The sequence below is a fragment of the Haplochromis burtoni genome, unplaced genomic scaffold, assembly GCF_018398535.1.
Source record: "Haplochromis burtoni strain Fernald_Lab_line unplaced genomic scaffold, NCSU_Asbu1 Contig_7, whole genome shotgun sequence".
Lineage (NCBI taxonomy): Eukaryota > Metazoa > Chordata > Actinopteri > Cichliformes > Cichlidae > Haplochromis > Haplochromis burtoni.
Genome location: NW_024582368.1, coordinates 1,553,857 through 1,625,945, shown reverse-complemented (window position 1 = coordinate 1,625,945; position 72,089 = coordinate 1,553,857). Strand labels below are relative to the sequence as shown.

The window sequence follows — 72,089 nt, the reverse complement described above, 5'->3', positions numbered from 1 at the left end:
AGGTGGGAAATTGAGTTACAAAGCACAGTGTGAGAGAGATAGATGACCTCTGTGACAGTTATACAGTGTGTGTCTGCCTTTCATAACTCCAGCCGACGAAAGTCAGTTGATTGACCTGAAAAGGAGACTGAGCTAAAAATCCATATTACCTTTTTTCATACTCTTGTAATCTTGAAGCAGGTTAACTCCTCTTGAGAGTAAGAGTATCGGAGGAATCAGGGAAAGCCCTGCTTGGGAAATCACAAAATGATGGGACAATAAGAGATATGTAAAACACTTTCCCTCCTTCAAATTCAGCTGGCAAGATGTTGGTGGAGATATGTGACCAGCTCAGAGGCAATTCCCTGCCCTGTTTTCCAGGGAGTATGTTAAGGTAAATCCAAATTGCCACACTATGATTTCATCACTGGACTCTGATGGAGAAGCCATGTTGGTAAAGAAGCGAATGGGGAAAAAACGCCTTCGCCCAGGGCTTGCATCTCTTCTTGACTCCAGCTTTTATCATGTAAATAAGGGGAATGGGACTGGGTGAGCGGGACAATTCCCCAGCCGCCACTTGGGCCAAATACAACTTTCCTGCATTTTAGGCCCACAATGAGGAATGTATTTGGTGGCCTCAGTTTTAATTTAACTAGAGTGGCAGCTGAGGGGGCACCAGGGACCTCATCTCATGACTGTTACAATCACTCGGGTGCAAAGAGGGGAAACCTCAACCTGGTGCCTTACATTTCAATGTGCAAAATCTCTTCCTCAGTTCCATCCCAAGTTGTGTGTGTGTGTGCGTTTATATGTAGTGTTTGGTGTGCTGCAGCTGGCTGTCGCACTCACTTGGTAACACCTCTTTGGTTTCCCAGGGAGGCAACACGCTTCTTGCTCCTCTCTAACATTTGATTCATTACGATCTGAAACAGCACATCAGTTCGCTTATTATGTCTTAAAAAATTCTCCCAGAATCCCAAAGAGCAAGGGGGGGGGAAAAATCCACCAAAGAGGCACTGCCTTGAAATTGACAGCTGTTATTGTGGTGTGCCATCTGGTGCATTTGCCATGGAACAGAAAAGGGTTAATATTCTATGATGTGTGGTAGCAGTGGCACAGCCTCTTTTGCACAGCCAGTGTGAAATACCGGGTGCCAGGAGTCTGTGCACCCGATGGAGAGAAAACCTCAACATTAGCATGGCACCATATCAACCAATGTGGCTAATTTAATGGGTCAAATACGGTTGGGAGGCTGCCAAAATAACAGCCGTACCAGCAGCATTTCTAACAGGGCGGAGAATCACAAAGGAAAGTTACAGCGCCGCTTGGCATTCTGCAGCCTTAATCATAATTTTCTGCAGATAAAGCACAGAAATCCCATAAATTCCATTTTCCCTTTTTATTAACCCTACATTTGGGAACTCTGTGTTCAGCTTGTGTGTCTACTTGCGTCCCTGCACATTGTGTGCAAGTATGTGTTTTGTTGTGTTGGAGCTGTCATTATTCATTGACCACAGATGTAAATGGAACTAAACAATGGGATGTGCGTGCTGCGGGTAGCGATCGCCCCTGGAGAGGACAGGGCCTGCTGAAATTAATAGGCCTCCCGTGGCTAAATAAGCAATGGCAAAATAAGCCTAAATGTCCCCCAATCGCATGACAGACAGGGCCCAAGAATCCGAACAGCAGGTAGTTATTATATGAATTGCTGGAGAGGGACATATTGCAGACCTAACATGCCACATCAAAACCATCACACTGCACTGGCTTTGAATCATTATGTGTGCGTGCTAATTTGCTGCACAATGCTTCCTGCTAAATCAGCTTTTCATATACCATTGTTTACAAATGCCACAACTTATGCCCACGCTTGCTAGCCTTACTCTGAAAAGTCACAAGATTGTGTCTGCGTTTTTACAAAAGTGGTTAACATGAAACTTTTCAGAAAAGTGTGAGAGAGGCAAATAATGAAACATCAAACATTAAAACAATGTCTCTAAATCAGAAATGCCACATATGGCCACGAATCTGCCCAAAGCTCTAAGGTTGAAAAAACTCTGAAAAATATGGGATGAAATATGCTCCTTAGCTGGAAGACACACTTCTTTGAGCCATGGGCTCATTTCTAATTCTGAGTGCTGGTTCACAAAATGGTCCAACATTTAAAACGACTGGCAGGGGGTAAATTAGTGCTCCGAGATGAATTATCATACAATTAAGGACTGCAGAATGTGCCAAAAACACAAAACACACAATATGGAGGAAAGACCTACTTTTACCCTCATTCATCAGAGCCAGGCCAATGTCGCATCCTCTTTTAAAGGAGCAAGTTTCGACTTTCTAGACCATTTAGACTCGTGCACATGACACTCATGCATCTGTTAATGCACTTCTGCACAAAAAGTGTTGCCATTCACTTTTAAATATCTCACCGGCTTCGTTGCTTGTGTCCAAAGAATGATATCTGTGTACTTACCGTGCAAATTTCAAACAAACTATTTAATATGACCAAGCATTTCATTTGTGGTTACACGTGCTCCTCATGCTGTTGCTTTGTGTCTTCACTTCTGACTTCTGCTTGGCAAAATCGGTGGCTGTATTAAGGATCTGAGAGTGATGGGACCGCTGAGGTGGTCAATAATCTATTACCACACACAGCTCTCTGCAGAGTGACAAATGTCTGTCAGAGAAATGGGCCCAGAGAGGTCAGAGCTGGGCTACTGACCTCAACTCCCCCTCAGCCACTACACCCTGATGCAGGCTGACTACAGCGTAATGCTCAGCTCGATCATTGGCGTCTGCTGACTTTTATCAATACCAGCGTGAAGGCTTTCATGTCATCTTCCTCCTTGACACTTATACTTTCATTGCTCCATGATGCAACTTGGCCAAGAACCTTTGTTGTTTTGTCAATCAGTTAAAATCAAGTGAAATTTTTCCACTTTTATGATAGTATAGATTTTGCTTTTAGTTCACTGTGAGCTTATATTTGAGATGACAGACATCGAGTGTCTTTGCACTCCATGGTTAATTAATCAGTTACACTGGAATCTGCATTGCAGTCCAGGTATATATGGTGGGCTTGCATTTCACACATGTAGTTCTACTCTTTCTACATATTTCAATAATTCCTATGTTGTGTGTTTGTTTTGCCGAAAAATAAGGTCAGTTTCCATAATGTGGAGAATAAATTTCAAACTGTACCGTCAGTTCACACAGGTTCAGCATGTGTGACTTGGTAAACTGAGATGCTACAAATTAATTTGGTGCTGAGTGCACAAAAACTTACTCGCAGCCATTTGGAGTCACCCTGAGAAGAGTCAGTGGTCTTTTCTTTTTGTATTGGCAGTGCTGCTTCTATGTTATAATGATAGGAATGGACGTAGACCATTTAAGTATCAAATCAATAGCAAATTAAATTTTTTAGCAGTGCAAGCTACACTCAGAATCACCTGTAATTAGCCCTGACAGATTCTAGTTGCACTGCTCGTGTCACTCTGCTCCCAGTGCACACACTGTTTAGACCTCACAGCAGTTCCTGATTATAATTCATACTTATTGAAAAACTGTATTTGCTATTGCTGTTTTCCAGAAAATTCACTGGCTGTCGGCGCTCCCTATATGTTACTGTTACATGCAAACAGATTTAAAACAACATCTAAATGCTTGAAATGGGTTAAGTGGACCTTCATGAAACTGGCCTGGTGGTGTGAGTTGGAATACGGGCTGGGACCTGATTCAGATAAAAACTCAATGACCCACAGGCGCTCCTATAATGAATAGTGTGTCCTCCAAGCATTTTGTTTTCCTCCGCCTTGGTACATTTGTCATCTTCATATGAATAAATAGGCCTATTTAATCTCTCTGGCATTATATACATATAAATATATATATATATGTACACACATAGGCATGCTTGCTAACAACACAGTCTGTGATGCCTATAAACATGCTTGTTTTGTCCTGTTTCTTTTGAATAGTTATCAACAGAATCTCCATTGCAAATGAACTGCAGTGGGACGCGGTACCAATCTGTCATCCTCTGAATTTATGTGGAAACTTTGACAGAGTTTGGAATGAGCTCAGATCTCGCTACATGACCAGGATGTTTTTGGAACATAAAACTCAGCAACAGCTGTAAGCCTAAAGGGTCACCCGAGGATACGCCGAGAAACAGGGAAATCGCAGACGCACTGATGCTGACCTGTCAGTCCTTGTGGACTCACCTCAGCAAGACATCTACTGTTGATCAAGTGGAAATTAACTGCACTCCAGTGACGTGCCGTGCTGGGTATCTTCACATCGGCTCTGCCTTTTTAATAGACTTACACCTCATTTGGCCTCTAAAGCCTGTGAAACCTCCCATGGGAAGGCCAGAGGCAAAGACGCACACATACACAAATGCATGCACATACAGAAAGCCAAAGTAAGTGATGCCTGTGCCAGAGGGATAGGCTTAGAAGGGTGCGGAGGGAGGAAAATGCATAAAGGAGAAAGAGAAAGAAGAGGAAGAAAGAATTTCTGCAGGAATAGGACGAGAAAGAAGACAGGTATTAATCAAAGAGACAAAGAACAGACAAAGAGACAATGGTAGATAAAGGGGAAAAGCTTGTGTTGTTTATGTCAGACAGCAGAGCCTGATTAGGGCATCGCTGCTCAGTCAGGGAGGGAACGAAGGCTGAACAATGTACCCCGCTTCCCCTTCATAACAACAGACCTTCCTGTCTGACTCCTCACCTCTGTCACTGGCAATACGTGTCACAGCCGCGTCGACACCCTGTCAAACTCACCCTTCCCTGCCACCTCCCTCCCTCCAACCTCAGCTCAGTCACTCCAACGTTGTCAGCTGATGACCCTGAAATCATTTGCTTTTTCACCAGCAGGTATCACAAAGGGAGTCTGAGATAATTTATGCAACAGCTTCCTCCTGTTTACTGAGTTTTTATAAATTTACCTGAAGTATAATTCAGTGTTTGTAAAACAGCCCTTAAAACAGCCTTTAAAGTTTCATGCCTTAATTACTGTCATGATTAATACTGCTGTTTTTGGTAAGAGTATCAAATTACAGGAAATGAGTTGATCCATTACTGATTAAGGGTAAAACATGAGCAAATATCTTATTGTTGGTAAATGCTTTTATCTGAGTAAAATCCCAGTAAATTTAATATTTCTCACTTATGAAGTGTTGTTTATAGAGCACAAAAAATATGGGTCACTAATTTATGTTATGTTACTGGCTGAAAAATAATTAAAAAAAAAAAAACACTATTCAGGGAAAAAAACAACAAAAAAAACCCCTGTTAATAATAATTGTTAAGAACATCATCAGCATATTTGCTATATTGTACATTTCCCCTTCTTTTTGATAAAGTGATTTATAAGCCAGACTGAAATGGTTGTATTTGCATTGGTATTATATCCAAACCAAGCCAATGCTGTGACTGTGTGTATTGTTATAGTGTCTTGTTTTTTTTTAACAATGCATGACTTTTAGCGTGTATGTCCTTAGTGATACTGCAGTGTGGAAATCAATACAGAGGTAAACTGTTTATGGGAATGTGGAGAGGAACTTACTTGCCATCTAGAAATCTCCTGCCACCTAACTCATGTGCACTTTTTTGAGTGAATGAAGCACTTTTGTTTTGCACTGCAAATAATTCGCAGCAGTTTGAGGTGGATGCTAGAAAAGGCTCGGCTTCCTAAATCATCTGCGCATTCAGTGATGTCAGCGAACACTTCTCAGATGTTTTCTGTGTGAACGTTTTGTGGTTCGTTTATGTTCATTTCAAATTCGTTTCTCGTTATCTTGACCAAGAATCCAGTTTGGACTCAATTATGTATCAATCATAATATATTTGCTGTAATAATTTAGCAACATGTAAACACAATTTCTGGGGTGCAACCTGATAAAGTGTTTCCCATTATTAAAGGACCCCCCTCAGCGGTGCACATTACACTGCTTGCTTATTTCCTCATTTAGTTTTGTATTCAGTCTGCGTAGTTTGATGTAACTCTGGCAGATGGTTACAGCAGAGTTAAAAATCTGCTGCAAATTGGCACCCCTCTATCAGAAGTTAGCAGTTAACAATTAAAGCACTTCTCCAGTTAAACCAGATCGAATTAGCTTTTGCCAATTGCCCCCCTTCTCTCGTACCCCTAAACATTCCATCTGCTGTATATGAGCTTGTGTTAGTGAACTCCACTATGAAAAAGAGCTTCTTTTTTGTTTCCGCTAGCTGGTTTGAAGTCATCCTTTGTCTGCTGCCAATGGTGGTGGGGTTATTGTCTACATATTAAGTGAGGTTCTGTAAGGGTTTCAGCAGCATCTTGACTCCCCTAAGCTGAGGAGCAGCTGAGGTTAAGTGGTCTCCTCGTTCATGGCACCCATCTTCTTCTTCGCCGTGACAGCTGGGGACCAGACTGTTGCCATAGATACACTCTCTACCCCCAGTCAACTGCTCATTTGAAGTAAACGCGCACTCACACGCACACATTGTATATGTACTATGTATCAGCTAAAAACGATTGATCTGCTTGGCCCTTTGAGTATTTTTATGTGCTCTTGTCATTTTATTCTTCACCCAAAGCAACAGAAAGTGAACACTGAACAATGTGAACACTGAGAGAAAAGAAAATACTATTTTCTTTCATGCACTCTAAGGTTTAATTGCTATCTATTAGAGCTGATTACAAAAAAATGGAAAGTCATTTTTTGGAACAGTAAAAATAAATTTCAGTCACTGAAGATGAGTGCATTTCTGTTTGTTTTGCTCAAATTGCAGAACTTTTGACTGGAGGTGGAAAAATTCCAAGAGATAAGCCAGTGATCAGGAAAAATAATTTCAAATATTATTTTCCAATAACACACTCCACAGGGCAACTTCTCGTGTGCCAGGCTAAAGAAGATACAGGTCTTGTTCCCCGATTGGATGAGCTGGAATTTGCTTTGTGCGCACAAGCTTTGACTGACAAAATCTAAGTTTGAAAATGTACAAATACGACGGGATAATTTATTTCCAAAGCCAGCATAATCAAATAGCTTTTTTTCTTGCTTTAATACAAAATAAATAGTAAAGAGAGAAATGATCCTGTAGGGTCTGCAATCTTAGTTTTGGTCTTTTTGTTAGCATTTTAAAGCATGCAATATGTTTATTAATGTTTTTAATGTAGCAGTCTGCAGCCATGGAGACACTCCAAGCATTGTTTAATATATTGTAGCAAATAGTGTCGTTTTTCTTTTAGAACGTTACTTTATTGTTTTGCCTTGCCTTACATTTTCATTCACCAGCCTGAATTTGTGGGTGTGGAGAGAAGGTGTTATCAGTGTTGATAGTACATTAACACGGACAAATACCTTGCATTGTACTCATTTAGTAAATGCCTACATGCCTCTTGTAGATGCACTTTCACCTTCATTCCATTTGCTCTTAAAAAACAACAAATGGCTCAATAAGTTATTTGCCAGAAACAATGCTGATAAAGTAATTAACATTGCTCACTGTGGCTTATTTCAGCTGAAGTTACATATAAAAGCTTTTTGACTGAACACATGCACACTGTTACAACCCTCTGCTTTTAGAGTGGGCATCACTGCCATAAATGACCACTTCTCATAAACAGGCATGCACTGAATATCTGTTAAATTTATTGAGAAATCCAACTTCATTTTGATGTGATCACACAATATCTTCTTTAAAAAAAGTTGCTTTTATGTGATAAAAACTGACCATGTGTTATAAACAGAGTAATAACAACATTTGCCAAGGTATTAATAAATAGATGTAGCCCAGTAGACCTCTGTATATATTAGCCTTTGTACTGATGAGTGGCAGGGTTTTGGATGTGCAAACTATGGGTTATTATTGCATCATATGTCAGGCTGCACTACCCCACCAGACCCAGAGGCTTAATAAGAAAGACTTACTGAGAATTTGCTGCAGAGCTTAGGCAGAATTTTCATTTTCTAATTTACAAAAACAGCTTAAAGTGATCACATAGCCTATTCAATAGAAGAGAATGAACTCAGCATGTTAAAGATATCAATAATTAGCAGAACATCAATCTCCAGAGATGTCATTATAACACGTCGCCAGGCTGCTTCTCCGTTCAAAACCCACTGGAAGACTGTATGTCTGTTTTTATGAATGTATTAAATGTACAGTAACTAACTCTGGAGAACAGAAATTGTTGTGTATGGTTTGACCTGTTTTTTTTTTTGCTTTACATTAGCAAGAACAGTGAGCATACCGTAAGCAGAGGAAAACGGAATGGAAATCAAGCTCACAGTTTGTGACTTTCCTGAACTATTGTGATAATCGGAAAATACATAAACTCCAGATTCACACAAAGAATTATTTACATAAAATAAAATAAATATCCTGCATGGATACAATTTTATCTACATGCCTTATAGGGTATTAAGAGTCCTGGTTTGCTGGATCACTGGCACACCCTTACTGCTTGATCAGTTGTAGCCGCTGGACTAGATAGTGTTGTCACACTCGTGTAGGTGTGCCCTGTTTTACACTGTAATTTACTGTATAACCACCATCCAATATAAGCTTTTAAAGTAAAAAAGTCAAATGATGGGACAACAAGAAGGCCCCACTGAGGATCCCAGACCAGCAGGCTGAGATTAGAGGACATTTGTTCCACAATATTGCTGCCTCCTGGTTTCCTAAGGCTGGTGCGTTTGCACAGAAGGTGTAGGCAGATATTTGGGTTGCGGCCAAAGCCTTTCCTTGCTAGCGGGCCACCTCGCTAGAGCTGCAGGTGCTGAGAAAGACTCCCCACTGATTCCTGGTGTGGTGTCCGACCCTACAGGCTGATGGAACAAATGCTGGTCTAGGGAAAATAAACTTATCTCATTTGGATGACAACACATAGCCTCAGGTTACTGTGTTGTGTTGCACCAGTTTTGAGAAACAAGTCGGAAGGGGTCAATGACTCCTCGGTTGCTCTCCTCCTTTGAGAGTGTCCTCTCTCTGCCTGTCACTCTCTCTCTCTCTCTCTCTCTCTCTCTCTCTCTCTCTCTGTGTGTGTGTTAATGATTCCTAAATCAACAGCATTAATTAATCAGATTGGAAATTCTAATGATTTTTTCCTTGGACTCTGGCCGTCTTTGTGAGATAACTGAGAGCGTTATCTGAATGGCTCTCTGTGGATGGGCTCTCTTCTGACTGACCTGGCCGTGACCCCTGAGGTGAACCCCATCACACAGAGGTGTTAGTGTGCCACCAGGCATGATGGATCACCCCTTAGATCCCTGTGATCTTATAATCACGGCCAATCATCAGGACTATCTCTGTTACTATAATGATCGGCAATGATTCGGCCCTGGAGTATTCAGATGATGGATGGAGGCTCATGCCGGGTCCTGGGAGAGGATGAGTCAGGCTTTCAACGTCTATTGAAAGCATTGGCAGGTTGGCTAGTTGTTCACATCTTTATCATAATGAAGTGGAGACACTTAACCCTGGAGTACGCTGGGGTCTCTTGGTGCCTTAACACTGATGTTTAAGGTGACCCCCCTCAGGGAGACGCCCACATATTGGCTAACCATTTTGCCAGATGATATGCTAATTTTTGTGACCTTAGACTGAGCTGGGTTACTCCCACACCGACTGAAAAAGGATAATGAACTCAGCGCCACATAAAAACGCATTTGCACACTTGGAATTTCATGTTTATGTTGACACTCAGTTATTTACAGCTATTGTGGTTGTCTCATATTTCCAAATGCTCCACTACGACTAAATGCATGCAATAATTTTGCCACGATGTCATTTATATGTAGAGACTATAAATATAATAAAAACTGTGATGTTTTCTCGCACAGCATGACCTCTGTTTGTATGGAACGAGAGCATGTCTGCAGCAGTAAAATCTTTGAAACTGGGTTCTCTACTGTATCTCTATATAATACATGCAGCGCCTACGTCTGGCCTTGGATTTGGGTAAAGGCTGTCACAAGCTCACATGAGTGCATGCATCACAGAGCAGGGGTACTCATCCAAACCCCACCCAAAAACCCAGTCCCCTGGTGCAGGGAATTACTGGGCCTCTCCCAGCTCCTGGTAACCCCTTCATTATCCACACACCAATGGGTCCAGATCAGATTCAGCCTTTCTACAGGGGGGAAAGAAATGGAAATTCAGAGGCAGGAGCTGCAGTTCATGCATCTGAACAATGCCTCAATGTTTAAGAAGTGGCCTCACGGATGGGAAGTGATAGGGTTCACTTGTGGTTGGTCTGGAGCAGGCTTCCTTGTTTTCATTTGTGAGAATGTGGCTAAATGGTTCCTCTGGCTCTGTGACTACCTAACAATCACATGTTTAATTAAACACATAGCAAATAGATGACTTGGTGCTATGTTTCGCTGTTTTAAAGAACTGCCTGCTCTATTTTTTCCCATCACTTTTTCTCTGTATATCTTCTACTCATTTTTAAATTAACCTCTAAATGGACCTCATCTGTCCAGAGAGAGCCTATTAACTAACACCCTGCTCGCATCCAAGGTCCTTGCCACAGAGGTTTGCAAACCCCACCCACGCGGACCTGTCTGTCACTGCCCATCAAACCTCCTCACACATCACAAGAGAAAAAAAAAAATCAAACGCGGAGAAAACAAAGAGGTAACTGAAGGATTACATTATATAGTTAATTACCTACTGGCCTCTTTGGAACTGCAGAATTAGAGAGTTTTAATTGCTTTATCACCTGGGCTTGTGAGTGCTGCAATCAACCTGATTTGTTTTAAATGAGCTGCCGCGGGATGGGGTAGAGGCTCGGTGCTCTCTTTCTCTCTGCCCTCCGGTGACTACAGGTGAAACAGTGGGCTAGAAAGGTGAAGAGTGACGGTGGAAGCCTTACAAATGATAAACTGAATATGTGTAAATGAATACACCCTCTGAAGCTATCTAATATTTTTACTCTGGCCAAAATGGTCATATTGAAGGGCCTCTTTTGTGAACAGAGGTTCCAAAAACCCCAGCACATGAACTCCCTCAGGATGGCTGCAGTAGCCTTGGGATTTGAACACCAGTGTTACTGAACCAATTAGCATATTCCTGTATTAAAGGAGGGAAGCGTGACAGTGTTTTCTAGGATGTCAGTATGTATCATTAAAAGGCATATTTTAATTAGGGACATGTTAGTTCGTTACACTAAATGGATTAACATTGCTTGTCAAGGGTAGAGATATGTTTTACATTTAAGTCCACTGGGGAACGAGGTCTCAATTTAACAAGACATCTTAAGTTGAGATGGGTCTTGTTAGTGTGTATTCAGAAATGGCACTTAGACAGTTTAATATTTTGAAAATGTGTGAAGATGCCGTATCGCCGGGCTGCTGTTTGTGTGTAACTGAGTGTAAGAAGTCAATTACTATATTGCAATAGTCTGCAGGCTGTGATCTGGAAACAATGCGATCAAAGGCCAGACAGTTTGCTATCACTTTGCAAGCTGTATCAGCGACAACAGACAAATGCAAATTGGTCTAGATTTACATGATTATTTTTAACAGAAACAAATCTAACTGCAATCAGTTTCTTCACTTACAAAGTTTTTGAGGAGGGATTTAAAGGCGAGAAGCCTGACAGCACACTTTCTGACGATGCAGCGAGTATAGGTTCTGCATGACCGTTTGGATCAAAGAGTGGTTATCTCTCCTATTGAGCTGTTCTCACCTCTGTCTTCTCTCATTATGGGATGGACAACAAGAATTTCCCTCCATTAATCAGAACCCAATCCATGGGTCAGCCATCACAGAACCCCTAACAAGCCAAAATGCATAAAGAAGTGTGGGGGGGGGGGAAAGCACAAAAACAAAACAAGCATCTCCTGAATGTCATAGATGCCAGAGAATTGATTTCTTCCCTGTTAGTGGGAGAAAATGGGTGAGAAACTACTGCTTAGCCAGAGGTTCTAGTAAATTAGATTCACTTTGTGTGTTCAGTCAGCAATCAGTCAGCAAAGTCAACTTGAAACTGGTTGTGAACTAAGCACATATTCATAATAATTGTTTTTTTTCCCCTCTGCTATGAATGAAATAACACTTTTACTGACCTTGGTATTCTACATACATTAGACAACATGCTTGCAACCACACAGTGTGTTACAGTATGTTTTTCTAGCGCTTCCATAAAAAGGATAAAAGGAATTTGGGATTATCAGGATATTTATTGGCCTGTGAAGCCAGCACCTGTATTTCACACCCCATCAGGGGGCTATTTCCAAGGGTATTTTCTGCCCAGAGGAGTAGAAAAACAAGCATCTTAATTGTTGCTAACATTCCCACCTAAAGATGAGGTTCATTCAGTCTAATGTTTTAACTGCAACAGAATTTGAGCCTTTTTGAAATCCGAATAGCAAAAACATGCACCCAGTGCTTAAAAAGCTTTCTATGTTTTGCCACTTTCCTGTTTAGGAATAATGCCCTGCCCTACTTTGCCAGATCTTGATTAAAATGTTGACTTTTTGCTGGGTAATAACCTGATTAATGTAATTGAATGTAAAAGGGCGTAGCTCAGCAGCACTGCTGATCACTGGAGATGGATTAGGAGAGAAGGCTTTCAAATTGAATACAGTTCTCCCTCCTCAGCTTGTTAATTGTGCCGTTTACCACTACCTGAGTCAGTGACCACTGCTATTTAGTTTCTCTAATGATGATGCACAGTCGGACCCAACCACAGATAATTAAAAAAGCCTTCCCTGCACCCACCCCCATCTCTCTCTGTCTTGAGTTTGGTGTTGCATTGACAAGCTGCACTAAGGCCAGATATTGAGCTGTCTGCTCCGCAGAGTCTTTGCTGCAGGACCACGTAGCCCTCTAAATGCTGTTATATTGTGTGTTTTCTAGAAAGAAAGCTAGGTATAGATCTTTGGTATCTGACTGTGATTGACAGCAGAGTGGTTTCATCAAGTTCTTTGCCTTAAAATGGTTGCCCACTTTGTCTCACTCAAGCAAAAGCAACTGACTTTGTGCTATTATTAACACTAACGTCAAAAGGAAAAGAAAACAACCGTATCCTTGTTAACTTTCAGGACTCACTCTTTATGTTTCTTATGAAATCTTCTTAATGTAGTGAGAATGTTCTGTACAGCCAGTGCATCTCAGACAGGCTGTACCCGAGTACAATTTGAAGAAATCAGATATGCCTGCATTACAGGGTCAAATATGTAACTGTGGAGTGTTTTGCAGCGTACATAAAGGGCACCAATGCCGTTGATGTTTATTTAACATGTTTTTATTGAGCCTGTTTTGTCCTGGTTTAGATATTTATGTGCAAAGAAGAAAAATTCGCTCAATCAAATCATTAAGTGCTCTAAGAGGCTGATTGGTGAGCCACAGCTGAACCCAGCCACCTTGTATTCCAGACAGTTACAGTGGTTGGCTGATTCATTTTTACTCGATGACTCACACCCTTTGGAACCGTTTCATTTTCTTCCTTCTAGCCCCAAAGCACAGAGCGACAAGGTATAAATACCCAGCTTTGTTCTAATAGCTGTCACTCATACAAAAATATAATATTAGTATAAATAATGATGATGATTATTTTATTTATTTCTTTATTATCCACCTACTGCAGACCAAGTCCCCCTAGAGGAACAAATAAAGAAACCTAAACCTGAATCTGACATTAGAAAGACACTGAGGTGGATTTTGGCAGTGTGAAGAAGTAACAGTTACATTTGTGGTGCTTGTTGATATCCTTTAAAAAATAATGCCATTAGTACTATTTTGTTTGTACTAATGTGAGGGTCTTTAATCCTACAAATACTATTTCTTTTGTGATGTTACAATATATTGGAGATATTTTGTTTTATATTTCACTGTTTAGTCTTTGAAATCTCAAATAACAGTGAAAGTCTTCAGTGTCTTCTTTTTGCGTTTTAAAGAAAAAAAACCCAATTTTGGTGTTTTGTGTAAAATCTATCTATCTATCTATCTATCTATCTATCTATCTATCTATCTATCTATCTATCTATCTATCTATCTATCTATCTATCTATCTATCTATCTATCTATCTATCTATCTATTAAATTATTATCTATCTATATATATATATATATATATATATATTCTATTTTTTATATATATATATATATATATATATATATATATCATATATATATATATATATATATATATATATATATATATATATAATTTTACATTTTTCTAAATAGCTGCAGAAGTATTACATCAATCAGCTGATTGATTTGATCACAATTCTTTTTGCAACTGAATTCACAATAATAAAAATCACATGTTTTTGTGTGACCTGTTTGTGATCCTGCCGCACATCCACGGGCCTTAAGTGGATTATCAGTTAAGAAAATAGATGAATGAAATGATATGCATGTATTTGCCTCTGGCTTAGTGCTGGGTTTAAATACAGAAGAGAAAACAAACATAAACAAATTCAATTTCTTTTTTTGCAGATCAAATTTCTCTTCAGATCTCCTCTGCTGAAGCAGCTCCACAATCAGGAGCATTTGAAGAGGTCTGAGAGGAAAAGCAGTCCATGAATTACACAGCTTGCAGTCTTGAGTAAGTGCTGAAATAATTAGGAGAGAGAAATCTTTGGCTTGTGCAAACTTCCTTCCACCACTGCAGAACAAAATAATAAAGAGAATGTGTGTGAGACAAAGGCAAGAGACCCCCATGGTGCCTGGGTCTCTGCTTCCTGTCATGAGTATTCCTGTGGGGTTTCACATGACAAAACGCAGAAAGTTGTTTTGTCCCCGTGCCTGTCACGATCCACCCTCATAACCGCAGCTGTGTGTTTGTGCGTATGTCTGTGTGTGTGCGGGTGTGTGTGTGCGGTTGTGCACTTGCACTTGTGTGTTTGTGACTGTGCTTTTTTCGTGCTGGCATGTTGTCTTGCTGTCTTCCCTGTCAGCTCATAGCTTGGCACCTGCTCTCATGTTCCTAATTAGTCTCATTTAATTAATTATATTCTACAGCACATCTCCTCTCTGTTCATAGGCGATTTCTTTCCGTAGGTTTTACTCCCATCCCGCTCTTCTACTTCTTTACTTGTCATATGCAGAGAACAGGGAGTCTTTACATGTTGTGTATTGGTAACATATGGAAGTCAGACGTGTTTTCTGGGCTTAAATATGTTTTGAAATACAGAGAAATACGCACATTAATGATTCACGTTATCGTACTCTCAAAAAAGCTGCACTTCACAACTTTTTCCTCACTCAACTTTGACTTTAAATTACTGTTTTCTTCTTTTGCTTGCGAGTCGAGCTGACAACCAGCTGACTCACAAGCAGAATCTCTTCAGCAAGCTGCAGGAAAAACAGGTCAAGTCTCACTCGCATGGTGAGTAAACAGAAATCAGGAAAGCACTTTACCTGTGACAGTTGGTCTAAGCACCTCTTTCTTCTCTGTTAGCTTTTCTGTTCCATTTGTCAGGTTCACTTGGCTTGTATGCCACTGTTGTCTATTAGGTGTATTTTCACTGTGCTTAGCACTACAGTACAATACTTAATGGAGAGGACTGGAAAAGAGAGGGAAAGAAAGAGTTTACTGTTCCACAGTGTCTTATGAGAAACTGAATCCTTTTGTCATATTAATTTAAATTACGGTTGTCAATATTTATGGTTTGCTTTGGTCATGAGTTTGTTGTACGTTGCTGTTGTTTGTGTACAAATGCTTCTATATGATAAACAGAGTGACTTTAACGCGGGGGCATCCAAGGTGCACAAGCCCATCAATGAACGACAGTGGAAACAGCGTTGAATTTCACTTCCTGATGTCAGAGAAGAGCGGCAGCCAGTCGCAGGCAGCCTCCCAGCTGCCCCTCATCCCACGTTTTCCACTAGAGGATCCTGGGCTTAAAGAAAAGATGCCTTTAATAATTCAGAGCCGTGATGAACACCACGTAACACAGCCACAAAAGACAAGATCAAACTTTTGGCAGAGCCACTGCTGCAGCGGGCTGATAGTGTTTCCGAGTGTAGCTCGTTGTACGTTGACCATATGGACATGATAATCACCCATGGGATGAATCAGCAGATTCTTGATCTGAAGCCCAAAATCACACGACACCTTAATTAGCTGGTGCTGATATCGCCCTTCACAGCACTAATTTGTCACCAGCAGCAAAATAGCTTCTGGCAAGTACCTTTCTTTTGAAATTTGTCAAAAGTGTTAAGGAAAAAACAGAGGGAGCATTTAAATGATGAACCAGCATTTATATTAAAGTGCTGATAATGCTTTATGACCTCTTGAAGTGCTATATTCACATATGCAGCCACACATTGCATGCATGTGTAGCACTGGGTAAAGTTTGGAGTTCACAAACACAAACAAATGAATGGCCTGCTCTACCTCCTGAACTACAACAACACACATACGACCACAAGCATTTGAAATCTGTGAGGAAATCTCCCCTTACAGGTAGCTCTACATGGCAAAACGACATTTTACACTGAATCATGTTACATATTCAAGCCAGTTTTATTTATAAAGATCCAATTTACAACAACAATTGATTCAAGGTGCTTTGCAGCGTAAGGTAAAGACCCTACACTACTGGGTAAAAGCCCAACAACTGAAAGACCCTGAGCAAGCACTTTGCGACAGTGGGAAGGAAAAACTCCCTTTTAATAGGAAGAAAGCTCTGGTAGAACCAGGCTCGGGGAGGGGGAGCCATCCACACCCCCTCCTCAATAAGAGAAGAGAAAAGAAGACGAGAGCATAGTTAAAAGGATAAAACATATCAGCAGTCAATTATGAGGACATAAGCACAAGTTTGTCTCAGTTATATCCTGACTAATATATGCCGCCATCATTAAACTATTTGGGACTGTGTTTACTTCTAATGACATGCAGTTCCCAATAAGGTGTAAATAATTGCTGCCCTCCTCAGGAGGTGTAGCCACCATGAAGCAGTGAGTTGAAAAGGTCAGACGTGTTCAGCACGCCAGCTCTAAAGTGGTTTATTAGCATCCCAACGACATATTCAGGAGTTCGCCTGAGACATAATTACCTGGATAAGGTACAGATGAATACTGTATTTGGGAGAGAAGGCAAGGTTGGTTGGATATTGGCTTTGTCTCCATTAACCTGGAGCACGGTGTTAAAGGATCTGTTTGTGGAGAGAAAATGACAGGGAGTCGGGCTGACGGGGCTGGACTGAGACAGTTAAAGGCCCCTTGCTGCATAGGATAATTAATAAATAAAATACCAGGGGAGCCCCTGCCATGCCTTCGTCTATGACAGGGGCTGTCTCCAGTGCGCTAAAGCATTAAATGACCAATTTCTGTCAGACTAACTTCCACCATGCTCTCTCTCTCCCTTTCTCTCTCCCTCTCTCTTTTTGCGTGCCCTCTCGTCTCCACTACACCCTCACCCCTCTCTCCGCCGTTCCCTCCCTCGCTTCCTCGTTTTCTGAAGTGGGGCTACTTTGCTCTCTTTGCGCTGAGTTTTTCAGCGACTGATGGCTCTAGTTCATTTCTGCTGAATTAATTGGTCCCTGAATGAATTCTGTTGACAGGGCAATTCATCATGTGTTTGGCCTGACAGTGACTGGGTGTTGGGTAGGGGAGGGGGGCTGGGGGGTGGGTGGAGGTGCTGGGGAGTGTGTGTCTGTGTGTGTGTGTGAGTGAGTTCATGTGGGGCGTTGTGAAGTGGTGTGGGGAGCCAGTCAGAGGTGGTGGGGGTTGGTGTTTGTGGCCTCCTACTCCTCTTTCTCCCCCTCGTCTCTTCTTCCTCTTCTTCTTGCGCTGCAGAAGCTTTGGTGCTCTTGTTGAACTGTTTTACCAAAACAGTTGGGACTCAAACAAATCAGCCGCCCCTCCCCATCCGGCTGGGCTTCTGTCAGACAGAAGACGCTCTCTCAGCTTGAAGGGGGCACGCAGGTCAGTGCTACCCTATTTTATACATTTTGGCCTTTTGTTACGCCCCTACACACTTCCTCTCCAACTACAAATCCCTCCCCATTGCTTGATATGCACGCACAAACACAAGACCACCATTTCTCGCCCCACAGCTCCTCGGCTCTTTTGGAGAGTGACATAATCAGGTAGCAAGGCATATTTAGTGCTTAATTACACAATGTGTCGCACAATGGCCATTCAAAGCGATAATTTAGCTCCTGAAGGGAAATTGCTGTGCACTGCTGACTGATCTAACAGGGATGGGAATGGTATAATAGCATATAGTTGGCAGATGAGGCCTGGGTTGAGAAAGGCAGCAATTGCATTTCTCCAGACAGCTCTTTGGCTCCTCATTATTCTAATTGAGAACTATGCGACAGTGCGAGGATGCACAAAGAGCCTCAGCATCCTTTGAGCTTGAACATGGAGGAGACCTCTTTAGGCTGCGTTGAGTCAATCAATGCTCACTCATTACAAACATCACAAAGTCATGTTCTTGTCGCCTGGATGGTCTCACCCGCTGACAGTGAAAATAACCTCATAATCACTGTTCTGTCAGGATCGCGATCATCAGCGAACAGGCTTGAACTCTTTGGCTCCCGTGACACACTAAAGTACATGAACAATTACATGTTTTTGTGTAACTTTTGCTAAATTTAAGCCCAGTGTCCAAGCTCCCAGAGCATTTTAAGGCACATAAAAAAGAGAAAATTGGAAACACTGATGATTCTGTTTTGGGATTGTCTTTTAGTTTGGATGAGCAGAAGAGAAGGGTTTTGAAACAGCAAAACAGACACCAAGTAAGCTTCCTGAGTGGGTCTGTTCAACTACAAAAATTAAGCCACAACAGCTAGCCTCAAAAACTGTCAGTGGCAGAAATTTCAGGTCTTATTTTTTGCCATTTCTGCCCATTCTCCAAACTATTTTCTTCAAGCAGCATTTGTTTCTCATTTGCACGTTCACACTCAATGAATGTGTATGATATTTTGGTATACAGTTATTAGTATAGACAAAGGTTATTTAAGAAACTGTACAGAAATTGTTTAAATGTGGATATAACAGTAACTTGAGATGAAACTCTTAATACTTTTCATCCTTGAGCAAATTACTACACATCACACATCTACTTGCTCGGGGACACTTAAACACTTTTACATCTACTTATTGTACGCATATTCAATACAGCATAGAAATCTTTTTAACCCCCACCGCATAGCAACTCAGCGATAAAACACTGGACCACTGTGGCGCTTCCTCTTCCCAACACAAATCCATTTGGGATTAACAGAGTTAACGAAGGCAGCATTGTGAACAATACTGCACCCGTGCAGCCACTAATTAAAGTTGCTTCTAATGAGGGCCCGTTGATTGACACAGCAGGGTTGGCCTCTCCCCTCACTAGCATCAACTATGACAGCCACATGATGAGGCTGATGACAGGCTCCCATGCAGGCAGATGACAGGACGTCACTGCTAGACCACCACCGCTCCTCTTCCCCGAACAATGCTGCACTCGTTTGACACCGCGAAATTCATCGAGTCTCAGATTGTAGATGTTTATCCAAGGGATAAAAACATTAAACATAGTTTTCCCTGGCTTTGTGCTGTACTTAGTTGTTTGCTTGTTGCTTTCAAAGGAAACACCTTGTTAGCTCTGGTGGAAAAATCTTAGTGCTAATACAAACATTTCAAAATACTTCAGATAAATATACTTTGTAAAAATGCTTTTAAATGATCATGTACAGTTTTACATTCAAAAATTTTAATTTTTTGCAGCACATGAAATTTGAGCAGTTATTTAAATGAGAATGTTTGAAACTTTTGAGTATGGGACCTTTTTTTTTCAAATAAGGGCACACTTTGCATGTTATAAGCTTATGTATGATTTCCATTTTTAGATCTGATGCGATGAATAATCTGTAATGTTAAAATCTCACTGTTATATTGTGGGTCCGAATGGTACTTTTTCACATTTTGCATCTGACAATATATAAACTTTCACATATGTGAAATGTAATGCAGTTGCTTCAGACTGTGTCCACCTACCAGTGTCTTATTTTGCTGTTCATATTATCAGTGACAGGCATGAATCATGCCAAATAGGCCTAGCTATAGGGCATCACCAAGCCAAGCTGACAATAAGGGTGAAGTGTTTGAGTAAATCTTGCACGAGGCCCGCTGGCCCCCATGGCAGGGCCTCTCTGTGTGGGTTTGAGAAGCCCTGAGGATGACAGGTGCTTTTCGTAATGCCTAACTGATGAGAGCCAATCAGTGGGCTCCATTCTGCTGGTGTGTGTCTCTTCTCCTGTTGTTGTCATCTGGCCCTCTAAAGTAAAGATGAGCTTGACTGACAGATGCATCCGGGTTCACAGTTTATTGGTTTCTACGAGAGAGCCAGATATGCCAATTTAGACAGGGTAGTGACAAAAAAGTTCCCATCTAAATGGAATAATTTTACCACTGGGAATACTCAGCTGGGAGAAGAGGGAGTGTTAGCGCGCGCGTGTGTGTATGTGGGTGTGTATTTTATCTTTTAACAAGGCCTGAATGACAAACACATAGGACAGTTATGGGCTGACAGAAACAGAAGCTTTTGATGCTTCACAGGGGATCCATGAAATAAACAATAGGCAGAGGAGGCAAAGAAATTGAATTACAACTGGCTGGGCTTGTGTGTTTCAGAGTAGAAAGTGGAAGTGAGGCAGCACCAGTGTGGTATAGCAGAATGAAACCAATGCATCATTAAATATACTGGAGTCATTGCTCGCCTGCCTTCCCAACTGTCCTGCTTCTTTGTTTAACACTTCTCTTTCCTCCAGCAAAGGCAATTCTTCCCTTAAACACGGGAATAGCAAATTTTAAACAGCAGTCACGATTTAAAGGATTTCTTCAGAGATCTAAACACCAACACGCACAAACTGTGCTACGTTGTGCAACCTTTGTCTATTTCCTCTTAGAGAGCGCCTCGTGGATTACTGACTGTTCATAAAGTCAAATGTCAATACACCAGCAGCAGGAACGCTCGCCGGGAACCTTGAACTCTGAATCATTTTCTTATGGGGTTAATAATGAGGGGACACCGAGTCAACGACAGACATATAAAAGAATTTATTTCTCATGTGCACAAAAAGAATTGGAACAGAACTGAAACAATGATTGAGGCCACAAGGCTTTCCATATAGATTTTCATCAGAAATCCTTTTTATGTCCATGCCACATCTCCTGTATCATCTTTACAACGGCACAGGGCCCATTCCTGCAAAGGTGCTCCACTTCATAAAGCAAAGATTTTGCTTGAATGATGGTGGCATGCACTCTGCACCAGTGTTTCACTCTCAGATGCAAGTAGACAGAAATAGTTAAAATCCCAAGTGCAATTTGTAGAGGATAGCTTCTCTTGAAGAGCAGAACTGCAGTCTATTTCTCTGTTATCTGGTGCCCTCAGCAATGACACTTAACCCTGGTACCAGAAGATGCATTAGCTTGTATGGAATTAAATAAAATAAAAGTTATTTTTTTGATGCCTTCTGCTAAACTGTCAGCAGCAGAGTTGAGAGAGTGGAGGGGAAGAAGTATGGGCGTGTTTCTTTACATCGAGGCACAGATCACTGTAATTTGGAGTAACATAATGAGCACGACATCTACAAATAGCAAACAGGACAATATCTTTGATTGTTGCCAAGGACATCAGTTTGATCGCATCTTAATTTCAGGGAATTTGCGGAGCAAACGTAAAAACTAGAGAATAATTATGTCACACTGGAGGTCTGTTGTACTTTTGCAGCTTTTATGCTGTTCTCAATGGGGATAACTTATTCTATACAACAAAAGATGATACAGAAAGCCATTGAACTCATTGCATAGTGACATAAAACATCATCATGACAATATCATGAAAATAAAATAAAATGACAAAGACAACCCATGTGATGTTAGCATCTGGAACCTGCTATTGATGTAGCCATAGGTTAAACAGCTGTTGTGCCATTCCTCAGAGCACAACATTACATTTAGACACAAATGTAATGCATGTTTTTTTTCAGTCTGTATATCTACAAAGGGAACCAGTACATTAGTATGATACTGCGATGGTGTGTTTGTGTCTGTGTGTGTGTGTGTGTGTGTGTGTGCGCGTGTGTGTGTGAGTGACAATATATTTACAGAGAATTGTCTTCACATTATTCACAAATCCTTCTATAAAGCAGCATTTCATTGCAGTTAGTGGAATATTAGATCACTGAAGTTCTCCTTTCGCACTACAAATGCAGCATGATGTTCACCAGCTGAAATGCCATGACATACATGTTCAGTGTTGACTTATTTAAAAGATAATACTGCTTTATTTATGCATACATATACTGTAAATAAAATATTAAATATCAAACTAAGTCTTTGGCAAATGTAGTTAAGAGTACATTCACAAAATATTTTCCAAAACTTAAAATGAGTCAGTATTTCCTTTCAGCCCCTACGGAGAGTGGAACCTAACTTCGTGGAGGGTGGTGAGTCTGTGTTTTTAAAGGCAATTAATTTCAATTAACAGGCATGAATTTATGTTTTAAAAAAACTGGTCTGTAAGGCAATTGTTGAAGCTAATTTGCAGTCAGTTTGCACAACTGCACGCAGCTTTCTAAACTGTGTAGGCATCTATTGGCATGACTAAGTAGCTGAATGAGATACAGTTGAACTGAAAGGATTTGCTCATGTAGCCAAAGAGTTATGGCTTCATTTTTACTTGGAAAAAAGATGTTCATACGCAAACGGGTCTGTTAGCTTGTTAGCTTTGTGGTTTTCTAAGAATGCAACATATATATTTTCAACTTATGCTTATAAAATGGTTAATTGTAGGTGAATGTACCACAAAAAAAAGAGAAAAAAGCTGAGGTTATAGTGCAAAAAAAAAGAGAGCAAAGGATGACACTGCGCACGTACATGGACATGAGGGAAATGTGACAGCCGTTCTGAAAAATCGTTGTTTATATTAAAAAAAATGTAACAGAAAATATAATTTAAAGTATTTCAAATTCTGGCAAGACCATTTTAAGTTCACGGTCACCACATTGTTAATACTTTGCAAAATGATTTACATTTTTACATCTGATTGTTTGCCACGGGGAGCGCGATGTCGCCAGGGTCAGTAAACGCTGCAGGGCATGCTGTGTTCGTCTTATAATTTAAGTGTTATCAGAGAAATGGGAGCAGAAAAGTTCATCAAAGCACCAGAGTAAAGCCCGCTCTACATTATGGAGCCAGGATCTCGTTAATGGTCAGAGGGGCCCACAACACTGGTTTAATTCGCTACATTGTTACGCTATAGGACCACTGTCATCTCCCCCTGGACGTCTGTCTTCAGAGCAGAAAAATACTGCAGTTCATTACATAAAGGAATGTGACGATCCATGAATAAAATAACAACAACAACAACAACAACAGCAAAGAAACAAAAATTAAAAACCCACGACATTTTTTCCACATGGTTTTCTTCACACTGTTTTTCTTCAATTTATATGTTATAATATATATATTTATATAATCTCTTAAAGTCATTCTGGAAACGCTCAGGCCTGTGAGAGAATAAGGGCATGACAGGTGAGTTCTGAATGCCCCTGGGCCCTTTTGACCCAAAGTGTGTGTGAGACGCTGAAGCTGGGTGCATCTGCGTCGACCTCGGCCATCCTTCCTTCACAACGCACTTGCTGACGGGGGTTTCATTTAGGATTCCACCTCGCTTCCCTTTGACCTCAGTGTTTCTCAGACAGGGACAATATGGAGGCCGAAGCTCTGGCCCTGCAGTTTGAGCTGGTCTCTGGTGTAACTAGTGGCGGTCGTAGGCAGTGGCAGCAGTGGGAGGTGCGGAGCCACGGGATGCGGCACTATAATAATAAGGGGAACCTGAAAGTTAACAGAAGAACGAACCGTTGGAAACCACGAGGTCAAACATGATGTAAGACACGTGTGTAAAAGTTCTGAGGATGCGCTGAATATTCAGAGACTGACTTTTTAGGTTTTAAATAGGATTTAAATTTTAGAGCATGTTCAGCGTGACAGTTTTTTTAATGATGTCAGACACTTACTTAATAACGCTGGATTGCTGAACCGCCAGGCTTCGTTGTAAGTTGTGTATTGTGGATGAGAGTAGGGGTTGCCAGAAAAATCCCCTCCTAGGAAACAAAATGGTAAAAATACATATTCATAAGAAGCTAATAACCAGAAAAATTCAAAAGCCTACACTACAGTTACATTTGATTTTTTCCCACAACAATATTACTAACACATCTGTTCTCTGGACGTCTGTACAGCTTCTCCAGAGTCCCTTCAGGTGAGTTAATTGTTTTATTGCCTGCTCTGTTCTGTATGTAAGTTTGGACTTTTGTCCTGCTTGTAGGCAGTCACACTTTGCTTCAGACCCTCTCTCATTGTCCTCTCCCTGCAGGTTGTAGTGAGAAGCATGGGAGGGTGAGGGGATATCACAGAGCGATGCTGCAGGCCCACAGGTTTCTTTCTTTTATGGCACTATAAAGGCTGGGTTTTATATGAAGCTGCTGAAGAATGGCCTTTGCTTTAACGGTGTTTGGGGCCGGTCACTAAATCTTAGTTATTCGCCACTGGGTGAAAAAAAACACAAAAAACCCACAACCCCTGGATTAAGAAGGTTTTGCTGTGTTTTTCTACTTTTTGTGTCTATACACACTTTCCAGTTGTATAAAACACACATATTTTTTTATTTGATTTGAGATATGTGTTTTGACCTCTATCTATAGGCTAAAATCACGTGCTAATGCTACACGGCTGCTTTGATTGTTTGTCAGTGTTAGGCACATGTCACGCCGCAATAAAGGGAATTGTGTTTTGAGTTGTTTGGAGCACAGATCTACACATGCTGGCAGCATCTTCACCGCTGGTTGTGTAACTTAAGCTCATCCCTGAGAGAGATAGTGATTTAAATATTTACAGGCCCTCCACGCCTCTGTGTTTTGACCCTTAACTGTTTGCTGTGAACCTGAACTGCAGGTTAAGTAGAGGGGAAAGAGATACGCTCTGCAGCCCTGGGTGTCCGGGGAGGCGAGGAGAGGAGCAAAAGCAGTGTTTATCGATGGGGCTGGTGAGAGTGCGCTGTGTGGACACGGCGAGGGTAATGAGCGCTGGGAGCTGGAGTGTAACTGAGAGGAACTGTCCTATCTCACGGCCACTGATTGTGGTGATCGCCTATCGAGTTCATCTAATGTCCTCATCCACAGACGCTAACCACACGCTAACCGCAGTCTAACAAAGCTATAACAAGCTTGCTTCAATCCTTTGAGTCAAAAGCAATGATTTAAAGTGTCCTTGCTGTCTCAACAGTGAATTTATGTTTGATGTTTTTGGGGTTTTTTTTTGTAGGGTTAAGTGACCGTAAATTTTACAGTATCAACCTGACAGGTACTATGTGTTGCAAATATGTTAGAATTAACTATATCACCTACCGGGAACCATTCCAGCAAGTGTGGATGTGGGGTAGCTGCCTTGTCCTGTGGGGGGGACATGAGGTGGGTAGCCAGGTAAGGTGGTACTAGCCATATCTCGACCTGCAGACACACAGAAGGAGGATCTGTATCACAAGGATGGTCACGAGGAGAAAAGTTAAAAGTATATTCTACTTGAGAGAGTGGGTTTAAGCTGAAACCAGTCCAGGGTGTGTAGCACTCAGCTTGCTCTTTCCTGGATTAGAGGTTTTTTCCTGTAGTGAGTGCCTAATCACAAGAATAAAAAGCCACAAAAAAAAAAAGGCATGTGCTATGTCATAACCGAGCTGATGCAAACTAAAATTGTTCTGGAAGAAGAAAAAAAAAGTGCTACCAGTAAACATTACGGATAAGTTTCTGCATTGAGCAACAAGAAAGAGTTTTGTCATTAAATTGATGATAAAAGATGGAAACGAAAACCTTCCTTCGAAGCATATTGCTTTTGGAAACGTCTTGTACATAAACACAAAAATCACCAAAGTGAAGTGATGCATATAGCCACTGAGAATAACAAGCAGTGCCCCTGTCTGTCACAATGCATCGACTCATCCTGTTTCTTAGGCACGCTCACTTTGTAAAAGCAAAACCAGAGATTTTCCAAAAATGTTCAGAAATAATATGTAAAATATCTGCTGTCCAATTATATATATGTATATCTCTCCTGGGGTCACATATCAATATCATGACACTACAACAAAACATAGCATACTAGTGTCAAAAGCAGTGTTAGGAGCATCAGGCCAATGACAGCATCACGCTGGCCTCTGCTTTATATTCAGCCCTTTAATTAACCCTGACAGCAACCCAGCTAGATGAAGGGGCACACATGACTGGCAGCTATGGGTTTAAGGCGGGCCCCAGTATCAGCCTATATCTGCGCCTTTGAAACCCCCTGTTTTGGCCTCCTGTGGCCCCCTACACTTTGGCCCTGTCATGAGGCTTTAAGGACCAGAAAGTCTACTGTGACAGTGAGAGACGAGCAGGGGGTCAAATGCAGAGCAAAGCACGGAGGGAAAGGGTAGAGATCGTCTGCTTTTAATGAGAGCCAAACGTTCAACTTTGCTCCTGTGTACACAACTGCAAGGCCCAAAAAGAGCAACAGGGGAGGCATCCACTTTAATTTGTACATAACTGAGAACTGAGACTAAAAGTGAGCACAGAGTGAATAAAGAAATCATTTGAATTATTATCCGGCTACGGGGCCTTGTGGGAAAAGTTGTACCTGCTATAAAGGGCTGGCTGGCATACTGGCTGTAGCAGGAGCTGTGAGCATGGGCAAGGTAGCTGGGAGTAGATGCATCTACTGAGAGGCTGGACTGGTGGGGCAAGATGTCAGCTAGAGCAGAATCCCCAACAGAGGAGGGGGTGAAGGGGGCAAAGGATGCCTCATGGGGCTCTCGCTTTACACACATGGAAGGTGGATATGACGGGTGAGAGTCTGGCAGTTGGGGGGGGAAAAAGAAAAAGAAAAAGAAAAAAAATTGATACAATGCAGACATACAACTCCACACAATCTGTACATACGTTTATGTCAGTCACTCACAAGTATGGTGAGATGGATTTATAGCTGTGTAGATGTCCAAACTCAAGTGTAGACGGGTAACAGCAAAAAGCCAAAAAATTAGATCTGTCGCTGACATAGACGCTCGTAATTAAAGAAAGAGGGGACTACAAATCCCTATCCGATTTAACGTATTAATTAAAGGGAGCCCAAAGAATTAGGAGCAATACATTAACTTGCTATCTTTTAAGAACTCACAAGCAGACATTTTATATGAATACTGAATAGATAAGCAGTCTTTACCACTTGATTTGTTCATTTACATGGCTTATAATAATAATCTCATATGCACCTAGCGGTAATTCATTCAACTAAGTGGAAACGTACACCAGTGAAATGTTGCAACAACACATCGCGCCTGATCAATCAAGCTCAAATGCGTAAAAAATTTCCCCAAGGTTTTGGGAAAACAAACAACATAATCTCACGGCTGCTTTCTCACAACAAAATCACTCCCACAAATAACCAAGCAGCCGGCTTGTAGACAGTTCAAAACTCTGCACTTTGATCTAATTTGGCTGATGAGTCTTGGCATCTTTCATTTCAGCGTCTCTGCCTCTCGAACCTGTGCAATCAATGTGAGCTCTGTTTCTGGCCTCTCCGTACCCACTGCAAGCCTGTTGTGTTTTTTCGGGGGCCTGCAGGGAGAGATGGCTCTTTCCCGACACCATGATAGCCTCATTAGCTGCTTCTCCCATCATTGTTGTTTTACAACAGGACTGTGTGTTGCGATTCCTCATTAAGATAAGGGCTGCTCAATGGAAGGGGAGTGCAAAAATGTCAACCATAAGAACCTAATTCCAGAGAAACAGGCAATGTTGCTCACTACTTTTCCGTAGGAGCAGAAAAATAAAATTGTAGGCTCTCCTAACGTTATTCTCCTTCTTTGTCTTGGTGATAGCTAAAAATGTGGATTTAGACAGAAGTACTGCAATTAGAGTGAATCTTTTCTTAGAAAAATGACAACACAATGGGGAAAAGACACAGTGTGAACAATGTACAATCTTTTCTAACATATGATCAGATCATTAAAAGGAACGTTTGCCCCGAATCTTTGGCATGAACAGAAGTATTCTAATGAGTGGGCTTTCCATTTAATTGGATGGACCAAAATGTTGTCACATGTACTGCACAAGTATGTCATAAGTTATATTGGAAAACTGGGTCTACATTTAGGAATGACGGCAAATCCCTTGTGCTTAGTTCTGCTCTTCAGTTAATTATAGCCAACATGTAGTCTGTTAAAGCCTTTGAAGTTCAAACAGCTCTCAAAAGTCCAGTTACAAGAAAAAAATACTGCAGAGGACAATGCTAGCAGCTAGCTTGTTTCAGAAACACAGCAAAGCATCATATTCCACCTGCACCTGAGCCATGAAATCACGATGACATCAAGTGTAAACCCATGAACCAAACACAAATCTCCACTAGAGAGAGCCCGCAGTGTAAAACAGCTTTATGACAGTCAGATTTTTAAAAAAGAAAATAATTTGATTCTCTTTGTCTTTATTGTGTGTTGCGGTTTAAAAAAATGAACCAACTGTGCAGCAGTGGATTCAGAGGGCTTTTTTATGTGCACCTTGCTCATGCGCGCTATTATTAGAAACACCCCGTTGCCAGGTTATTTTCTTCACTGGTAACAGTTTATAATTGGGGTACAAAGTACGTTACGTTAAAGAAACACTAATGACGAGTTAATACATCTGGATGTACCGTAAATTCCTGCAACTCACCGACTACGGCTTCAGTTAATTTTTAATAGATCACCAATCAAGGGGTGGTTACTCAAAATTATCCACCAAACTGTATCGATTTCAGGTACATTTGGCTTTATTTACCTTCATTTAGGACTTAAGTGCCACAAGGCATCAAAAACCGAGACTAAACCCTGTCCTGTCTGCCAGCCTTTGGAATCTGAATGTGATGTTGTGCCAAACAATATTTCTGAAAAGTCTAACTGTGAATTCATGATATATCCTGTATTAATTCAAGCGTGAAATCATCAAGGGAGTAACATTAGTTAAGTATGGTTTGCGCTCTTACTCTATGCATGCTGGGACTTTAATTTTGCGAATGAGGATGTCTAACATGAAGTCAAGGTCAAGCCTGTTTACACTGAATCTGAGACTTCCTCCACACTACTGTAGGCTTCCGTGTTCTCAGCGCCCGAGCAACCGTTGTCAAACAGACAGGGGTTACAACGCAACAACAACCGATACAAATGCTGCGTTCAAGACCACTGAACTCTGAAACTAATCAGACATGGTGTTGCTTATTGTCCTGGAGACAAGGCAGCGCCTGGGTAAAGGGAGCCTGTCAAATCGAAGGCCCTGATGATGGAGATGGAAGATAAACTCAGGGTCCTTGGGGACTTTTCTCCTCAGCAAACACATCTTTGAATGAGCGGAGATGGTATAGAGTTCTCCAATAGCTGTCTCTGCTCCACCACTGATACTACATCGAGACCCCATCAACCATAGAAATGGACTGTTAAGAACCTACAGCAATCCTCCGAGTGATGCTTCCAGATATAGCTACAAAAGGCTTCTCTCAAGTGAGCATTTCATTTTTAAACGTGCACCGAGGAACTTTGCTGCACAAACCATTTACTGGGAGAACTCTTGTTTAGAAAGGCTGACATTCAATCTACAGAGAACTTTTTCATGCACGCAAAACTTCCTTTCTGTGCTGACAGACAATAAAATTCAAATTTTACCCAGACAGGGACACATTCATGTTTGTATCGCAGCATTTCAGCCTCTGGATTTGCTTTCTTCCATTCAAGCTTTGGTAATTTACAACTACTTACACTAAAAACCCCCCCCCAAAAAACCAAAACAGAAGAACATTTGTAAAAGGTGGAAACTGTGGAAAAACAAATGCAGGCAAAAATAGGTTCAATTCCCCATTTAGAGGTTTAAAGTGATTCATTATCAAATGTGTGCTCAAAGGTTAGCGTGCTAGCGACGGGGTGATATAAACATTAATTTCCAGTCTTGGGGCTGCAGGCGTTAACTGAGCTGAGAAGAGCCATTTGTCACCAGGCCACACAGCAGGCATTGCAAGTTAGGTGGCTGCTTGTTGTTTGCCACCCAGCAGAGAAAAGCTCGTACTGCCAACTCATAAAAACAGCTTCAGATTCTGATTTGTATTTCAGCAGAAATTAACCTGAAAGAAGGCACTCGGCACTTTATATGTTTTTGTGCATAAAGTGAGAAATATATAGATAAATAAGTAAAAAAGAAATTGAAAAAGCAACAGCGTTTCACACCTGCTAGATTTGTTGTAGCCAGAGTGGAGCCACTTTACACCTGCCAATCCCACAGGCTCTGTTGGCCCAGCCTGCACAGAGACCGCTGCACGTGTCTGAATGTAAGTTTCTGACTTTCTTTGAGCATCAATAGAAAACTGCAGGTACACAAATGATGGATTGGAGCCAAACACTAGAGCTGAATCATGATAAGGATAAGGTGATAAGGAAATACAGTACATGTTCAAAAATAGTGAATATGCAGTGTAGCCACAGCTGTATAAAACTAAGCACCTAGCTATGCAGAGTTGACTGGGTCCTAAATAGCTCGCTCAATTTGAGCATGGTACTGTAATGGGATCCGATTATTAGCTGTAAGTGGTATTATTGCAAATTGGAAGCATTGAGAAACACAGAAACTTAGCTACAAACTGCTAGAATAGACCACGTGAACTTACAGGTCGGGGTCCATGAGTTATGAGCTGACTAGTGTGTGAAAGTTTGCCAAAGATCTGCTGACTCAGTGACTGCAGATCTCCGAGCCTCCTGTGGCATTAACATCAGTACAAAAACTGTGCTCCAGGAGTTTCATGGCCAAGCAGCTCCTACAGATGCAACGTCTAGGTGGCTCAGTACTTTTTTCTATATAGTGTGTATAAAATCATTCATTTAAATGTGATATCTTTTGTAATTTTAGCAGTAGCTACATTCAATGCATTTTTAAAGCAATCCAAAAGACTTTTAAGAATAATTTCTTATGATTTTTTATCTACATATATAAAATGATATATAGATATATGTAAAATAATTTTTTTTTTAAGTAATATTTGTTGCATCTTAGTAAGTGGTGCAAAAAAGTGCGATCAATCTCTCCCTATTTTTGTTGCCTCCAAGGTAACCTTCTCTTTCACACATTCGGGACACAAAAGATGGCCGACCGTGCTTTCGTTATAGCGCTCCTGTAATGCAAAGCTGAGCACTTCATTAATCATTCATCTTTAATAGATTATGCAAATTTCAGGACATAAAAATCAACAAGATCAATAACTGTATGAATTTTAATTGGGAGCAGAAAACATTTAAAGAATGAATATAATCTCATAGCTCCATCCAGTATGAGAGCATAATTTATTGATAATTGGATCCCAGCCTAAGTGAGGAAGGTAATTTAGCATTTTTTCAGCCTTGGCATACATTCCTATTTACAGGGTTTGCTAATGGAAGGAAAAATAATATTATGCACTAACAACCTACACACAATCAAATGCCTCATGCATTACTTTGCATAGTTGTGAAAATTGGGTAATAAAAGTTTACAGGATATTACTTCTGAGTTTAATTTGGTGCTCAATATATTCAAAACACATCTTTAAAATGGCTGTACCAAAACATGTTGTCATATATCACTTTCAGAAAAGTTTTGCTAGTTCATTCCCTCTTTACTCTGGGCAAAACCCTTGCATGTATCGCTTTAGGAGGCCCCCCAGGCCCCCAGGTGGCTTGGAGGCCACCTGCTATGAGTGTGCTCACCAGAGCAAAACCACTTTCATAGGAGGAGCCCGCCATAAAAGGGAAAAACACACCTTTCTTCTCCTGAGGCCCGACTTTCTGGGGCAAAGCTACCTCCCACATGTTCAGGAATAAAAAGGGGTTCTTTCTTTTCCCATAGCTCTGTGCCTGAGTGTGTGGCTGAACTATTGGGATCATATGAAAAGGCCGCTGTAGTTTTCAAACTTCCTCTTCTTTACTTAGACTCTCTCTCTCTCTCTCTCTCTCTCTCTCTCACACACACACACACGCACACATGCACAGACACACAAAGTACACTCCTTGACTCTGATTCCCACTGCATAATTATGAGCCTTTTATTAAAAGGCTCATAATTATTCTCGAGCCAGTGTGGCCATCAGTAAACCTAACCTCCCTTGGGAAACACCCTCAACAGCAACAACGACACAATATTTCAATTAACCAGATGTCCATCAACCTGGACAGCAAAGCAACCACAGACTCGGTCCAACACAGGGGATGTTTGATACAGACAATGCAAGATAGTTAACACATTGCACCTGCAATTACCTGTTGACTCTCAGTGCAAACGATTTGGCAAAAAAAATGCCCCTTTCTCTCTCTATATTTCTCTCTCTCTTTCTCTCTCTCCACAGCATAAGGCAGCCAGCCAGTCACAGTGCTATTCCAGCCGCTGTCAATCAACAGGCTATGATAGTGTTTGATGACAACGTCATGTCGTGGCGAGAACAGCAGCTGTCTCTTATGAGAAGTGCTCCCAGTCAATCTGTTAGCGGGCCAATCCAGGCTAACACAATGGCCAGTTAGGAGCGTTGCGTGAAAGACCTGTGGGATTTAATGAACTCAGATGATATATTACCTCAGCCCGTCCCTTAGAAATACACAGAGCACCCCAAAAAGTGCCTTGAAAGAGCTTTATGTAAAAAAAAAAAAAAGATATTGGTGATAACTTTATATGGCTGGAAAAATGTGCACGCCATCAGGGAGTGGCAATCAAAATCTTAATGATTCAGTGATGATGTAGAAGTTTAGATAAGAGCGAGATGTCTTTTTAAAGTAGGAACCCTAAAAAAATGATCAGTAAACTGATGGTAAAATGACAGTTTGGTGGTATTTAAAAAAAACAATTAGAACTGGTTAACCTGGGAAACTTTTTCAAGAGTTTGGCATCATAAAGAACGCACAGTTCGACCATCTTGGTGCCGGTGTATTTTGTTGCTGCACTGTGTGTATTCTGTTAGGCGTCAGTGTAGCATGAGTCAGATTGTACCTGTCACAACAGAGTAGCTCTGGGAGACGCTAGAGGCGAGGTCAGAGCTGGCACTGGTGGAGAGGCTCGGCTTCACATCTTCCAGGCCAGTGTTCAGGGACGGGAGAGTGTACTCATTCGCCTGTAGACGAAAAAAAAAAAACCCATGTGTGAGCAGGTGGGAATCGAAGACAGCAATTCACACTGCTTTAATTAAATTTTACATTCCACCAGATCAGGTCATGATCTGGTTAAAATCGCTCTTGGATTTAGATCAGATTTCCTAGTTTAGGTGACGACATATAAAAAACAATGTCACGATGAACGCCCCTCTCGTGTTTGCTGCTTTACATTGCCTGTGAATTCTGCGAACATCACCCCTGCCCCTGCTCCTTGTGCTTTACCAAGACCTATGATGATGTATGCATGCATTAGAGCTTGTCTGAGGGCAAGGCAGAAAGGGAGAGAGGGATGAGAGAGGGATTGGGAGAGGAGTGAAAGGACGGGGTGTCAGCTGGCTCTTTGTGCTCCACTGCAGTCATCCCTGTGACCAGTCAAGGGAGGAGACATTCAGGGCTTTGTTACAGGAGAGACATGTGGTGTGTTTTTTTTAAAGGCGAGTACAACCTCAAAAACAGCCCTTTGTGCTTTGCCTCCAGGATGAACACATAAAACTGGGTTAATAAAATGTTAAAATTGTGAATTTTCACTTTATGAGTTTTTCTACTTTTACTTGTATTTTTTAAAACGTCACATTGGAGGCTTTCGTCGCATTCCTGTTCCACTCTTATAAAATACTCTGTGCCACTCTGGCCGTCTTTCTTTTTTATTTATTTATTTTATTTTAACAGATTCACATTCACAGTTTACTGCAGAAGAAAACTTCAACCACCATCCAGTGTCTTAAATATTTATTAACCTTAATCTCGTGTTAAGACTCTGCTAGCAGTTGTGATGAATCCTGTTTGTTAATGAGATGACACTTCCTGACACAACTTTTCTTTGAAAGGATAAGTGTGTGTGTGAGAGTGTCTGTGAGTGTTTATTTGAAAGAGTGTGTGTGTGTGTGTGTGCGTGCATCTGTTTCTCTCAATGGGTTGGGGTCCCACAGGGGCAAGCTGGTGACCCCAGTCTTGTCTGCCTCTATCCCAGATAAACTCTAATTGTGTGCTTACAACTGTTCCCTGGCACTAGGCTGGATGTTCCTCTCTATTCCACTGGGCCTCAGCAGCACAAGAGTCATTTTGTCATGCAGATGGGATGCGGGTAGGGCCGGGCAGGGCTGGGCGGAGGGCGAGTGGCAAGCGCAGAGGGGCCTGAATGACCTGACCACATGGCTGCCAGAAGTGTGGGAGGGATGAGGCCTATTCAGCCTGGCCTCTTCAAAATGGCTTTTTAATGCCCTGACGCAGACACCAGACAAGCCCCTAATAGCCTAATATCCCACCTTTTCACCAGTTTAAGAAAAGGAGGGGGTTCTGGAAACAGGGAGAAAAAAGAAAGAGTGGAAAGCCATCTGATTAATATTACATTAAATTAAAACTGATTTTTCTGGACCATTCTGACGCCGTTTTTCTCCCCCCTCTGCTACCCCCCTCTCGCCTTTTTAATACCTTCTCCTCCACTCTTTGTGATTGCAAGTCATTTCCAATTCGTTTTGGTATTGATCTTGCCGTAGAAATCACTTTGGTAATTAGCTGCATTAGGGGCTGTATAGCCAGCTGAGGGGCTGTCCCTCTGATTTATCGCCGCTGTAATTCCCCACGATCGCGGAGAGATGAAAATGAACTCAATTAGGGCACTGCTAAGGCTGCATGGGCACCCACATAGAGCTCCAATGGAAAAATTAATAGTCTCTTGTTGTTTAACAGTCTAATGAATGTAAATAAAGGTTATCCGCTGTTATACGCTGTGGGTTTGCAGGTTGCTTCAAGCAAGAATTTGCACTGAGCTTTTTGTCACCTGTGTCAGAGCGTTCGCGGGTTCACTACAGCTTGTTAGAAATCAGTGTAAATGCTGTAAATCTTATTGTGTAGGGAGAAATGTGTGTGTGTATGTCGAACCTGCTCGGGTTTAATGTGTTCTGAGGTGGGGAAGACATCAGGATAAGAAGGCCTTTCAAACACACGGTCGAGGGCCTCCAGCTGCTGCTGGGTGAAGGCATCCGCCCGCAGGTGCTTTCTTAAACTTTCCACACTGCCCTGAGAGTCGCTGCCGGGGCCCGAACCATCAGAGCCATCTAAAGAAAGGAAGAGATGAAAAAAAGGGAAGGGACGAGGGGGGCAACACTGGTATGAGGATGTGGATCCAGTCTTTTTACTTCATACTTTACTTCTAGCAGGCTAGCATTACGAGGAAAAAAACAAACAAAAAAATATTAGAGCTCAGCGGGTGTGATAGTGATGGCATGAGGCGCAATAGCAAATTCAGGGAAACCCACCATCATGTCTGGCTTTTATCTCCCCCTGTTTTTTCCTGTCTCTCTCTTACTCTCTCGCTCTTTCCTTCTCTCACACATACACTCACTCAAACAATCCTCTACCTCCCCCCTGCCACTCCTTGCAGCCACCATCAGCATGGTCATCATGTGATAGGTCCATGGTAATTGATGGATTACCGTCAGTGCAAATATATACTTGTAAGGCAGACCGTGTGCTTCAGGAAGAGAAAGTAGGGCTGGCGATTACATCCAGAGCCTCTCATTCTGCCGGCGGGAAATGGAGAGCCATTATTTAACTGTACTATTTCTTCCTGAACATATTACCCTTCCCTCTCTCTGTCTCTCTTCCTTCTCTTTCCATCCCCCACATATTACCTGTCCTGTGGAAAACAGAATGGAGTGGGGATGGGACTCAGGGCCGAATGAGGACGGGGTGTCTGGGGGCAATCATATGCATTTCCTCACTTGGTCACACTCTATATAAACAAATGAGCCTGTGCTTCCCTCGTTCTTCTGATCTCTGACCCTATCAACTCGGCCAGGGAGTCCACTGCCGCGGCTGCAGCTCTCCCTCTGCTCACTCATCATGTCCTGAGCACTGAATGAAAAAAAAAAAAAAGATCTAAAGCTAAAACCTCCAGCCAGCATTCCCCTCCACTCTCCTGGCTGCCTCCCACCACCCTCCCCTTCCTCCCTATACTGCGCCACCAACAGCGGATGAGGGCTTTAGCTCCCGTACAAATCTGTCATTCTAAATTTGCAGCAGATTATGTTCTCTCCTGGGCGAGCCAGCGGTGATATATGATATGCAAGGCCGCTATTGATTGCCTGATCCGCTAGCAGAGGAGGGAGGCGAAATGAACTTGGAATGAACATCATGCCTCAACTCATTGTGCGTATAATACTCTACTTAATCCCACATTTTTCTGTGCTATGGAATTCAATTGATCAATCATGTTCCACTGATGGTACCATTTCAGGGGCGTTATTGCCATTCTGCTCGGCTGCTTGACCTTTTCTCAATGGCTGAGGCCAGAGGATGAACCCGATTCGCACCAAGAAATAGATCCATGGAGAGAATGGAATAGAGGACTGCAATTGGGTATGAGTGTGTGTTATGTGTAGATGGGAGAGAGCGTATGTGTGTGTGTGTTTCACTGCTAAAATATATTGACTTTTGCTTTGTGTAACATTTATGAAGGAATCTGATTTTTCTCCTGCCACATGTGTTTTCTTACCATGAGTTAACAGAATATTTTAGCCCTGGCTTTTTCTATCTTTTCTTTTTTTTCAAACAGCTCCCTTGGGTGTTGCGTTGGAGGAACAGTAGTTTTGCTGTATGAAACCCAATTGCTGTGTGTGGTACAGAAGAAAATGGAGTCATTAATTACCTCACATCAGCTGGTCTGAGAAAAGAGGCTTGATCAATAGCAAGTGCTTGTCATTCACTATGTGGAGCCTGTTTATACTCAGCATCACCTTATACACTCAGGCCCTCTGAACGGGCAGCGAAAGGACATAAATTCCTCTCATAAGATACTTTTTTGTGTTCTCTGGAAACTTACTTAACACAAGACTGATAATTTGCAACTAAAATGCAGGATGTCAACACTTTCCTCCATGGATGCTTGCTATGAGTAACGATTATTCCTCTTTTCTGAACTGAGCAGTTTCTGTCATTTTTAAGGTCAGTGAGGGTGATATCTGCATGTACCTATTCTAATACTGAGGTGTCGAAACTCATCATTAAGGGTGAGGTCATCTTTATGGGGGAAAGAGTTAAAGCTTTTCTTATACAAGTAACCTTGTAAAATTTCTAATGATAGAGACTTTGTCAGTTTTGTAATTGTGAAAATATGCGAGTATCTTTCAAATTTATGTGTTAAAAAATTGACTGAATTGGTTTTTTAAAAGCAGCAAATCATTTATTTTCAGTATTCGGCATTAGAGATTCACGTCTGCTATATATCATAAGAGAGCTGCATTAAATCAGATTCATCCTTTTGACAGTCAGTGTGTCAAGTGGAGTGTGAAGCACGACTGTCAGACTGCACGCATGTGTGTGTGTGTGTGTGTGTGTGTTTGTCTCATTGACTGGTTTGTTTCTTTTTCTTAGTGTTTCTTCAACCCCTTTGGGTGTCTCAGCAGGTATTCTCTTATCACTCCCACAGCAGCGTCTGACTGCGTCTCTTTGTTTTAACACAAAAGTGTGAGGAGACAAACAGAGATAAAAACAAGAATCTGCTAAGGTGACATTCCCACATAAAATTTTTGTTTTGTTTTGATCAGCTTAAACAGGTGCTGTTCGACCTTGTTGTGTTGAAAAATGTGCTTTTTTTTATCATTATGTATTCAGAGATTTTAAACCTAAAAGTTATTGTAGGCTTTCATCAGACCACTCATATGTGCTACTCTTGTCCACACACACACACACACACACACACACACACACACACACACACACACACACACACACACACACACACACACACACACACTTTCCCAGTAACAGTAGCTATTGTGAAAAAGACCTCAGCTGTATCTGTCGTGTTTTGGGGGATGTTAAGGTCCTGTGATGGTGTGGTGGCACTAATGTCCCTCTTTCATCTCTCCTGTTTATATGATAAGATAACTCAGAGAAAAGTAGAGGTGGAGGCTTGTTTGAAAGGCAAATGAATTCCTACGCACTGGCTCGCTCTCTCCGTAAATCAATGACATGCAGTCCCTCAGATCAGAGGCTGCTTTACTTACTCGGCCTCTGTTGATAGGTGGAATGATGCTATTGCAAATTGTGGATCATTTATTGATGGGGGGTTTTTTTGAGAAAAAAAATGCTGTTGAGCTTGGGAAGAGAGAGAGAGAGAGAGAGAGAGAGAGAGAGAGAGAGAGAGAGAGAGAGAGAGAGAGAGAGAGAGAGAGAGCGCAAACAAACTGGTATACCCAGAGGGTGAACACTCCTTCCCTGTAAGCTAGCTATATTTATGAAAGCTCTGAAGCGGAAAGGAGAGAGGTGGGTGGGGTGGGGGAGAAAGAGGGAGAGAAGCAGCAACACTGCCATGGCTGTTAAGATCCTGTTATGTTGTGGCATGTTTAAGAGCTTTATTAATTCGATTTAGCACCCCAACCAGTGTACTGACTGTCAGCAGGCACAGTGATGCTTGTTTGATATTTGCTCTCACTGCTTCCACCGCGGCTGCATTGACAGGATTTCGCAGATCTCCACTTTATTTTATTTGTTTTATTTACTAGATTTGACAGAAAGTTTATAATAAATAAATAAAACCACTTAAATGTATATTCTGGAATATTAATAAGATCTGGTGGCAGTTATTTAGCCTTTGAATGCAGGGTTAGTGGTTCTTTGAGCAAGACACTGTATTGGTCAGATTTGAGGGGAAAATATTTGACTTGGACAAATCTGTCAAAAACTGCAAAAGAAATTCAAAGGAATATTCATACGTCTAAATATGTGAAATTCTTTTTCCTATTTGCCACAGAGTCTCTCTCACTGTTTTATGCCCATCTTGTATTTTTCTTTGTCCTCCTCTGCTTTCAGTCTGCCGTTTAACACAGCCGCCCTGTGTGGTGAGTATTTGTAGAAATGCAATTAACGTATCCCTACTTTTCTCGTGCCGTTTCTCCCTCCTCAAGCTGAGTAATGCATCGCTCCATTAATTCTCTGCATTGCTGCCCATAATTGACTTTTCTCTGACATGATTCCTCTCCACTGAGTGAATTTCCTCTCTTTAATTTTTTTTTTGTGACGGCTCTCATTGTATGTTGTTTACAACTGTAAGCTGGAGCTCGCACAGCCACGTTACTAAACCACAAGACTCAGGAAGAAGAAGAACAAGGAGACGACGAGAGGAGGAAAGAAATCTTGAAGAGAAAGACAGCAATAGATCACAGAAGGAGGAGGGGGAGGAATGCAGTGTGGACCCTTTTGTGCCTCTTCTACTGTCAGGGCCCTAACAGCCTCTTGTCTCTATGTTACGCTCTGTGGCCCCTCTCAAACCTGGGCTTTTCTCTCTCGCACACACACCCCATCAGGGCCATCATGGTGCTCATGATTCCATTTTTCTGTCTTGCTCTGGATGCATTTATTTTCTAAAGTGATCCTCTATTGACTCATTGTCATGGAGTGACTTGACTAGTCAACCAGTGTAGGCCCAGGTTTAAATCCATACAGTAACTGATATAAACTCCACAAATGGGTCACGTGTGTTAAAAGATACATTGTGGACAATCTCCAAAAGGGCCAAATATCAAATGTGAACAAATCAAAACAGTGACTGTATTCATTTTTTTTCGCTCAAGCTATTGAGCAAGGTTGATATGATTCCGGCTGCTGCCGATGATCATGGTTTTATGTCATGAATGAGCAACCTGCTAGGCCGTATTTTTTTCCCTCCCCACTCACACACTCATCAGCTCCTTCTACACTTATCCCACACCCACGCTACAATCACAAGTTATGACCTTTGCTTTCTCTATCTAATTTATCACCGTGGCTCCCTACTGCCTGTCCTCCCCAGAGCTCCACCGGGCTCTGCACAGGACTTGGAGAGCCAGCGATGAGAAAAACATATAGTTAGGTCACATCAACCTGACTGCAAACAAGCAACAAGGTCAGCAGTAACCTGTCAGTATATACTAAGACTAAGAAAACACTAAGCTGCAGCTCTAATAAAAACATGTTTCGATGTACAAAGAGAACAAGTTATAGCATGCAAGTATGTGACATATTAATTAGCTCAAAATAGTCTGCGAGAAATTACCGCAGGCCTCAAACCTTGCAAACGACTGCATGGACTTATAGCGCTGTAATACACATTTTACAATCACACAGAAGTTGTCACCCAATCCTCTCTGTCTTTTCTTGGCTTCCAACTCCACCATAGGTTTAAATGACTTGGTGAGAGCAGGCTGTACAACAAGCTAATTTCCCCACTTCACTATTAATGCATTTGGCAGGAACAACATTCCATTTCCTGTAATGAGATACACAAATAAATCTGGCTATGGATAGATTCGGGGTGGGGTGGTGGTAGTAGTGGTGGTGGGAGGAGGGAGTGGGGGGAGCGGTGGGGCAAAGGAGAGGGGCGCATTGAGACGCATTCTCCCAGCACTGGCATAATTGGTATCGCTGCTTGCAGACATGCAAACCAATCTCTCCACAGATAGGACTGAGACTCTCTCTTTTCCCCCCTTAAGGCTATTTCTTTTGTCTTTTCGATAGCATGCACATCCAAGATAGAGGGAGGGAGGAAGGGAGGGAGGGAGAGATGTTAATTTGTGAATTAATAGCTTTTCTCTGCAGAATTGCAAATTCTTTTTAAATGTCACTATGTTCACTATGTGAAGAGCATCGGAAGCCACGAAGTTACGCACAAACACATAAAAGACACATTTCCGTGCATAGGTGTGTTCGCAGGCATGCACAGATCCTAAAATTAATCCTTGCTCAATTCTCATTGAGGCTGCCTGGACCTCCTCGTTCCCTCCTTCCCTCATAAACCCACTTTTTTCCGACAAATTCCCCTGCTCCTCTTGTCGCTCCTCCTCCCATCTTCACTCAAAGCCGTCCAGTGTAACATGCTACTTTTAATTTGCAATAACACATGACAAGGACAGATTAATAGCTCTTATGGCACCTATGTCCCTGAAGCTCGTCTTACGGGGACCTGGTGTACATAACGCGTGTCACACTACATTATCTCTACAGCCCTGCAGTAATGGGGACCTTTTTCTTCCTAAAAGGCCAACCACTGACTTCAACCACAGCAGGATCACCAGCAACCACCATCAGCACAAAAAGTGTGAAATGGTTTTTCATTTAGCACGGTCAGATTATCACAACGTAGGCACAAGCATTAAAGGAATTACTAGTATACAGACGTGCAAAGTCCAGTCAGTTATTTGTAGATTTAAAAATCAAACACTTTCCTGCACTGATCTCCTTTTGTTTCTAATCTTGCTTAACTTTTCCCCCCAAATTAATTATATTTTTACAACAGACAAAGAAGCATGTTAACATTTTAGCTTTAACAAAATGGATATTTTCTGCTGTATAGGTGTGCCTATTTATTTTTGGTAATAAAAAAAGACGCTATAATTCTAAAATATGAGGGGTTAATAATTAAATGGAATTACTTAATTAAATATCCAAATACAAAAAAAAAACCTGCACTGGAACTTTTATATCACAAGTCAGTTTGAATAGAAATGACAAAAATAGAGTCGTTAGCAAATATGCATTTGTTTTTTTGCAATAAACTGCATTGTGTTTATGACAATCTATGGAAAACGTGATTTTCTAGTCTATTTAGCTTTATTTGTTTTCATTACTAGGGAGATAATCTGTGTGAAAAAGTCTTCCCCGCCACACCACACCTCATAAGCTCATTACCCTGGAAGAGCAAATAGAGTGCGTGAGAGTATTGTGATCTGTTTGACCAAAGCAAAAGAGAAGGTTGTCTAACTTAAACTTACAATGTCCTATTTTCCTCCCATCCAAGTGGTTGCCACTCCAGAGAACTAAAGAGACAGAAACATAAAAGAAGGAAGTGGCCTGTTTTGATAAGTGCTCTTTGAGATCATTTTCAACATCCCATCAGCCACCTCAAAGCACAGAATCACACTTGTACACATACACACAAGCACAAACACACACTCACACACACTCACAAACACACACAGCCCCTTCCCTGCCTCCACCGGTCTGTTCCTACACCTGTTCAAGCCTCCACCAGGGACATGTTAATTCATAGGCATTAAAAAAGCCAATTGTTTGCACAACCGATAATCTATTAGCCCTCAGGCAGTGTGTGTGTGTGTCCACTCTCTAGCTTTACCTCGGAATGAGAAATTCTGGCTTGGACTGGATAGGCTTTCACTTAATCTTTGGGTGTATATAGATCTATTCGCTGCCTGCCCCCTGCTAGTAAAAAATATTTTGGGATGTTTTAATATACTTAAAATTATTTGAATCATCGTGGAAAAATATAATTAAAATCATAATCAAATCAATCAATCCTTATCTTTTAAAAAAAATATAGTCCATAATGATAAATCATGACTTATCTGACAGGATCAAAGCAGGAAATTTCAAAAGAGCTACTTTTTCTGCTGTTTGTTACTTTACTGGAATAAAAGCACGGAGTAGCAGCGTTGATGCCTTTTCCGAAGGGCTTTAGAGTTGTATGACAGCTGTATGGGATATCTACAATACATCTGAGCGTGGTATAAAATTGAGATACAGCTCTGTAGGCGTATGGTAGAACGTAGGGCATCGAAAAGCTGATTGAATCACAGCACTCTCGCAACTCTCATCCCGCCTTATATACAGCATAACAAGTCACTGGAGACAGCACACAAAAACACACTTGGCTGCAGCGCTGTCATAAATGCCATCTTCTTCACACACAGGAAAAAAGTAGGAGATGAGTGATGAAAAGAATTAAAAGGATGGCAAACAAAGGGATCTTATGTCTCCCTTACCATCGTCTCGTTTCCTCTTCTCACCATTGGAGCGGGGGATACCCAGAATGCCGTTGATGGAGTAGGATCCTACGGGATTGTTGGAGGCACTGGTCACAGGAGGGGAGGCTGTGCTGGGCACTGACGGAGAAAGCAGAGTTAGAGTGCGCATGCAGTACTGTGTGTGTTTGTGTGTCTCTTCAGGTTAACGTGGGTTAATATGTGTTCATGTGTAGGTATTTTTTTCCGTTTCTTATTCTTTCTGCAGCCCCGATTTGCTCGTTTGATTGGCCTGTGTAGCCGTATTGATGCTCACCTATGGTATGGCCGGGCGTGGAGAGTGGTGTAACAGATCCATCAGGGGATGGGTGGAATTGCTGCTGGACTTTGGTGCGGATAATCCTGGTAAGGGGAACAACACACACGGATCAATCAATAGTGCTTTCAGAGAATTGAGATTTTACACCGTACCGGTCCGCCACAGGACACTTAAACATGACACATCACGTCCACTTACATCTGTGCATGTACAAGTGCTCCATCGTTTGGGGCACTTGTATCCTCATATTCAGGCCCCTGTCACCAATAGCCAATCTCGGGGCTTTAGGAGCAATCTCTCGTCTCCTGTGCAAGACTGAATGGGGGCTGCCCCCTGAGACTCTGGATTCAATCTAGCTGGATTTTGAGGTTAGAAATATGATAAAGTCCCTATAGCAGTAAGATGTGATGTGGCGGGAAAGTCTTCATTGCACTTTGGTCTGAATGATCTTGCAAACAAAGCATGAAATCACATCAATTCACCTCAATGATCAGCTTCACTGGCTCTACCTGGCCAACTCTAATAATCTGCCTCTCCTGCTCCCCACTCCCTTTTTTCTCCTTGCTCTCCTCTCTCTCTCCATCTCTCAAAGCTGATCTTTCACTCCCACTCTCATCCTCTTTTCTCATTTCAACTCTCTTTACTGTCCAGTGTCCTATCAGCTTTACTGTACTTTGCAATAGCTGCCTTTCAAACCTCCATCTCTTACTTTTCTTTCTTTCTTTCTTTACTCGTAGCCGATTTATTTCTGTATTTCTCACTTTTTTTTGCCCTTTTTCACTCGACGAGTGTAGCACGCAGGAATCCCCCGGGCTGACCGAGGATCAGACCTTATTGATTGGAACTCCCAGATAGAAAAACTGACAACGAATGGCAGAGAGGAACAGCAAATGCAAATTGTGAACCATACATTATTTGTGAAAGGAAACCAATAGCATCTTATTTGCTGAAGCTGAGACTGCTGTCACCTCCGGTGCAGATTAATCTGTTGTACACTTAATAAGTAAATAAAAAAAAAAAAAACTAAAGCAGGCTGTAATTAAAACAAATGAAGGCAAATTTTATTTTACAGTAAATCTGATGATTGCTGTATTTCTTTTAGGAAGACGAGCACAATGGGATTTGCACAAGCTCAGCTCTTATGGGGCATGATCGCATTACATTAAACTGTGACTATGGTAATGTTCTGATTGACAGCTCAACTTGAGATCATTGAATAACAGGCAGTATTGTGTGCCCTCTCACTTTAGAGGTATGTGACAGAAACGGACTTCTACAGACTGCAAATGAGGCGAATGGCGCTCACATGTGGCATCCGGCAATAAGCTATCAGTTCTGAATCAGGCATCTATGGGGTTAACGTCCTCAGGGGCAAAAATGTACATCAGACTCTTTTCATTCCCCTCACTATCTCATGTGTCCTCCGTGCTCTCTCCTTCAGGCGGGGCAACAAAGGCAGGTAGTCTCCTCCAGAAAACACACATCAATATCATATTTGAATTTCTAACATCTCACCACAACAGTTATCTGACCTCATGACTCGAGGGAGTCTCATAAATTCAAGGACTTTGTTTCAAGTCTATGTTGTTGATATTGAATAAGCAATTTGGATGGATGAATTAACGACTTTGGTGTTTCACAGTTGTAAAAAAAAATGTAATCCCCAAAGAAGTATTAAAATGTGGATCAATATGATTGAAAGCCGCTCACGGGTATGCCTTTGTCCACTGGGCATGGTGCAGCGGATGGAAACTCCTCTCTCTGCGACAACAAAACAAAGTGCAACCCAGTCTCTGTGTAATCTTTAATAATTAATGCAGGAAAAATGTGTTTAAAGCCAGGACATCCTCTTTAGTCAACAGAGCAGAGGTCAGATCCTTAACCACAAAGACCACCAGGGGTCCGCTCTCCCTTTCAGTCCTCTTGACTGGCTCTAATACTTCTATTCGTTCTTTTCTTCCTCCTCCACACCATTCCCATTCCTCCCTTTAACATCAACAAGCAAGAAATTAAGCTAATATTTTAAAAAGCCAGTACTTTCACAATTATACAGAGCAAAGAGAAGATTTTGCTAAAAGTGCCAGTTAACTTCTTTTCAATGCCAAGAAAGACTTTAGGGAATAAAAGTGGAGTAAGGCTCACTGATTGCTATGTTTTGATTTGTGATGCCATGTTTAAGGAATGAAAAAAAAATGCAGATTTGTGCAGTGCAACAAAGTCTAAGAGTTAATTATTAATGCGGTTTCAAAGGACATGTTCCTCCCTGTCCTGCTGTTCCACAAAGTTCAAACTGAGCAGATTATCAAAAATTGTTTTTTTATTTTTGTAAAAAAAAAAAAAAAAAACTAGACATAAAATGGATTACAAACTGCTGTGGTTTTAGAAACAACAGGTGCAAACACACAATAGTGCTAAGAACCTATTGAAGATATAATTTCCAAAGCCATGTGATTTTCTGCTATTTCCCTCTCCCTATCTTTCTGTTGTTGTTGTTTTTTTTTTAAATTTAAATTTAGCAAAGATTCATCCATCTCCTGCATTTAGCTGCTTGTGTTATGAGACTCTCTTCAGCTCATTAAAATGTAATGCTGATGACCAGCTCTCTGGAACAGTGCCTCCTAACCAAAGTTCATCACTGGCAGGCACTGCGGGCTTTTTCACTTTGCACACATGCAGAGGGGTTTTTTTTCACCAGAGTCCTCTGTCTAAAGACACTTTGTCTGCTGCTGTCCTGCTTCATGTGGAAAGGTGAAGGTGTAGGGTGTCTACTGCTTTCGCTGTTTTCGTGGAACAGAAACTCCCTTATCCCACAAATACCCGCAGATCACCTCTGTTTCTGGACGAATGTTTTTTTTTCTTGCAGTTTCTACATTAGTTGATTTAATTCTGTAGTTAAATCAGCTCCTACAGCCACAACATAATAATACGAATAATACGAATAATACGAATACTACTACTACTACTACTACTACTACTAATAATAATAATAATAACAATAATAATAATAATAATAATAATAATAATTTTACAAACTGTCCTGTAAAAGCCTATGTGGTCTGTTGTCACTCTCTTCCTCCATTTGGCTGGCAATAAAGATGGTGCTGCCGCCTCTGTGGTCCGCGTATTGAACGACTTTGTTGGGTATTTCCTTCTGCCTCTGGATCTGGTTACGCTGTATTGATCGGTTTTTATCGAGACAGATGTGATTCTTCGCGGCTCCAGCCTCAGCGGCAGTGCTGGCTGTGTTGCGCAGGGCCGCACAGGGGATTGAATTGCACTTATGAGACCACCCCTAACAGGCTCGTTTTAGCCTTACATGTGGGGATAAAAAAGCTACACTTTTATTTTTTTAAAGTTTGGTAAAAGACAAAAAGTTCCTTTCTTGTTTTTTTTTTGTTTTTTTTATCTCTTCCCCCCTGTTTTTTTCCATCACTTGCACGCAGACGTTTAAAAAGAAATGAGTTCACAGCTTTGTTCCTGGAAGAGTTTGCGCGCTTTGGCGCAGTTTAGCGCGCCTTCTAAGAAATAAAATAAAGCCGTGCCACCTACCTGTTGATGGATGAAACGCTGGGAACCGTGTCATTGTCGCAGACGCCCTCAGCCAGTAGTCGGTCCCTTATTTCCCAAGCGAACATGGTTGGATTCTGCCGTTTATATTCTGCAATTTTGTCCACCACTTTTGGAGTTGCAACCTTTGGTTTGGAGCCACCAATAACCCCGGGTTTAATACTGCCGGTTTCATAGTACCTGCATGGGGACAGAGCGAGTGTTCCTGAATGGATCCCTCCTTTATTTAAATCAGTCGTGTGATCAGTGAGAAAGGTGGCTTTAACAAAATCGTTTGTGTGGAAACAATCTCCATCGATCTTCTGCAGTTACATATAGGCTAAAGAAAAAAAAATACCTACGAACATTATGGCGGCATTAATCTATTAATTGGCCTGCAAGTGTGCTGTTATATGGGCCTAATTAAGTGTCAGCTGGAAGGCGCACAAAGCGGATTTTCAACGAAAAAAAGCAGTATAATTAAAATTAAACAATATGAGCAGTGAGAAGGACAGAACAAAGGATAGTTTAGCTGTAAGAGCGCAGTCTGGACCTCATTTCCAGTCTGCATAAGCTTACAGTAGCATGCACTACATGCCACCATGACCTACTGGTAAATGTTGGTGACAAACATACAGTGTGTGTGAAATGAAATACCTCTGAAATGCCTTCTGATAGCTGAAAAAAATATATGTCAGAATATTATCTCACAGCATTTGTGCTCTGAAGTAAAATTACCTAATTGCTCATATTTATTTATTTTTTTTACACCGATGGACAAATATAGGAACGGAAAGTATATATTTGGCGTTTATTTCTCACAGTAACATCTGATGCTCAAAGGCAAGTTTGGGTAGATTGTGGTAGTTTTCTGGATTTTGCCGCTTTTATTCCAATTCGAGTTTCTTTCTTTCTTTCTTTCTTTCTTTCTTTCTTTCTTTCTTTCTTTCTTTCTTTCTTTCTTTCTTTCTTTCTTTCTTTCTTTCCTTTTTTTTTTTGTAGAGAAGTGATAGCACCATTTCTTCGTCACCGACAGCCAGCCTCATATTTCTCTGGGATATTTTTTCTCATTAATATTTAGCTGTAAACTCCCCTCTTAACATTTATTTCATGATTATGATGCTTTTCTCTTGTGGGGCTGCAGGTGATGGATTGAAAATCTGGGACACAGAACTGCTGCGTTCAAGAAAAAAGAGAGAGGGAGAGAAAGAAAGAAAGGGAGAGAAAAAAATGACCTGCCTATATAACCGATGACTGAGGCTGAAATAGAGCTGGGTGCGCATATAGCAGCTATAGAAGATTGATGTTTGACACACACAGGGCTCTGTTTGGTAGTGTATCCCCCCTTTTACCTGCCGAGGATTTTGCTGACACAGCCGTGACTGACCCGTAGCTGTCTGGAGATGTCGCAGGGCCGGACGCCCTGGTGGGCCAGCTCCACGATCCGCTGCCTCACCACGTCGGGAAGGGGTCTGCCGTTCACAAACACCCCGCCGAGCTGGTTCACACCGCCGTGCCCTGCGTGGGATACAACAGCAACACGAGGAGGGGACATAACATTACATACCTGCAGAACACACTGCTGTGTGTGCTCATCAGCCCTCTACTGTGTGTGTGTGTTGAATTTTCAGAGTAAATGAAATCAAAGTAGCACAAACACACACAATGTGACGCAAATCTGAATATTAGCGAACTCTGATGCTGTTCAATAATAATAATAATAATAATAATAATAATAATAATAATAATAATAATAATAATAATAATAATAATAAATGAATTAAAGCTGCCACAATTTTAAACTAATTTTAAAACATTCAATTTTTAGAGGATTTTTGCCCAGCAAATGTAACAGTGAAATATAAAAGAAAAAAATATCACAATTTAAAAATAAAATCTATCTGCTTTTTCTTTTTCATTTCCAGGATCTCATCTGTCCCTGCTCACTGGCTTGGTTAGGCAATATTTTCCAAAAGGATCTCCCCCCCTCCTGCAGCCTAACACATGTCGCAGATATTACGTTTCAACCTGTTTAATTTTCCTTGCACAATTATTGTAAATAATTAAAACAAGCTTTGATAACTCATATTACAAACGCGGATTGTGCGAAGGAGGTGGGGATAAATAATTCACACAGAGTCCGGGTCTTCTTTTACGCATATCATATGGAGGGAATACGCGAGGAAAAAACAAGCAGAAAAAAGCAGACGCTTTCTAAATTCTGTCGTCACTTTAATTCTTTACCATCCGAATCAAAGTGAGAGATTGTTAATAAAGTGAAACGTTAAGGCTACATCCATTTGCACACAGCGTGCTCCCTGCCTCCCTAAAAGTAGCCTGAATGTGGCAGGTGATTTCCCAGGTAATAAAAGCTTTGTATTTAAATTAACTCTTTTCTTTTTAAATCCTCCCCCCCTCTCCACTTGTGTCTTAAATACAGACCTAAATATTTCCCACAACCAACCTCAGGGTTAATAAAGTTTAAAGATAATAAACTAAAAACACACAAATAAAAGCGGATTTCACCCACGTGGGTTTAAAAATAAGTCAGAAATCTTCCGTTTTTTATTATTTCATTTTAATTCGTCAGCCATCTGTTATTATTTACTCTGCATTATATTATCATAAAATTAACGTCAAAAACTGCTAAAACTATATTTTTACAATTAGCCTTTTAAGTCAACCAGTGGGGGAAAAAATCAATTTGGAAAAAAAAAAGTAAAGGTAGCAAGATTTTAGATGTGAGAATCGTGTACATTTCATTGGACAATAGGGGGGGAAACAGCGAGGCCCAATAAAAAATATCAATCACCTTACATTTCGCTATCGTAACTGTTTCAGTTCTATTTAAATTAGGGCGCAATCATTGCAAGTGCACAGGATCGTTTTTTCTTTTCTTTTTGTGCGCTAAAAAGTAAAGTAGGATGACAGACATGTTTTTGGTTTCTAAACTAATTCAGCATACTCACGGTGCATCGCTGAGAAGGGGTCTGCTTTGCAGTGAATATCCATGGGATAGCAAAGGAAAGAAAGGTAATCGACTGAGGTCGCCGTTTCGCCTCGGTGATGCAGCTTAAATGACAAAAAGAAAAAAACAATCAAGGATTTAGATGTTGGTGTAACACAGTCCGTGTGGGAAGAGTCCGCGGTGAACAAGCAGTGAACAACTTCTTGGGCGCGATGCTAAGTTTTCCTCCTGGAATAAAAAAAAAAAAGTCTAAACTCAAAAGTCTGCAGAAGGGGCTGTCAGGTGCAGTGCATGACCCACGCGTGTGCAGAGCGCACCAGTCGCGGAAACATTGGCTCGAAGCGGGTCACTGTTTGTTTTTAAGGGACATCATGAGGAAAACAGAAGCGTAAAACCGAGTCTCCACTGCTCCGCTCAGGAATCTGCGACCGGAAAAAAAAATCCCTCTCCTCTGACGGCGTGGTGGACCGGCAGGCTCTGTGGTTTAATCAGATAGGGGCGGAGATGACAACAACATGGACACGGCGAAGTACAGAGCAGCGAGTCCCCCTCTCCTCCAGAATGGGCTGTGCCTGAACGAAGCTTTGGGCAGAAAATGAAACCCCTCTCCTTGTGTGTCTGTTTCTAAAAGCTGCAGTCCCACAGTTCACCCCCCCCTCCTACCTCCATCCCACAGATCCCCTTGCATAGAGATGGATGACTTGTCAGACAAAGGCAATAGATTCCAACACTTTGTGATTCGCCCACGTAAAAACCTGCAGCTCAAATGAGGAGGTCCCTGCATCCGACAGCCAGGAAGGGGAGGGAGACGAAATGGGAAATGATGAGACTTTGGGGTAAAGAATCAAGGAAATTAAAGGCAGGAGGTAGAAAAGAGGTAAAACACTGTCAGGCTACTTTAAAGCCATGCTGCTCGGACGCTTTCAGTGAGAGGACTACCAACACAAACACAGTGAAGATTTTTGTTATAGCAGAGCCTAAAAAACACGCAGACACCTCAAAGAATCATTATTACATAATTACAGATGGTACAATTTTCTTGTAAATTAAACAAAGATAAGACGAAACCCTCCGCGTTTTATTTAACCAACTTTGTAAGCTTGGGAGAATGGCTAAAAAGGAATTTTGTGAACTTTTGCACCAAAATCTATATGAAAGCATTTCCTTGCTTTAATTTTTTCTGCTCCTAAATACACATTGAAAATATGTTGGAGCTGGTTAAATACAAATAAAGTTTTCACATTCAGAAACTGCCAAACCTTATTTACCCATATATGTGTGTGTGCGTGTGTGTGGTCAGAGAAGTGGTGTGTGAGGTGTGCAGGGGAGCGTCAGTCAGCAGGCCACCATCATCATCACCATCATCATCATCTACTCCTGGGCCTGTGTGCAGCACCGCTCTGTAGATGGCGCTCATACAGTAGGTTACACAGCCCACCACGCTCATGGAGGCAGACAGGTATAGGAAGGAGGGCTGACGCTGCTGAGGCTGGTCGGGTCAAAGGTTGGTGTGGTAAGAGTACTGCCAATTACGTACTCGTAATCTTTTCTTTGGAGGAACTCAATCCGTCAGAAAAGGAGAAGAAAAAACATGAAATCAAAGTAGATTTAAAGCGTACTCACCTGCATGAGCTGCAGCGTGAGGTTAACATTAACTTCTACGTGTTAATGCATTTTTCAGGTTATCCATCAGAATGGTGTCACTTTGTTTTCTATAAATAGGCTGGATGATAGTGAACTGTAAGCTGTGTTTTCCAGTGAATGGTGTGCCTGAGCAGTCACCTTGCATTCAGCTGAATTTTTGTACGTTTGTTTTTGACTGGCACAGCAAGCACAACAACCGCAATCTTTGGCTGTTATTTAGAAGTTTTGTGGACTTCATGGCGGCAGTTTGTGTTGCGTCCAGCTGCCCTCTGGACACGTTTGAGAACTATTCCTCTTTTTTCCACCTTTTTCCCTCCACGTTTTTTTTTTGTTTCTGCATTTTTTGGGAAGAGAGCTTCTGGTACAATATGTAGCACCATGGGCTGTAATTTCACACATCGATGCACTTTTGCCCTAAAGCTGCTGCTATTTCGCCCACAACACCCCTATTTGCCCCCATACTTCTCTGTAGTGCCACGATGACGTCCCCGTGTCACAGCACTACAGCAAAACAAACGGCGTGATAATTAAGAAACTGTTAGTCCTGACTTCACCCCTTTTAAAACCACAGCCACCAAGGACCTAATACGATTATTGTTTTCGATTTTCCTTTTTTCCCCTTGCCTGATTTACACAGTAAAGAATCTCTGAGCTCGTGGAAAACAACATAAGAACATTTGATTTGAATATATTTCAGAGAATTTTTTGTCAGTGTTTTTGAATGATGCTGGTAGAGGTTAAACTGTTTACACATCCTTTAGGTTCGTTATCAACAAATACACGCTATTGGGAATGTAAATATCAAGCTTGTGTTATACAACGGAAATTACAGGCTAATCTTGATAACTATATTTAATACGTTCACTGTGTGGAAATGTAAAGACACAGAAGAGAGAGACAGAGGGAGGGTCTGATGGTTTCAAAAAGGACAAGACAAACCCCTCTTCTTCTTCTTCTTCTTCTTCTTCTTCTTCTTCTTCTTCTTCTTCTTCTTCTTCTTCTTCTTCTTCTTCTTCCCTCTTCTTTCTTTCTTCTTTTAAGTGACATGAGCACCAGCTATTCAGTTATAGCTCGCTGTATGGACAACTGCACAACACACACACACACAACCACACACACACACACACACCACAAACACACACACACACACACACACACACACACACACACACACACACACACACACACACACACACAAATAAAAAAATAAAAAAAATGAAAGAAATAAAATAAAATAAGTAAGCGTCGATTGCCCACGTTGTATGTTTCTATATATTCTAATTTCAATGCAAAAATATCTGATTGTAAATTTGCATCTATTACCAGTTGAGAATGAAATAACACAGAGATTGATAGAAATGTGACAATTTTCATCTTCATTAATTAGGCATTTGAAATATACTCGAGGAGTCCTAATGTGCCCCATGACACCACTGCACAGCAACTCCCTGCAAGCTTCTCTTTAAGCGTAAAGCTTGTTCACTTCCACTTCTGCGCAAGCTCTAACTCTAGTTTATTGAGATTTATTAGATTTTATCGAAAATAAATCAATAAAAATCTTACAAATCCCTGTTTGCACAGCGTAAATGTCCAACTTCACTTTCTTTTTCTCAACTCAATGAAAAAACCCAGGAGTCAGTGAAGTAAACGCTGAAAAAAAACAAAAAAAAAAACAACCTCAAGTGCTCAAGTGCAGTACGCACGGTGCACTTAAAACTTTTACTTCCATCTTTTATCTTTCTTTTTTTTCACAATTGTAATTTAATCTTTCCCCATGAATTCATTTCCTCTTTATTTGTTAACACATCAGCATCATATCGAGAGCCACGTGCAGCATCCCACCATGATCTGGAGTCTCCTGACACCCAAAGCCATATGGGTAGGCTATGCCAAACTGCAGGATATCAGCTGCGTCCTTAGATTGCTTATTCATGTGCTTTATAACAGGAGCAGATGGATATCAATTTGACTCCATTCTCGACACCACCACAGATTGATTTTGTACTTGCTTTTAATTTTTCCATAATTAATTAGATCATTACAACTGTTTTCCATTGATCTTCCCATCTAAACTCAAAATTGAGAGGTGAATTAGATTGTGATCTATGTTTTCAATTAGAGCCTCGAGCATGTAGGTGATGTTGATAGGCTATTTAGCAAAATGGTGCAATATTAATAATAATAAAAATAATAAAAATAATAATAATCATAATAATAATGAATTTCATTAAAATACAAAGTTCTTACCTTAATTTCTGATATTTTACGAAAACAAAAACGAAATATAAATGCGTAAAAGCAGTTCACAATAACGAAAGAAAAGCGCAGATTGGTTAAATAATAAAGAATACAAATCCAGATGAGTATTAGGAAGAAAGCTGCATCCGCCAGAGACTGTCCCGCACAGCGCAACCAACACACCTGCAAACAAACGCTGACATTAGTATGAGGCAGAGGGAGAAATCCTTACCTGATCGACCCGCGCTGTGAGGCATGGCTCTCCCTTGTCTAATGGTGCGTCTCTCCGATGCAGCCCAGTAGATCTGTCCGGCCTCCTGCGCTGTCTCCCCGGCTGGGCGTCCTGCTTCTCCCCGCTGGTTGTCAGAATCTTTGACCGATCATCCAAAACTAAACGGTTTAGGCGACAACAAAAAGAGGAAGCAACCCTGCTCCAATGAGCTACGAATTGATAAAGGAACGAGGAAGAAAAAAGCAAAGAAATCAAAGAACAAAACAGCGTTGCAGGTGCTGAATTAAAAGAAACTGTAAAAATTGCCCATTAATGTGTATCACCAAAAATAAAAATAAATAAATAAAAATCGATTTGAAATTGCAAACAGCTGTGCCTTTCACTGTTTTATTCGGCAGCACTGATGTAGATTTATTAACATCATGTTGCAGACTTTGTTATAACTCGACACACTGTGGACTACATATGATTTTCTCTGGAGACTTTACAGTTTATTCAAAAATGTAAGAAGTGACTTGTCAGTCCTACCTCTTAAACACTAAGTTGAATTAATAAAATGTTGAATTTATGTATTAATCCTATAGAAGAAAAATACTTAAAATTATTAGAGGGAAAAGGCCATTATCAAAAAATAATGGTTAAATGTCAGAATGTAGGCTGTTTATGGTACAGGCCTCTCTCCCTCTCCCTCTCTCTCTGTGTCTCAGAGTGGGGGACAAACAGGAAATATGATAGTGCAGCTCTAATTGTAAACTCTACATTTTCAGTAGTTGTTTCCACCTGCCTGTCAGACCTAACCTAAAGTGAGATACTTAATGCAGTCAGGTGTCACGCAGATAAACTTTGCCCAGGAAACTTTCTCTGTGTGTTTAACAGTGGAAAGAAATACAAAAAAAATGTATAAGGGAGAGTATAAAACTTAGTAACTGGAACATTAACAGATGAATAACCAGTAAAAATGCAATATTACAATATCCACAAGAACGACAGAGCGTGGTAAAGCTATAAAATCCAACATTAAAAGATTATGGCGTCTCTATCGGCTATTTAACAAACATTTTGTATTATAAGACTCTTTACAGTGCTTGAAGTTCAGAAATGGCAATAAGACTGCCACTGGACCAAGGACCAGTAATGGATATTATGGAAGCCTTTATATGCAGCTCTTCCTCGCTTAAAATGTCATTTAAACAGGAACACACTTTGCAGCTGGGTGCTGTCTCCTTTTGAAAACATTAGATCTTCATGACACATCATTTAAATGTCTCACATAAAGAAAATATATTGTTTCCAAAAAACAATTGCACCAGATAAAGTGTAATAATTAAGTGAAAGCATTGATTTAGAAGCAGAAACTATTGGCAAATTAATCAAATAATCAGATTTTTTTAATGGTTTTTCAATAGGAAATAATAAAACTATCCAAATTTAGGAAGCTCATTTTTAATTAAATATCTAGAAAATGTGTTTATGTATTAAGCTTTCTGTTATTATAATGATTTCATCATCCCTAACAGTCTGCAGACTGACACACACACACACACACACACACACACACACACACACACACACACACACACTATTGTCTTGTTTTCACAGTGCTATTGTTTATTGCTGAGTATTAAAAATACATTTCCAGCAGCAAGAGCTGAGTCTGCCTTGGTAAGCTTGACATTAACGATCTCACTAAGTGTTTTTTCCCCCTCTCTGTCTGTTCAGGCGACACACTAAGGGTCTGCAGGAACATCCAAATGGGAGGAACCCAAATCGAGGATCTTAAATGGCCGTAAAGCTGTGTGGGCTGTCAGTAATGGAACCTAAGCTCTTCTCAGAGCCACACACCGCATTTACGGGTTATGACCGGCGTCTGCAGGAGAGGCAGATTGAAAATTGAGGGAGAGGAGTGAATTTTGGTTAGACGGAGGTGTGAGGGGGAGAGAGATCTTATGGCAGAGTCCATTAGACTGGTCAACAGTATCTACTCTGTCCAAGACTGCCAAGATGCTGAAAGCGAAGAAGTGTGTGTGTTTGGTGGTGAGGAGTGCATGTGTGTAGGTGCATACATGTATATGTAAAGGTTCTCCTCACGTCTCCTCTCCACGGACAGCCAAAGTTTTCACTTCCACTTCCACCCTTCATCCTAAAGCCCCCACCACCACACTGCCACTGCCCCCGCCACCTCTCCTTTCCCGTTTTTAAAAAATAGCGTCCCACTTGCTCATGGGCTGAACATTAAATAAACCTCGCCCCCTTCACCCTTCATGCCCCCCATCCCCCATCTCTCCTTGGCACCAACTCCCTCTCCTCACTCGGAGGCCATTGTAACTCCATGCACCAGGCTGCGCCCATCATTTATCACACCACACTCTGTCGTTACAGTCACATATATTTCTTTCTTGTTTTTTTTGTTTGTTTTTTAGGTTTTTTTTTAGTTTTTTGGAAACTAAAAAAAACTGTAATCTTACAGTTTCATCTAACTATTGTTACATACCTAAACAGTAAAAAAGGATCAAATACACAACGTGTATCTTGTTTCTTTTCACCGGGGCGGGGGGAATGGACGGCCAAACTAAGACAACATCGTGACAATATGTTTCCTGCCTGGTGTCTGGATGGTTTGTCGGAAATCTGGGCTGAGCGACAGCCAGTATCATCATCATCAACTCTTGCCAGCTTTTCATATTTAAAGCCAGCAAGGGTTTAATTACCAAATGATGACAGTGTCATATGGTACCATGATGGCACAGAACGAGTGTGTGAAACGTGCGTACTTGTGTGTCTCTCCCTCTCCCCGCTGCACTCATTTGTTTGTGGCGAGTGCGGGAGTGTGAACACCTTTGTGTGGTAGCAGGTAGCTGAAGGGCCTGAACGGATAAAAACACAGTGGGCAGGAGATCTTGTGTGTGTCTGTGCGAGAGAGTGGGAGAAAAAAAGAAGCACAGTGAAACATCTGTAATTTGTAATTCCCCAGTATTCAATGGCTGCTCATGGATTAAAGATTAAAATCTATTGTCTTGACAGATGGGAGAGAGAGGGTAAGAAGAGGGGGACACTCATGCACATCCCATTTCCATTTGTATATGAGCTGCACAGTTTGGCTAATCACAGTAGAAAAATAAGCTGTCTGCGTGCCTTTCTGTGGGCAATGCCACCATGAGCCTTAATTCCAGCTGTGGAGACATTAGAGACAGACAGAGTGCTCGTTCTGTTATGATGGCACTGTGTCAGCCGATGAGCAGTATTTGTTTATTAATATTCCAGCGGGAACAAAGCACAGAGGCGCACTGCGATCAGCAGGTAGGAACGGCAGAATAACACAGTACATCCCACCTTCCAATGCTATCAAACCAGCTGTGATGCAATGATCTATCAAGGTACTGTAGATTTTATTAAGATACAGCACTTAAGTCAAATCTCAAAAGCCCAGCAAAATGGCCAGTGAAGTGTCTATGTGGGTATAATTAGACTTTTCTTGAAATTTTAACTGAAATTTTACATTAAGTAGTTAGAAATGTTTATAATTGTACAGAAAAAGCTGAAAATACTGAATGGGTGAGTTAGAGTTTCTTGTTTAGTCTGTGTGGTCTGCACTAAGAGGGCTGTGCATGTGTGTGTGTGTAGGGGGGTAATGGTCTGGTCAGTGGAGTGAAGCAGACCACCTGAGAGTTGTTTTTGGGCATTAGTGTGTGTTCTCTGTCTCTCTCTCTCTCTCTTTCTTTCTTTCTTTCTTTCTTCCTGTGTGTGTGTGTGATATATGACACTGGCCATCTGAAGGAGGTACCATGCTCTCCCTCTCCAAGCTGCATGAAAGGGAGCTGAGAAGCCCGATGAATTAAAGCCTCTCTTCAATAAAACATCAGAGTCTTTCAGTAACACACGCTTGAGATGCCCCAGTAATTGACTTTTGGACTTTAGAATTTACATGAACCCTCCAAAAGCAGCTTACCTGTGCAGTGATGCCCCTTGAGTAGGCATCCATTCCCCGCTGATGTGGATTTCCATAAACTAGTGCAATCTTTTTTATTTTGATTTATTATTTCATATTTGATAAATGCAAAACTATCCACTGTAGATAATTTGAGGGATTTATTGAAGTGTTTGAATTTGTTTATCATGGCTAAATCTTGCCAAATGAACCTTAATCCATAGATATTTGGCACGGCTCTATTCTAATGTAGCTGCCATGCAGATTTCCCCTAATGTTTGTTTGCTCATTATAGAATTAACAGGGTTTTATTTATCTATTTGGAAGCAAGTATACATACATATAGTGCAGGCTTGCGTGATTTAAATGATTTGAAAGTAAGACACTTTGAACATGGTTGACTAAATAAAGCCTGCACATTAATATTCATTTTTTTTCTTATTGGATATAATAAGACACTTGCACATAGTAAACTGCTACAGTATAATAGATGCCAGAAAAAAGATTATTCATTGAAGTCAGCCAAAGCAGGGAGAACCCAGAAGCTTCTAAAGAGATGAGGGCTCTTGCAGATTTGCACTGAATGTTGTTAATCCTTTCCTTAAAAGTTTCATGTAAGAATCGGTCCTAGTTTTCATCTGAAATGGAAATTCTAGAAGCAAACAGGACAGCAGAAATAAAATATCACCTATCAGGTTGAACGTTTAGAGAATCTATGCCTTGAAGGAGCGTTCCTGGAGTTGTTGTGAAAGTTGTGAATCTTGCACAGCACATAATAAACTCTTTAACAAGATGGGGAAAGTAAGAGTGAAGGAAGATCTATGGGAGGGGCAGAGGAGCTTGGCAGATTTAATTAATCACTGCATATTAAAATGTTTGTTTACAGAAGTGAACAGCTACAAGAGGTCCGATGTTAATTAATTTAAGGCGTACTTCCCCACAGCCTCAGCGATGTGTCACATGCTGCAGAGCTACTCCCTTTGGCAGGGACTCTGCGTCTCATTGGATATCCATCAATTGCTGTGAGGTGTGTAAGAAACAAAGAGGCACGGTGCACAAATTAGACCCAATGTTAACATGATTGCATATTAAGATTTCTAATTAGCGGGCAAAAGGAAAAGGTGAAGAAGTTGAGGAATACTGTATGTGGTGCATGAATGGTCAGCTGAAAACGTTTTTGTCTGTGGAGTATCTATTTCCTGCTTCACTACTGAGATCATCGAACTTCACTCTTCAAACATACACCACTCAGCCCAGATGCTTTATGTCCTAAAAACCGACAGATGCAGTTTCTGGTCAGTCAGAATCCTTAACACATGTGCTGCTTCTCTCTGGTCTCTAGAGGCTCCTCTACGGACAATGATGTATCTAATGCCCCCTCGAGGTCAGCTGGACTGAGTCCAGAACATCACCTGCAATCAATAGTGTTGGTAAAGCAGGCCCAACTGAATGCATGTGAGGGCAAAGACTCCACTCAGAATCCCACTGTGGAAAAAAGGCCTGCATGGCCCATTGCCTTCCTAAAACCAAACCATAGCCAGGCTGTGCACCTGACACAATGGTGTCTTTAGGAGAGATGTGCAAAGGTGGTGTGAAGAGAGACAGAGCTAGAGGGAGAGAGGGAATAGGAGTCTTCCATAATATTTTAAAGAGATTTGCCTGTCACGAGACAGCATGTGCTCAAAAACAAACATACAAACAAAAAGCTGTGAGATAAATTATATAGCAACAGAAAATAATTCTCCATGTGAAATATTAGGTGTGTTTATTTACACCTAATGATTTTACACCATGCTTCATTCTGTATTTATCCATCATATTCAGCTTGGGATATTTCTTCTTAATCAGTTTCTCTTAGATTTATTTAGTTGGAGAGCAAGCATTAAGGAGCTGACAAAAAATTAAGGCAGAACGAGAGGCGATGTGCAAAATGATCTTGAACCAGTTAGTGATGGGAGAAGTTGCATTTTATAATCAATAAATAAATTGCAGCATTCAAATATAGTGAAGCTGGGAGCTCAGGTGTCCATTAATTAGGAAGTACGTGACATAGACGAGTGTCTTCTCCATATTTACCCCATCCTCCACTTTCCTGATGCCTGCAATAAAAATCAAAGTGCTAAAAGTTTAGTGGCTTCGCTGATCAATCAGCAAACCAACAAAATAATTTTAAATTCACCTGCAATATGTCAGGTCTTTTTTGTTCTCTCTCATTTTTCTTCAACAACAAAAAACAACAACTTGTGTTGCTTCTGCCCAAACAACCAGAGTATGCTGACAAAGCTGCAACTGCTTCCTCAATCAAGACCTAAGAGTGCCACCGTGCACTCTCCACTGCCACAGACCCTGATGCCTGAGACTAAGAGGCTGAGGGAAGTGGCAGATGCTCTGCAGTGTACGGTGTGCGTGTTTGTGCGAACTCCTACTGTAAGTGGGATTTGAAGAATTGGCACAGTCATCTGAGCAGCGCTCCGCATCTCTCACAAACAAATGAAGGCCCAGAGCCTCAAAGTGAGATTGATATCTCTTTCTGAACTTCACAGGGAATATTCTGAATATGGAGAGGGGTTCCTCGCTCCCAGGGGAGCCAAAGGGCGCTTCATCTCTCCTCTTCTCCCCACCTCCACACCAACAATAACAGAGAGCGGGGGAAAAATGGCCTGGGTACATCTTTTGTGTTCATCAATATTCACTCATTCATCGTGCGTCCTGGCAGCTGAAATGTCAACAACCGTGGGTCTGAAATCCACTTTTGTTGCAGCGTGGAGGACGTCTGAAATTGAGTCTGGAATTAAAATAGAACAATCCCCAATTTTTCTGGAGCGGAGGCAGAGCCATACATTTCACTTAGTGACTGAAAACTTTTCAATTTGTGCAGCGGGTCTTCGACAGAACCCAGCCATTAAATAGGTCAAGGATGGATGTACGCAGGCTACAATGCTCTCTGAGTCCAAGAGAGAAAGTTGGGAGTACAAAACATCATTTGTTTCACAGAAGGAAATGCTTGCAACTATAAGAGGTAATGCGCATAAGCAAACGATGTATTGAAGACATAAGTCAGGCCTTTCAAAAACAAACATTGTGCAATAGCAGCAGATTTTTCAAATTTTCAAATTTTCAAATCTTTGACTGGAAAGATGACATAAGATGACAAAAATGCAAAATCCAGATGCCGGCACACTTATTGGCTGTTCACTGTGTAGTCACATGAAGCAGATTCTTGGGTGGGAATCATCACAGCCAAATGTAACAATTATCAGCCCCCATGGTGACTTTGACAGAGCTGGCCCTGCTCTGAGTCACTGACCTGCTCCTGCATGGGTCACAAACAGGCAAAAGTTTACGACACCGAGGCAGCGGACCTCTGAACACGTCTCTGTTAAAATCTCTCCCCGGAAAATGTGGCGGTATTTGCCAGAATCGATACAACTCTGAAAAACACTTTTAATCATTCATAACTGATTATTTGCTTACTGTTTTCATGGTGGAAGTACGTAATTCATGACACATACCCACTCATGGGGTCAGTGATTTCTACAATTCAATATTAAATAGTCCATTTGTTGCTTTCATGGTAGTTCTTTGTAAAGGATATTCAATCACATGCAAATGGTATATGATATGGCTTTATTTCAGGCTGTGTAACTACTTTATTCATATTTGTAGACATATTTGGTTTGCACTTTTATGACACTGAGGACATGTAAAAGTGAAGCTAATCTCCTTTTGCCTCCTTTTAATCCCACCCTCCCAAGGCCACTTAATAATGATCTCCCCCTGAAAGGTAAATCAATTATATAACCACAAAGAAAGAACCATTTTGTCATAAAATGGTAATTAGTTTGGGTCCTGACCTCTCTCTTGGCACCTCGACTCCCCCAGCTGAGGACCGGGGCAGGTCCGCAGCCCGCACTTAACGATAGGCAGGCGTAACACACTGGCTGAGCATTGTGGGGCCTTTGTCTTCATTCAGGGGGAGATGAAGTTCTTGCCGCCACGTTTATCAATCATTGAGAGGCTCCAGCTGTTCCACGAGCTTCAGCCTGACTTCAACAGCCGGCCTTACAAATTGTCTGTGAATAGTAAGGAAAAGGGACCCCCGACACACACACACACACGCACAAACACACACACACACCACTATGCACATCAAGATGCAGGACACACACACACATAAGGCCATTTACTATAACATATACCAGAATCACACGTATAAACAACACATTTACCTTCATTTACCACCTCCAGACACACACACACGCACACACCACACCCTCCCAAATACATACAAAAGCTTTCACTGCACATGCAGATACACTCAAATACACAATGCCTCCTATTGTTCACGTCTGGTGACAAATGCTTCTCTGCAGCCTTTTCACAGACACGTCCAACCCTGCAATCTGCTCGGCGCAATTACAAGATGGATTAACAGCTCTTTCTAGCACTGTCATCATCACCTTGCGTGCCTTGGAGGAATCCGAGGATGCCGCATTCCTGGATGAGAATCATGTCCAATTACAACTTAATGAATGAAGGAGAGACATATACTACTGAACAAATCAGGCATGCTGAAGCTTGTTTGAAATAACTTAGTGTGCAATTCGCAAATTCAAACTGCACTAAGACCTATTACTGGATATTTTACATTAATGTTCACGTGAATTTTGCTGAAATGAAAAGGAAAGTTAGGTGTGTCAAATGGATGGATGAACATATGAATTAGTTGTTCTCCAAGGTCAAATAGTGATTGGTTTGTTGCTTTCACGTGCCACGGTGTCAGAGCCATCTGCACTCTCACTTTTTCATCATATTCTGCACATCAACAAAATAGCAAGAGGATGAAGTGAGGGAAACAGAAGGAAAGAGATGAGAAGGAGGGAAAGAACAACGCAACGCACACGTAGAAAAGAAAAAAAAATGGAGAAAGACAGAGCAAATACAAATTGATCGTTTGGTGGCGAGATCAGTCATAGTCATCCTGGGTGGATGGATGAATGTCTTTGATGGCCACTGCAGGTTCAGGGAGGGAGAGTGTCTGAAAACAAGAGAAATTGGTTTGGGCCCTTGGGAAAAGGAATCAATGTGTGAGGGGCATTTAAGTGCCCTGCTGCTGTTTTTTTGCAGGGCTGTGGGGGTTGTCTAAAGTTTGAGGGGTCTTGGAAGTGACAGCTAAATTTTCTTTTGAAATGTCCGTGTTCTGTTTGCTTCTGTATGGCGAGGATTTTGTGAACCGGGGTCAGAGCTCAGTCTACACTTGGGTCTAAAAAGCTGGTGGATGCTGAACCATCCTCCAACACTGGGCTCTTGTTTTCATCAATAGTAAACTCCATCCTGTTGAAAGTATTTAGAACTCTGGGAATTAAAATTACATGTTTTGTGTTTCTCTCTATATGTATTTCTGCACTTGCAAATTCCCCCATTTTGCCATCCCCTAATCTAAATATTTTAGCTCAATCCAAAGGTAGGATAAGCTTGATACGACTTCAAATTTGCTGGAAGCTAATATAAAAAAGTTTTATTTTTAAAATATAGGTTGTTAAGCTTAAGCTTAATTGAATGACAGCCCAAGAAAAACAACAATTTTCTTAAGTATGACCTGTTGTGCTTATGCAGTGTTTGAATGTAAAGAGGAAAAAAAGGCAGATTTTTCCCACAATTTTTAAATCACGAGCTTCATCTCGCAACAGCAATGTTTAGATTCATTATTTGAGAAATGGGCCTCTCTTGTGTCAATCTAAATACATCCAAAGGCTATTTAAGTATAAAATAGACTGCGGGTACTCATTAAGTTTGACTCTCACCATGCTTCTCTGACACCTGCTGTCCAGGAAGCCCGAGGAGGTCAGCAGCTGTCCCGCTCACCACATTTCATTTTTTCCCTCTTGTGGAAAATCTTGAAACTCCAAGTGATGTCCTTTCATCATCTTGGTAGGCTTCAGTTTTTAAACTTTGACCAGAGGTAGCTGGCAGGGGAGGTGGTGCGCCAACAGAGACACAGCCGCGAGACAGCCTGCCCACATCTGTCTGTGGAAAGCCCTCGTTTGAGCTGCAGCATGGCACCAGCTCAGGCCGCTTTACTCACAGGGTTTTTCCACACTAATGACAGCAACTATCTCATTCATGGTGGCAGTAATAGAATTTTATTAACTGATTAGTCTCTATTTTCAGGGTGGAAACAAGAATCAAAATCTCATGCTACTTAATGGAGCCATTGTGACTTGAATAGTTATATGTGTTGGATTATGATTTTTCTGCCAGACAGCCTCTTTGAACGATGATGCAACCAAGTCGACTGTGCTCTGGTAATGAGTCATATGACAACTCCTGGGGTTTCTCCTAACTATCCAGGCAAATGTCAGCAGTCTACCCCCCATTCCCTTTGATGACCTATTAAATATTATGAGGACCCCCTCCTGTGTGCACTGTAGTCTCACTCATATCAAGATGGTGTTTAATGCCCATGAGACAAACAACAGACAGATTAAAGCTATTATACCCTGCTGCACTCCCACATTCACCCTCCACAAAGTGGAGTTGAGATGAGTTGTTTAATAGTTTTGCAGCTTAAAAGCAGTTTAAATGGTAAAGCACGATGTTGGACTATAAATGATGTTGGAGAATTTATAGTTTAGTGATCTTTCAAAATAGAGCAGGCTTACTGACCTTTGGAGCAATTGTATCTCACAGCATGTCAGACGTGGAGTACTTATCTCCTACTGAACCAGTAGTTGTTAATAATAAAGCCATTGAAGCCTAATCAACTTCAAATATTCCTTGTCAGATAGACAATATATTAAGACAAATTATGATTTTTTTTCCCCCTGAAACAAAAGACAGTCCTCAAATTTTTCAAACATGGTCATTTTCTGGCTTGTAAGTCAAGTATAAGGAGATAATTATGTGACGATCTGGGCAAAAATAACTTCTCATTTTCAAGAATAATGGGAGCGCAATGTTATAGATTAATGGCACTATTTATCTTTTTTAAATTTCTGTCTTTCTCTTGCGACGGCAGCGCTCCCCAAGGAAAATATTCATAAAATGAAATTGAAGTCATAACTTAATAGGTTATTAAAATTTTCGAATGCATATCACTTCTCCTTTTGCGGCGCAGTAAATTTAAATTGAAGTTTGTGGCATTCCAAGACACTGGCAGGAGTTTTTTATGGTGGCGCAAGAGAGGGAGGACATGCATCTCTGTCAGTGGGGTATTTGCTATTCTAATTTTATGGCAGGGTAGATTATCAGGCAGGAATGTCACTGCACCCAGGCTGACAGCACCTTAGCCCACAGCTATGTGTTTAATTCAGAGATGCCCGGCATCCAGGGCTTTGCTCCCTTTATTGTTTTCTACTTTTGTCCTTTTTTCTTGACTTAAACTGAGACCCTCTGCATATTAATCTCCTGTCATTTCTCGCCATCTTCTTCCTCCAACCCCACTCCACATATTCTCCCTCTTCTGTCAGTCCCTCCCTGAAGATCTTCTGTATTCGCACTCCCCTTATCTTTCTATCATTGCTCCTTGGGGGGGTGGGTTGGGGTCTCAGCAGAGACAGAGGAGACAGAAACACTTGCTTGCACAAATCTCAGGGGGTCGAAGTATAGAGCTAGTGAAGGTGCGATACCCATCTTTAGCCTATGGACACAGTGACAAAGAAGGTAAGATGTATGGAGGCGATTGAAAGAGACAGAAGGGGGGTGTGAAAGAGGCAGAGGGGTCCATCAAGTCAAGCTGGATGTGTGGGAGGTGATTTTTCTTCAAGGTCAAGGGCCAAATTTATTTATTTCCCTGGAAGTTACAATGAAATTTTACTGAGTACTTTGCTCTGATGATGAGAAGAGATCAGTAGCCATAAATTTGTCTTGCCATTTGGTTGCCAGTGATGAACCATTTATTATGCTGCCTTCAAGGACACAGCATGGTATTTGTATGATAGTGCTATTCTATATAATGATATCCATTTCATTGTGCCATATAACACAAATGAGAAAATTAAGAGTAAAACTATGTGGCGCAGAGGAAGTCTGGCTTTATTCATAGCTATCTAATGGGATATGTACAGTAAATGTCACATGATATTTGCGATGTCCTTGTCCTGGTTTTACAGTATCGGTTAAAATGTTGATGTTCCCTTTGAAAAGACAGGCTTCTTAGACATGAGAAGAGCTTGAGTACCGGTGTGAGCTTGTTCTTTGATAGATTATAAGAAATTACCCCCGCAAACGACAAATTAAGCTCATGTTTGGTTTCTCACATTCATCACTCACAAAGAATAGGGCTTTTGACAGCACACTTCTCCCTTTTCTTCTCTCAACACACGGCAAACACCTCTAGGGTCCCTCAGAGGGCATGATGAACGAATGCTCTGTATTGATTGGCCATTTAAAAGCCTCTTGTAGCCTTGGGAGTATGTTAATACCATGAGGCCCTTTCTCCCGCTGCCACATGGTCCCCAGGGCCTTTGTGTGTATTCCTCAGTGGGCTATCACGGGGAGTTCATTAATGGTCAATTACTAATATCTGATGAGACTCATTGTGTTACGACGGTGCTGTAAGTGGGCATCTGTCTCTCCTGGTTTGCGACCAGATGACACGCGGGCTTCTGCCACAGCAGGATCGCACACTTCTGCTTAGAAAACGCATGCTGGAGAGACATGTTAGCGATGAGGAGCAACATCCTGTTATTTATGGATCTACAGGCTCTTGTGTGGATTTGATCTTGCTTATTTGGTTTCTTGTTCACAGCAATTCATCTTCTCTGTAATTTTCAATTTCTGTTTAGTGATTCTGCAAGGTGAAAACCTTAAAATATAACTTACTGAAGTGCTCACACAATCCTGACCTATTTATGCGTGGAGACTTGATAGGCTGTCAGGCCCCAAGTGGGAAGGGACCCCTAGACGAGGCGAGCCATTCTTTGACTGCCAGCCTGATATTTGTGGATAATAAAAGGAATAAACCAGACAATCGGGTTGAATATTTCATTTGTTATCCGTATTCCTTATGGGAAAATGATACAGAAATGTAAAAACGGCAATTTCCCCCCCAGCTCCTGCTGGGATTGTGCCAGAGCGGTAGGGTTGTTTTCATGTCTGAAGATAAAGTGCATCTTTACCAACCTATTCTCTCTGGTATAAATCTAACAGGCAGCTTATATATTACCTGATCCAAAGCAGGATCGTTCATTATAAACAGAATAATATGTTATTGTAATATGTTATTATTTCCATTTTTTTCCCTCTGCTCAATTCCTGTCTGTCAGCATGTCTCTTTTCCTCTCTGTAACTGTCCCTTTCTTTGTTCCTCTTGCCCTCATGTCCTATTCTTGTGCTCCAGAGGACATTATTCAGTCTCTGTGACTTCGGGGTCAGCAGGATAACTTGTGATGACATTATAATGACCTTCACTTTTTGCTCCTTCTGGTGAGAGACCCCTCGAGTTATCTCTCCCTCTGCTGAGAGGTGATACTTATCTGAATGAATAGTGCCTGCGAAGTAATAACCACCATGCATTGTAGCCACTCGGCTACTTTACAAATGGGTGAAATTAAACACAGTGGGGTAAACATACTGTGCTCAGCAGGCTTTGGTGCTTAAGTTTGGAATATAGTATTGAATGTCACATTGAATGACTCCTTAAACTAAAGGAGTCACTTCAAAGGGCATGACTCCCCAGTTCAACATAAATTAATTAGGGAATAGGCAAACGTTGAACTTAATTCAACAGTGAGTGGTTTTCCAGCACCTTTATCAAATTGTGTAATCAGTTTGGAGTGATCTTTTAAAGTTCAATTACATAATGTTGTAAATGAAACATCTTGTCTTTCTAAAAATGTGAACTTTTGATTAAGTTCAAAGTATCTATACGGCAAGGCCGAACACAGCCTGTAATGGTCTAAATGGTAAACTATTTGTGCAGGCCTGTGGTGCCAAGAAAAAAGCCTGTTCTGCTGTGTTTTTATGCCAGATCAGCACTCTGTCCCACAGTGCCCCGTCCCATCTGTCAGTGAACCCTTTAGTGGCAAGGACCATGGGGGTGGCAGGGGCTGAAAGCAGGGCAATTGGGATCAGTCTGTGTCCCACAACCATTATCAGTTTTGCCCTGACAACACATCTACTTTTCACTTTCACCCCAGAAATGGGGGAGGCAGGCTGGGCTTTTCACAGAGGCAGTGGCAAGAGCAGGAGATGATGGACATGAAAATGAGCTTCTTTCCCCCCTTCACTGAGTGAATGGGAGAAAATGTGGTGTCATATCTTGTCAGAGCTTGGCTCTTGGCCAGGAGAATATTCTGGCTGAAATACGTCCACCCACTTTTCTGCTTCTGATTTGAGAGCTGAACGAGTTGAACAGGCAGGGAGCGCTACCCTACACGGCAACATGCCGTAAGTTGCAGCAACTATCAGAAGTCAGCAAAAACTTACACAAATGCAGATGTCTCCATGGTAACATATGCTGAAAACTGCAACGATGACACTCAGTTTTCATTCGTCAAACCCTGAAAAAATATTTTATATTTTATTTATATTCATTTTTACCCTGAAATAAATGTATGCATTTTTGAAAGATCTGTTAAATAGGCAGAGCGCTGTGTCTACTTTCCTATAAGGGTAAAGAGTTTAACATACATATTTTGAAATATTATTCCTTTACACCATAGAGGGGAAATCATCATGTGCATCATGCATCTACTTTAGGAGTTGTTGCAAAGCAGAAATGTTGGTATATGGCAGAGATACGATGGGAAGAATAAAGTAGAAGCAACTATAGCAATGTGGCATTTACTGTACAAAGCCAAGAAGAAAAAAATCACAGCGATTACCTGACCTTAGGTGTAATTTTCTGACCTATTATGACTAGTAAGACTGATAAGCCAAGAAGCAAACATGAGTGGCTGTATCATAGTTTTCTAAAAGGATCAGTGAAAGAAAATCTTGGAGATTTCTGCATACAAGCTCTCTGTTTTAGGTTCCTAAAAGGTCAGTCTAATCTAAGAGCAGTCATAGTTAAAAGTGAATGTTTTTTAAATGAGTCTGGATCTACTTAGAACCCACTGATTTATTTAAAAATGTGATTCTGTTAAACTGTCAAATTGCCTTTTTCAGCCACAGATGTACAAATCAGACTCGACTGTGTGCCATAGAATCAGTCCTATCTCCTGCAGGGGGCTGATTCAAGTCAAAAGAACAGTAAACATCTGCAAGGCAGTAACAGATGTAATCCGGCGCACCTGATAAAGTAACCATTTAGGCTTTTAAACACGGTATTATTTCTGCATTAGTTTAATTTTACTGCAATAATTTTAAAAGAGAGTGCTGGAAAGTGCTCGGATTAGCCGTGATAATCACAGCTTTACAGCCCAGTAAAATCACAGCATCTGAATTTGTATAGCCTATTTTATTAATTTCTTCACTGAAAGCCTGATTTCATGACTACTGCTGTGAACACAAATTCAGAAAAAATGAAAGCACAGGCATTTTAACATAAACACCACAGATGAGGCTGTTTTGCATTGTGACTCTGCTGAAATTATTCTTCGTGTGGGCAGAGGTGTGGGCGAGGGACCGCTCTTCTGATCATTGATGACCGTCAGCCAGCCCAGGCCTCTGGTGATATGTGGGCTCTCCAAGCTCCGATAGCCTCACCGTACCGCACCCTGGGGTGCAACAAATATCAGCATTGTAATTTCACGCCTGTGATTATTATCGCGAGCTCTATCTCTGACTGGGAATCCTCCACCCATCCTCTTTAGTCCTCCCAGCTGAGATACTGTTTAACAGCCTCTCCTCTGGACCAGCGTACTCTGCACACAAACACACAAATGCATACACTAATGCGTGTACACACAAATGCACAAACTCACACAATATTTTAATGTGTGCCCTCCGTGGGCCCATTTTAGGCTTTTCCATTTCTTCTTCTCCCATCTTCTGTTAATTCACCACCATCTGCCTCAGCATCTGCTTGAGGACCCAGAAAAAAGTGTCAGCCATGGAGGAGAAACTCTGTTTTTTCCTCTCGCCTGCCTTTTTTTTAAACGTTTTTTTTTTATTCCTCACTCTTTTGCCCATTTAAATGCCACTGGCACATCCTTTTCAGTCTTTGTCTGGCCTTGGGCTCCACCCCCTCTCCTAACTGGCCTTGATTTAACATAATCTCCAAAATACTCGGTCCCTCCCACTCAGCTCTGTTCAAACCAGTTTTTTACTGTTTTATATTGCATGTATTTTTCATATTTTTGATTACAATTGTTTTTTTTTAATTACATCTACTTAATTAATTAATTTTCCAGTTCAGGCTGTGTCCTTTCAGTTTAATTTTTGGTTTTATATTATTGCATGGATGTGTTTGTTTGTGGTAAAATGTAAGGCTTTCTGAATAAGTAAAATAAAAAGACTTATAGTAATGTAGACACTGCTGTTGCCTTAAAGATATCCACCAAACACATCTGGTCTATTTATTTTTGTTAGTTTTGCAAGCATACAATATCTTTTCCATTTTTATTTCTTAATCATAGATAACTAAAATGCTTTTTTTGCTCTTTACTTTTTAGTTCTGTTTGTTAACTCTGTGCTTACACACACTACTTTCATTTCATCTCCTATGAAATAGTAGAAAGTAAACTTCATGCCTAAACACCCCATTAACATCCAGCAAGAAGGAGTTTTTTTACAAATAAAAATCTCTGCTAATTTCATTGTCAGAAAGCCTTTGAAACCTAATCAAACTAAAACTATTATAATATTACAGAAACGCTACCGCAGGTACAAGTTGACAGATACCAGGTTTTATGATGAGGATTAAAGGAATTTGCTACATGCTCCTTACCGTCAGTGCCCCACCATTAATCCATCGATCCCTGCTCTATATTTAACTGCTTCCACGGTCCTCTCCTTTCAAGTCTTTTCTTTTGGCCTCCTGCTTGCTGTCCTATCTTCCTTCTCCCCTTTGAGGTTTTAAGCAACAATAGGACTGTCCACTCCACAGCCGGCCTGAGCCCCAGGATCCGTCCCCGCCAGAGGAGATTACAAGCATTCTTTCGCCATGCCAAAGTTGTCAAGGAGACTTGAGATGTCGGAAGATTCCCGAGGATGCCTTTTCCAACATGTTTGTGCTTTTTAGTATTTCCCTCTGGTTTTGATCATGTAGTAAATCATGTGTCATGCCGTCAAATCTCGCTGTAGCACATTACAATAATATATGAACACTAAGCACTTGGCTAGAAGAGACTGAAAAACTGGTAGATTGCCATAGAATGAAAAAAAGAAAAAACTATTGAAGTAATTCTTGAATTTTTTAATATTTGTAACCCAAGGTTAGCTGTTTATTCCCTGCAACAACAAAAAAGGCATCAATTTTATCGCTTTCTTTGTCTATATTGCTTCGTTTGATCATTGTATTTCAATTATTATAGCAACTTGATATTGAAAACAATAGGAACACACACCCACACAGCCACCCTTTCTTTGTCTGCCCCCTCTTATTTTGGCTCCTATTGCATTCAGTATCCTCCTGATGTGTTTACATCTTGAGAATGACATGCATCCTCTCATGATCTCAGGCCCACTGGGAAAGGCAGTGTTTATTTAGCAGCTCTTACAGACCCTTATACTTACACTTGAGGCCCTGCCGCAGGCACGGGGTATTGAAGTCATTTAATTAAATACAGGGCTGGACGTCCCCTGCTTTCTGCCTCCCCTCAGGCCAACATGCATTGGGCAGCTTTGTGCAATATGTTAAAACATATGGGGAACGCTTGGGTCTCATGTGATATTTGACACTGCAGCCGCTTCAGATAATTATGATTATGATACAGTTTCCTCTTCATCATCATATTGTATTGTTCTGTCCGTGGGCAATGATGTCTTCCTCCCGCCTTCCCTCTCTCTCTCATTTCCCCGTTCTCTGTGGGGAGCTTTTGTCTGATAAGTTGTCACATTAAGTGCTAACTTTTGGGTGATCGCTGGGCTTTTCTTTCTATCTCTTTATGGCCAGACCCTCTAATAGCTGTCCTCCGGCAGCACCCGAGGCAATCATGTTACAAATAAACAGTCTGACACAGTCATTTACTCAAATCGTCCCTACACTATTCACAACCCTCCCCTGGTGATGATCCTTCGAACAACAATTATTTCAAATGTCAAAGATCCAGGCCTTCAGGGCGTAGACAAATGAACATTAAAAATCTATTACCAAACACTTTAAAATATATATGTAGGTTTTCTTTACTTTCCCAATAAAAGATTAGAGTAAAATGAGCTTCTGCAGGAGAATTTTTAAAAACAATCGAGCAAGTAAGACATTATAGAGCTGAAACAAAATGAGCA

The 72,089-nt window shown here is 41.2% G+C and overlaps 1 protein-coding gene across 7 annotated transcripts; it reads right to left on the bottom strand.

Annotated features, from left to right (window-relative positions):
- Nucleotides 1–20,957: 20,957 nt before the first annotated feature.
- On the bottom strand, nucleotides 20,958–50,345 carry pax2a (paired box 2a). 7 transcript variants are annotated; one of them, XM_042224944.1, is made up of 12 exons: nucleotides 49,721–50,345; nucleotides 48,104–48,269; nucleotides 47,409–47,429; nucleotides 46,755–46,952; nucleotides 43,203–43,288; nucleotides 42,908–43,027; nucleotides 41,900–41,944; nucleotides 35,031–35,206; nucleotides 32,989–33,109; nucleotides 25,342–25,443; nucleotides 23,953–24,039; nucleotides 20,958–23,770 (listed from the first exon to the last, which is right to left on the bottom strand). In XM_042224944.1, the coding sequence occupies exons 1-12, from the start codon at nucleotides 49,761–49,763 to the stop codon at nucleotides 23,694–23,696; spliced, it is 1,242 nt and encodes a 413-aa protein (XP_042080878.1). In that variant the 5' UTR covers nucleotides 49,764–50,345; the 3' UTR covers nucleotides 20,958–23,693. The 7 variants fall into 7 exon arrangements, with proteins under 7 accessions (XP_042080878.1, XP_042080873.1, XP_042080876.1 ...); XM_042224939.1 differs by having other exon boundaries at nucleotides 20,958–23,751; XM_042224942.1 differs by lacking the exon at nucleotides 41,900–41,944 and having other exon boundaries at nucleotides 20,958–23,751.
- Between the last annotated feature and the right edge of the window lie 21,744 nt (nucleotides 50,346–72,089).

Excerpts from the sequence above, each read along its gene's own strand:
- pax2a (XM_042224939.1), bottom strand. The coding sequence starts at position 49,763 with ATGGATATTCACTGCAAAGCAGACCCCTTCTCAGCGATGCACC. Across the intron at positions 46,953-47,408 it reads TATCAGAAGGCATTTCAGAG|GTACTATGAAACCGGCAGTA; the intron begins GTATTTCATTTC and ends GTCCCCATGCAG. Across the intron at positions 41,945-42,907 it reads GAAGAGGAAACGAGACGATG|TTCTCTGGAGTGGCAACCAC; the intron begins GTAAGGGAGACA and ends CTGTCTCTTTAG.